At 46.7% G+C, this 72089-nt stretch overlaps 3 protein-coding genes and 2 pseudogenes across 4 annotated transcripts; 3 read left to right on the top strand and 2 right to left on the bottom strand.

Annotated features, from left to right (window-relative positions):
* The first annotated feature begins 7032 nt into the window (after nucleotides 1–7032).
* On the top strand, nucleotides 7033–10677 carry LOC117861132 (uncharacterized). Its single transcript, XM_034744632.2, has 2 exons — nucleotides 7033–8477; nucleotides 10416–10677. Exons 1-2 carry the CDS (start codon nucleotides 7156–7158, stop codon nucleotides 10435–10437), a joined length of 1344 nt encoding a protein of 447 aa, XP_034600523.1. The 5' UTR covers nucleotides 7033–7155; the 3' UTR covers nucleotides 10438–10677.
* A 4692-nt stretch (nucleotides 10678–15369) lies between these two features.
* LOC140223064 (uncharacterized) lies at nucleotides 15370–17468 on the bottom strand (annotated as a pseudogene).
* A 3227-nt stretch (nucleotides 17469–20695) lies between these two features.
* On the top strand, nucleotides 20696–23666 carry LOC117861133 (uncharacterized). Its single transcript, XM_034744633.2, has 2 exons — nucleotides 20696–22294; nucleotides 23274–23666. Exons 1-2 carry the CDS (start codon nucleotides 20991–20993, stop codon nucleotides 23293–23295), a joined length of 1326 nt encoding a protein of 441 aa, XP_034600524.1. The 5' UTR covers nucleotides 20696–20990; the 3' UTR covers nucleotides 23296–23666.
* A 17934-nt stretch (nucleotides 23667–41600) lies between these two features.
* Nucleotides 41601–44817, top strand: LOC140223109 (DNA-directed RNA polymerases II, IV and V subunit 12-like; annotated as a pseudogene).
* Nucleotides 44818–49194: 4377 nt separating this feature from the next.
* On the bottom strand, nucleotides 49195–52005 carry LOC117860070 (uncharacterized). 2 transcript variants are annotated; one of them, XM_034743284.2, is made up of 4 exons: nucleotides 51617–52005; nucleotides 50643–50752; nucleotides 49633–50567; nucleotides 49195–49482 (listed from the first exon to the last, which is right to left on the bottom strand). In XM_034743284.2, exons 2-3 carry the CDS (start codon nucleotides 50722–50724, stop codon nucleotides 49639–49641), a joined length of 1011 nt encoding a protein of 336 aa, XP_034599175.1. In that variant the 5' UTR covers nucleotides 50725–50752; nucleotides 51617–52005; the 3' UTR covers nucleotides 49195–49482; nucleotides 49633–49638. The 2 variants fall into 2 exon arrangements, with proteins under 2 accessions (XP_034599175.1, XP_034599174.1); XM_034743283.2 differs by having other exon boundaries at nucleotides 51607–52005.
* Between the last annotated feature and the right edge of the window lie 20084 nt (nucleotides 52006–72089).

The raw sequence follows: 72089 nt of genomic DNA on the forward strand, positions 1-72089 counted from the left end.
GTTCATGTTGGCGTTGGTACTTTTGGAGCAGGAACTGGGAAGTAATGCGTGGTCCTTCTGACTCACCATCATCGTCCTCCATTCGTCGCTTTCCCTTGATGTCTTCAGACGTAACTTGATTTCTGGGATCGACAGCGCCACTCTTTTTGGCCGACTCGGACGTCAGCACTTTTGTTTGGAGAGAATTCTTTCCCGTGTCAGCCATGTTGGTAGGAAAAGGGTGCTGGTCGATTTTCATTGGTTTGGCCGGTTTTGCCGGCACTTCAAATTTGAGTCTGCCCTGCTCAATGGCCGACTGTATTTGTTGCCTGAAGATTTTGCACTCGTTGGTATCATGTGATGTGGCATTGTGCCACTTGCAATACTTCATCTTCTTCAATTGTTCGGCAGAGGGTATTGTATGGTAAGGCGAGAGTTTAATCTGCCCTTCCTGGAGTAGAAGATCGAAGATTTTGTCAGCTTTAGTTGTATCGAAACCAAATGCTTCCGGCTCCTTCTTGCCGAATGGGCATGATATCGGCTTCTTTCCCTTAATCCACTCTGCAAGTCCGATTTCGGCATCTTCCTCGTCCTCTAATTCTTCCAGGAATGCCACTTTCTTCTGGAAATTCCTTCTAGGATCGAACGGACGCACTTCCTGCCCGGACAATCGGTGGACAATCTGGCTCAGGCTCTCGAACTCTTGTGAAGCATATTTTTCTTTAATGTGTGGCAGCAGGCCTTGGAAAGCTATATCGGCCAACTGTGCGTCGGTTAGAGCCAGGGAGTAGCATTTGTTCCTGATTTCCCGAAACCTCTGTATATACGAGGGTATCGGCTCATCACTTCTTTGCCGGAGGCTAGTCAAATCGGACAGCTTCATTTCATGGACCCCAGCATAGAAGTACTTGTGGAACTGCCTTTCTAGATCGGCCCATGTGATAATTGAGTTTGGTGGCAAAGTTGTGAACCACTGGAAGGCCGATCCAGACAAGGATGACGAGAACAACCGCACCCGCAGGGCGTCTTGCGTAGCTGCCTCCCCACATTGAATGATGAATCTATTCACATGTTCCACGGTAGAGGTGTCATCCATCCCCGAAAATTTGGTAAAATCAGGAACTTTGTACCGATGAGGGAACGGCAACATGTCATATGTAGATGGGTATGGTGTTCTATAGGTATAAGTTTGTACTTTCGGCTTCAAGCCGAATTGTTCTTGCATTACCTCTGCAATCTGTGCCGACCAATCTGGTTGTTGCTGGGGAACAGTTGGCTGCGGTATCGGCACGTGCTGATAAATCGGAGGCTGAATAAAAGGAGATTGATGAAAAGGTGGTATCTGAGTGTAAGCTGGTGGTGTAGTAAAGGACGGCTGCTTGTATGAACCACTTGTTTCATCATATAGCATGAGCTCCGACGTCTTGTTGACCTCCGGAGCGATAGGCTGGTATGGTGGTATGATCGGCCGAGTGGCCGTTTGGGAGGGTGTCTGGAACGGAGGATTTCCTTGACTGACCGATTGATTCAAACCGGTCGTGTTTAAAGGTGCCCCCCAGGGTAAAGGGATGACTGGAGGGAGTGGTGCAGAGGACGGTTGGATAGAGCCATATCCCAAAGGAGTTGATGACGCAGAAGCACCGGATCCTCCGACAGAGGATTGTAGCGGCTGTGAAGCCTGATAAGCCTGATTTGGTGGAATCGGCTGAAAATACGTTGGTCCCCTGTACCCTTGAGGTATACCTCCGGCGAAGGAGTTGACAACAGCATTGTGCACCATGTTTGAGAGTACCGGGGATTGGTTGATGAAGGCGTGATGAAGAGATTGTTCAATCATATCGGACATTTTATCCGAATCTTCAGAAATTGTGATCTGACGGGGAGTAGGGAAAGGAGACTTTTTAACAGTTTCCCCGCTCCTGGAACGACTGAAGGATTTCAAGCAAGTTTTCCGGACTTGCTCCAAATACTTATTCAGATCTTCTTTTTGGTCGTCCTTTAGATCTGCTTCCGTCACTTCGATGACGTTATCTTCGGAGACTTCAGCAGCTTTCGACATGACAGCGGTTGTATTGGTCCCACCGGGCGTGCTAAAAGTGTGTTGGCGCTAGAAATCGGTCAACCGAATCCCAGCGACTGACACACGACCCGGGAGAATCTGCTTAGCTCCTGTTCGGGTAAATGCCCTGGTGCGGTTCGCGCGGCGTGCCAGCCAATCTGACCTGTTGATTGGCAAGGAAGAACACGTGTCAAATTCAGAAACTACGATCGGCTAAGTTTCCGATCGAGAGAAGCTTAATCGGCAAATCGGCCGATTTACTGTGATAATGAAATCGGCTATAAGACAGCACGATCCCTGTAGCCTTGTAGACAGAAAAATACTAAAGTAATCGGTACAAAGCTTGTGATAACAGCACTAGGAAAAGATCTAATCGGCAATGAATGGATCTAACGACAGAAGGTGATGAAAGCCGATACTACCGATTCCTAGCGGGATAACTGGTGATAAAAACTAGGAAAACAGGTAAAAACCTATGAATCTAGTTGATATCGATAACTGATGAATAAATCTAAACGAAACAACAGCGATGCACCGGAAGTTAAAGCTTAGATATTACTCGATAAGCGGAACTTACAGAATCAGCCGGAGATCAAGATGATGCAGCCCTGCCAACCCGCACGAACTCGTGAGAAGAAAAAGTAATGGCGAAGTCGCCTGCTCGAAAGTAAGTACGAAGAAGAAAGTAACTTGTTGTATTGATTGATTGTTGTGTTTACAGATTTACAAAGGTAGCTATTTATAGCCCTGTACAAATAACCTTCTTAACTGACTAGAACTCTATCTCTAATTCAAACAGAAAACAAATATCTACAAGCACAACCCGTGCTAAACTAGTTACCCCACGCTTCGTGGGCTGACCTCCACCTTATCCTTCCATCTTTCCAAGCCCATACAGGCCCAACTAGTCCATCTTCCTGATCGGCCGATTTCTTATCGGCAAAGGATTGCCGATTGGGAGTCTGGCGCATTCACCCTGAAGCGAAGCAAAAGCTACCGGCCGATTCCGCATTATAGCACCATTTGACCGATTCCCAACCGTACTTCTTCGACTTCTTTTCTCCTTGGCGCCGATTCTACTGATGACGAAATCCGGCGTCAACAGAGGGCATACTAACTTAAACTTTGTGAGGGATCGTTCTACTTTTAACATCACAGCATGCAGAAAGTAAAACATAAACAGAATAGCATTCACACAGTTGTGACACAGTATGACCCGTTTTCTTATGGTGATCTCCATCTCCATAGAACCTGTTCACCATGGTGATCTCCATCTCCATGTTCCATGTGCGCCATCCTCCTGGTGATGAGTCCTCCAAGAACTAGAGCATGCTATTACGCCTGATAGCTAGTAAAAAATCTAGTAATGAAGATTACATAGTTGCTTGGATCATCACAGATTGGTACGCAGATCATTAAATACAATAAAGTGACAACACATATGGCTCCTGCCGTGTTGCCGTATGCGCGACACGCAGGTCACGAATGAGTTACACACATGCATCACATACACAAGGGGGCCATACTGATCACAAGATAAATACATACATCCTGCAAAAGAGAGTTAGGCGTCCTAACGTTCCAAACTTGGGAGGCCCGAAACTCCATCTTCCAAGCCGAATTTGGGAAATCTAATTTCGCCAAAAACAGCAAAGCCGTTGAATTTCATGTGTAACTTTTTCTGTAGATCAATTTTCGTATAAAAATCGCCTCGATCCGAGATCGTACCGAAAAGTTACAGCTGATTTACCGAAGCATACGCATACGGCAAAATCCCGACCCCGACAGTAGATCACATCTACTATTGCACATCTAATGCGCCTGGCGTATGACCCTGGATCTCGATTCGACCAATCATATTGATCTTCGCTCACTGCAACTGGATTTACGTGTATCACTTAACTCCGATGGCGGAAACCGACCGGTAGGAGTATGTCGTTACACTACCATTGCAGCAAGGGCACGAAATCAGGACATAGATCAAACAGAGAACTCGCATATCTCCATATGCACACATCCCGAATCCAAAACTAAGCAGCTACGGCTCTGATACTACTGTTGCGATACGAGGTAGGCTACACTAGCGTAAATCAAAATTTCTACCGCGTATAACCAGGAAGAACTGCCGTATAAGGATCACGGGATTACCACTCGACGCACTACTGGTGTGGAAGATGTAGATATGCGTCGATGCAGTGAAGACGATCACGTAGTTGTACGTAGTCGATCAACGTAGTCGTACGTAGTCGATCACGTCCAGCAGCTCCTCAGCAGCTCGTCCACGTGCACAGCAAGATCGCCTCCGGTACCGCGGCTCGTCGTCGGCTCGTCGTGGCTCGTCGGCGGCTCGTCCAAGTGCTGCAGGCGCAACACCTCCAAGGTATCCACACGTGCAGGGAGGAAGCGTCGCAAGCCGGATTGCTAGATCCGCGAGTTGCAGCAGGCGAGGGCGTGGGAGGCGCGGCAGGTGTGTTTCGCCAAAAGGTGTAAACCCTAGGGCACCCCCACCCCTCTATTTATAGAGGTTCCTGATGGGCCTCTGGATCCGAGGCCCATTAGTACTCCTAAACCTAATCCAACTCGGATCAGATCCGAATTGGGCTTCCAGCCCCTTAAGTGTGTGACCCTATGGGTTCGAATTCGTATAGACATGGCCCGAGTACTCCTACTCGGCCCAATAGTCGGTAGCAGCCTCTAGCAAGACGTGACAACTCCTATACGCATACGAAGATCATATCAGACGAACCATCACAACATAATATACATGCTATTCCCTTTGCCTCACGATATTTGGTCTAGCTTCAAGCCGACCGCTCTTTCTCGATCCTGTGATTCGGAATCCCTTTGTAGGTTAACTCTTAACCGTACGTAGCATGGCCATGCATTTTTCGGATCCGGTCACTCGAGGGGCCCAGAGATATCACTCTCAATCAGAGAGGGGCAAATCCCTTCTTGATTTGACCATGTCTCATAGCATGCTTCTTGACAAACCCGAAAGCTACCTTTATAACTACCCTGTTACGGCGTAGCGTTTGATAGCCCCTAAGTAGGTCGATCCACATCTAGAATACATGCGACAATCTCAGGTCTAAGGACAAAGCGTATATGTTGTTTAAAGAGAGAACTACTTCTCGTGTTGGGTCAGTCCTAACACATGTCTCCACATGTGTCCACATTATTAGTTCAACATCTCCATGTCCATGACTTGTGAAACATAGTCATCAACTAATACATGTGCTAGTCTAATATTCATGTGTGTCATCACATGAACTCCGACTAGGGACAACTTTAGAATAACCATACAAGTAAAGAGTTTCACATACAATTCACATAATTGCAAATCAATTCAAGTAGCCTTTAATGGATATTCAATGAACACAATATACAAATCATGGATACAAATGGAATATCATCATCTCTATAATTGCCTCTAGGGCATACCTCCAACAGTCTCCCACTTGCACTAGAGTCAATCTAGAAGGTACCTAATACCCATAGCTCTTACATGCGCATCATGCTTAGCCTGCGGGAGTGGTTTTGTCAACGGATCAGAAATGTTCAGATCCGTGTGTATTTTGCATATCTTGATCTCACCCCGGTTAACGAAGTCTCGAATGAGATGAAATCGCCGCATTACGTGTTTGTTCTTCTGGTGGTTCCTTGGCTCCTTTGCTTGCACAATAGCCCCATTGTTATCACAGTAGAGATTCAATGGGTTGGACGCATTCGGGAACACACCAAGCTCAATGAGGAAATTCCTTATCCAAACACCTTCCTTCGCGGCTTCCGAAGCTGCGATGTACTCGGCTTCTGTCGTAGAATCGGCCACCGTCTCCTGCTTGGAACTCTTCCAACTAACAGCACCACCATTTAGCGTGAACACAAATCCTGATTGTGACTTTGAATCATCTCTGTCGGTTTGGAAACTAGCATCGGTGTAACCTGTTACAACGAGCTCTTCCTGACCTCCATAGACGAGGAACATATCTTTAGTCCTTCTCAAGTACTTAAGAATGTTTTTCACCGCTGTCCAGTGACTCTCACCTGGATCAGATTGGTGTCTGCTTGTCATACTTAGCGCATATGAAACATCTAGGCGAGTACTTATCATTGCATACATGATAGATCCAATAGCCGAGGCATATGGCACTCTACTCATGCGATCCCGCTCATCAGCAGTCGAAGGACACTGAGTCTTGCTGAGATGTATGCCATGTGACATAGGCAAGAACCCTTTCTTTGCCTCTTCCATGCTGAACCGCTTCAACACTTTGTCAATATAAGTATCTTGGCTCAGACCTATAAGCCTTCTCGATCTATCTCTATAGATCTTAATGCCCAGAATATATGCCGCTTCCCCTAAGTCCTTCATCGAAAAACTATTTTTCAGTGAAGTCTTTACGGACTCAAGCATAGGAATGTTATTTCCAATCAGTAATATGTCATCCACATATAAGATTAGAAATACTACAGAGCTCCCACTAACCTTCTTGTAAACACAAGACTCTTCTTCGTTCTTGGTGAAGTCAAACCCTTTGACCACTTCATCAAAACGAATGTTCCAACTCCTAGATGCTTGCTTCAATCCATAAATGGATCTCTGAAGCTTGCATACCTTTCCAGCATTTTTCGGATCGACAAACTAGAACTATATATAGTAAATAGGCACGGGCTAAAAGTATTATATGATTTTGAGCTAAATAAATATAGGGTTGGGTTGTGAAGGAGATATGGATCTCGTAGCCATGAGTGAACAAAACAGAGAGCGCCACACATCGATTAAAAGGTGGGCCGAAACAGATAAAAGATAAAAAAGAATCATATCGGCCCACAATGAAATGTTAAACAGAAGAACGCAAATCTTGAAAACATATGGGTCGTTCAAAACCGACGGGCTAATCTTTCTACGTGCTGGGCTGATCCCATGTGGGCCGATACAGACACGTCAGGACAAGAAGACCCACCCGGCCAGGCCCAGACGCAGGAGACAAGAGATTGAAGAGGATAGATCGAATCAATAGCCAACTCCTCTCGTCGTCCTCGTCTCCAAATCGAGGCATACCCCAAACCCTAGCCATCCCCAATCCGGCCGCCGCGTCTACCGATCCGTTAGATCCATGGCCGCCGCCGCCGCCGCCGCTGCCGGCGACTCCGCTGTACCCAACTGGGTGATGCTGGAGCGCTTGGCCTTCCGGAGGGACGACCCCGCCTCCTTCCGCGAGGACAGGAGGACCTTCGCTTCCGGCACCACCTCCGCCGGCACTCAATTCGACGTCTCCTTCATCCTCGCCGAGCCTCCCACCCCCTCGCGCCTCTACCTCTCGTGGCCGGAAGGGCCCAAGAAGGGGGGCCAGGGCCTGGTCATGGCGGCCAACCGCAACCTCGTCCTCTTCAGGCTCGACTCCCTCGTCGACGAATCCGAGCCTTTCGGGCAGGTAGTGCATGATTACTTCATCTACATAGCTAATCCCTCCTCACAGCAGACACCCCTGCTCAGACGGCTGCCCCCCTGCACCGAGTACAACGTTTATATTGAGATGCAAGTTACTCGCTTGTTTCCGGTGCTGGCTGTTGGTCTGTTGTGCCATGGCGAAGACGAGTTTGCCGTGGCGCATCTGGCCATCAGGCCTCGCAAAAAAAAATCAGGGTCTCGCAAAAAAAAATCAGCTATGCAAGCTGAGCTATGCGTGCTACGCTCGTCATTGTCCAGCAGTGATGATGCCAAATGGGAGACCAAGGTCTTTCCGCTACAGTACCAATACGATGATTTACACTATGATTTTCTGAACTGGGAAGTGGATGGTGTAGTTCCCTTCAAGAATGCCTTGTGCTGGGTTAACTACTGTAGAGGCATCCTTTTCTTCGACGGCGTCTTTGAAGACAGACCCAAGGTCTCCTACATCCGCTTGCCTCTGGATACTTCTTTCCGAGGGACTGGGACTGATGCCGATGCACGCAAGGGGATGTACCGTGGCTTGTGTGTCACTGAAGGTGGCCATCGGTTGGTATTTGTTGATGTTGCCCGTCATGATGGAAAATGTTATGGCCCGAGGATGCCCAACACTGGTTTCACCCTCACCTCCCGGACATTGAAGATGACAGGGAATTGCACCACGCCGTGGGAGTGGAATCAGGATGCTGTTGTCACTTCAGATGAACTATGGCATGCAAACACCATGGAGAGTCTCCCTCGTGACATTGTGATGCTCCCATTGCTGAGTATAGATAAGGCCAATGTTGCGCACCTTTCAATGCTTGACTGGGATGGTGGCAGATTCTCATTAGTTTCCATCGACTTGAGTAACATGCAAGTGATGGGCCCAGTCATTACATACCTCGAAGGGGAGGATGATACTGCTGATGCTGACATCGTCAAGACAAAGCAAGTATTATGTGCACACTTTATTCCATCCGAATTCCCCAAGTTCCTGGATCTCAGGTAACTTCAGCGTTGCCTCCCACTTTTACTTGAGCACAATTTTTTTTCATGCAGCCTTTTGCTCTCCTTTTTTCAGCAGTTAAGGTTTCTGCCATGTTATTCTTGAAACCTTTGAGGAATCAACAGAATGTGCTGGTTGCTGGGACTAATATGGATCAATGTTTTCAAATCCTTATGTTGAGTCTAGTCGCTGGGTACCAACTAGATGGCTAATCGTGACTAGGCAACGATTAAATTGCAATTAGCTCTGAGACCAGTCGATCCACCCTTGCCTATAGTAGTGAATGATAGAGTATAACACAAAGGTGACGAACTGATCTCTTGGTTTGAGCCCAACACATAATTGTTCTTTGTGGGTTCTTCAATCTGAAAGTGCATAATAGCGTGCCAGCGTTATGCTTTGTTTCCTTCACTATTTTGATTCTACATGTCAAATTATTGAAAGGTTTTGTTCAGTTACCAACAACATGGATCCTTAGAAGTAAGTGGCACCCAGCGAATCAGCATCATATCGAAGAACCCCTAGGTCTTCTAAACAAACGGGCTGGAATTGTGGAAATCAATTAAACTTAATTATATCCATAGTGCCTTCCTTGTATATCATGTTTCATTCAGCTAGTAGTAACCTCAGCAACTTGACAGTCTTGGGAAATTAGGCAATGGTAGTCTGCCTGTGGTTAATATAGGCCCTTTTTGTATCCACTTATTTCCTGCTTATCAATGGAAATAAGCGATAAGCCCACCCAAACGCCTAGCTTTTTTCCCGCTTTCCACCCAAGCCGCTTAGCCCACAATCTGGAAAACAACTAGCGTCCCACTTATTCTCTACGCGGTCTTGGGGCCGCTTCTCGGGCAAGCGAAGCGCTTTTTCCCGATACCCTCACCCGTCCGCTGCCTGCCGCCCTCCGACCGGCGCCGGCGCCGGCTCCATCCGCCGCCCGCCTGCCTCCACCGCTTCCCTGCACAAATCCTATCCAGATCCCGTTGCCATCGGTCACTAGCACTCCTGCCCAGATCCCGTCGCCGCCGGTTCCGTTCACTGCCGCCACCGGTCGACCCTACGCTTGGCCCCCTGCGCTTGGCCTCCGGTCGGCCCTGCTGTTCTTTTTTGTGAAGGAGGTGGCGGAGTCCTTGCCGTGAGTGCTGGCCGTCTATTGCTGAGTGCTGGCCGTGAGCAGCATTTGAGCTCCCCCTGCGTGCTGCCGTTGTTGTTGAGAAGGAGCTAGTGCTGCCGTTGTTGTTGAGAAGGAGCTAGATATGGGTGCATTGCGTCATGTTATTGCTGTCGCTATGGTTCGTGATTCGTTGTTGTACTCATGATGGATGTTTCCATACTAGACCGATCTATCATATGAATTTCATATTATTGTAATGAAATTTCTATTTCACAAAATCCAAAAATATTGGAATTATTATCTTCTCCTCAAATTCACAACAAAAATGAGCTATTATGAGCCTCAGGGGCATTTAGGTCAATTTACCAGCCAGGACAGACAATCGACACAAAATAATCAGGATTGCCAAACACCCAGCTTATTCAGACAGCGGATTCTCCAGACAGCAGGCAAGCTTTTAAGATAAGCCTGCTTGCCAGATAAGCGAGTTCCAGAAAAGCGTATATAAACAGGGCCATAAATGTTTCACGGCTTATTCTGTTGCTAACTGTTGCTTGTCACGTTGATCAAAATCGACCATAAGCTAAGTTATTTTTTCTTAATGACGTCCGAGGCACCTGAGAATCTTTTATAATTCTTGGTAACCATGGATACTATCAAAATAACTTCAGCAATGGGTGAATCTAAGACTATGGGAAGCCTAAATTTCGATTTGTACAGATTATCTCTGCTGAAAAAAATTATTGAAATCATCAGCATGTGTTGTAGCTGACAATTATTGTTTCCTATTTGTATTGATGAAGTTCTTGCTACTGTATTGCAGGAAGAGAGAGAATCATCCATAAGTCCTGTCACCATATCGGCTGGCCACCGTCGTCATGTGTGTTGCTTCTTCATTTTCCAGTTCTGTTGTGCTGGATTCTACTGCCGACTTTGTTGATTGGCTACTACAATTCTGAGTTTAGTCCTCAGCTTTTGTGTGTTCCCTGCACTTGTGTACTATAAATAGCCAGGAAAAACACCTTTACCAGGCTCATCCGTTGAACTATATGATAATGCTAGATGATGTGTCCATGCCTTGCTAACGTCTTCTACATGCCATGCGAGTTAAAAATCCTGCAATCATGTTTCGTGGTAGCAGTTTACCTTTGCACAATGAAACTCCTCACTAAACCACAGTTCAATTTGAGGGACTACTGCGTTGTTTTTACAGGGATCTAATGCCATCAATCAAATTGTAAAATACAGACAGGTACGCGTGGAATGGACACTTGTGTTCATTCAGATTTTTGTGATATTTCATACCTAATGATTACCAGGTTGTCACGCCCCTACATGCAAAATTGGTCTACGAGATGGGATATAAGCTCAAAAGGATGCGAGAGCTGTATTATCATGTAGCTCATGACCTGGCAGAAGTGAATAGTTGCACGAAATACAACATTGCAAACAAGGCTTTTATTCATTTTCTCTGCTGATGCCACACGGTAGCAGAAGCAGTGCCACCAATTGGTGAAAGATTTTCAGTAAACTGAGTGTTTGACAGAACAATATGATGCCACCAAAGCAATCTGCATGAGTTCTCTACCTCCGGAAGTCTAGATGGTTGCTCTATTTCATTCCTCACCATGGTCATGGCAGGGCGTGACCGACTTTTTTGTATTTTGGCCCTTTTCGCGAAAAAATCTCACAAATAGGCCCCTGGCGAAACCAATTCCGAAAATGGACAACGTCTTGGCGCCAGCCTACGCCGTGCCTCCGACGTGGCGCCGGCCCGCTGACGTGGCCCCGAGGCTTGGCGCCAAGATCCATGGCGCCAAGCCTCGGCGCCAAGATCTGTGGCGCCAAGGCTCGGCGCCACCGTCGCTGGCGCCAAGCCTTGGCGCCACAGATCTTGGCGCCGAGGCTCGGCGCCAGCCTCCCTGACGCCAAGCCCTCTACCATATATATCGCCCCTTCTTCCTGCCCGAGAGTTCCTCCTCATTATTCTCCACTCTCTCGGGTTTTTACTCTCCCTACTTTACCCTAGACTACGAATCGACATTGTAGCTTAGGAAACTTTCAGTTGATCCGTGGATCCTGAAGAGCAAGGTATCCTCTCTCCGTCGTACCTTTTTTTCACATCGATTCGCTATATATTTCTTGCATTTTTGAACTTAGGGTTTCATGCAAATGTAGGATGCCGAGGCGTGGAAAAGCTAAGAAACTAAGGTAATCTCAACGCCCGTAGTTATGTTATATACTCATTGTTGTGGATCAAATGAAAAAACCTTAATTGTAGGTTTATTCTTAAGTGCGTTTGATTCATAGAACCAAATAAACAAAATTTAGTTATGGCGCAAAGAAGACCGGAAATGCGTTCGATCCATTGCCTCTGCCTAGTGGTGTTCCAGTGCCGATGTGCTTTTGCGGCGATCCTTGCAAGGTAGCCAAGTCCGAAGAACATGCCACGTATAGGCAGAGGTATTGGATGTGTTCCAACTTTGCGTTTGAACCTACACTTCATCAGCGCCGCATTAACATGTTGGTAAGGAAATGTTGTTGTCTTATAATTATTGTCCATAATTTTTTTGTTTTATAACAATTGCATTTGTTGTAGACCCCTCCACCGCTATGTGATTTTGAGCAGTGGATCGACACTGAGATCAATCCTGAAGACAAGGAGTTTTTGGAGTATATGATGCATTGGGATGCAGAGAGGAAGGAGGTGTACGAGAAGAGGCTCATAGAGGAGGCTGCGGAAAAGGAGCACAAGGAAGAGGAGGAAAGGAGGCGGGTTGCTGCGAATAGGGAGGAGAGAGAGAAGAAGCTTGAGCGGGCATGCCGAGCGAAAGCAGCGGTTGAGGAGAATCCTGATGCCTTAAGGAAGGGAAAGTGGCCTCGTTGCACTCAGTAGCCATATTTAGGTTCTAGTTCTATGGTTTATTTATGAACAATATTTTCTACTATGAGACTTTTATTATGTTGTCATGTAATAATGCACTTTAAGTAAGGACACGCAATTTGTAGACGACATATGTTCATTTTGCGATGTAATGCATTTCGAAGTCGTAGTCTACTGAAATATCCGTAGAAAATAAAAATGGTACTTGTTAGCGAAATTTCGGCAGAATTTCCCCTACTTGTTGATGCAATCCATACAAAATTACGAGATGAATAGTGAATATAAATACAAGCATAGAAGCATAGAAGCATATGACACAAGCATATGACACATTCAGAATAGAATCCACAATAGTTCAGAATGAAAGTCCTTATATATACAAATAGTCCATATGATACAAAGTTCGCAATCAGAATCGTCACTGCCTCCTAGTCTTACCCTTACCCTTGTGACCAAGGGCATCGGTGCCTGGAGTGTAAGGAGAACGTGGACGACGTAGTCTAGTGCCCCCTACAACCTGTGTAGGCTGAGTCAAGGGAGCCTCCTGGAGCTGAGACGGGCCAATCTCCTCGGCCCTCTGCTCATCGTCGTCGTCATCGTCGTCGTCGTCGACTTCCTCGGATGCAATTGATTTCGAACCTGAGGGGCCTTGGCTGGACGTACCGATGCCTCCTTCGCGTAGGGATGGAACGTGCACGTCTCGCGTCGTGCCAGTCCTGCAACCACAACGAGCAGCGGCACGGTGAAGCCGATTTGACAATCGCTGCAGTAGTAAAAACAAGTTACACAAATGAAGAATGTAACGTATTAATAAAATATTAGAAAGAATAATCTGAGACTTACCTCTAGGACGCTCTGTATCTCGGGGTCCCTAACTCGTGGACGGATATGCTCTATATCTCTAACCGAGCTTTGTAGGGTACGCCCCTGCAACAAATGACTAAGTCACTAAAGCAACAAATGTCTAAGTCACTAAACGACTAAATGATTAAGTCAGATGATCACTAAGTCCTTCTCTAACTATCTAAATCTCTAAGTAACTTAACATAGAACATAGAAAAGTGAAGCAATTGTCTTACCATCCTATCCAGGATTGGTCCTGCCTCCACCTGCCTTCCAGCACGAGTACTCTGATCGTACACCGTGTCTTCATCGTTGGATGAGTGGATATCGGCGTAGTCATCTTCCGTCCACGCTTCCCTCAGCCTGTGCCGCGTCGCACCTTGGTACCAGCTCTGGTATTGCCTGTACGCACTGTTTGTGTGCGGCTCGTTGTTCTCGTCCAAGTTCTGCTCGAACTGCTCCTATTCCTGAATGTACGCGTGGTGGAACGCGGGCCACTCGAAGACCTTCCGTTTCTTCTTTCGATCCACGCTGCACGTCACGTTACAGTTAGCCAAAATTTAGTTAATAGTATTGAAATATATGAAATAGGAAAACACTTACTTGTGTAACTCTATACTAGTCGAGGTCGCCTGTGGTGGCCAAATCTGCCTCATCCCAAATTGACGTGCTACTCGATGTGGCAGGTGGTACTCGACAGCATAGAAGCAAATAAGAGGGCACACCATCCTATAAATATCATCGTCCGTCGCACACATGAAGCTAAGGGGAAAAGGAAGTGGATCGTCTCCGTCGTAAGGCTGCCAATTTACCTGCAAAATTTGAATCAAAAACGTTAGTTGTTATACTAAAAGATTACAAAGCATGTTTAAAAAAAATTCACTTACACTATGAGCAGTGAGCGCGTCTATCTCGTTGATGTAATCCAGGTACGCGCGGTCCAACCTCGTATGGCTAACCTTAACCTGATCCCAAATATATGCCCATGTCGGCTGTCGTCTCGGCGGCTCACCTGGGAACCACGGTCGACGCGGCATAATCTCGGGCCGACCAACAGGAAGACGGGACCACATCCATAATTGCAATAGGTAGACACACCCACCAACTGACGGGGAGCCCGAAGTCCGACGGCACGCCTCGCACAGCTGCCGGTATAGAAAGCACAACACAGCTGATCCCCAGCTGTAAAAACCAGCCTGGTGCCAGTTAGTGAGGCAGTGGATCCACATCCAAGACGCAGTGTCACCTGTAGCATCTGGGAAAAGAACGTAGGCAAAGAGGTGTAGTATCCACGCCCTGCAGTAGTGTCCAACTGTCTCAGCATCCGCGTCCTGGGGGCACTGGCCGAAGTGTTCCCGCAGCCATGAGATTAGCACTCCAGATGTGCGAGTCCCCTGCTCCTCAACCTCTCGCCCCAGGAAGGCTGCGACTCGTGCTCTCCAACCCTCTGAGACGCACGACCCAGTGACTGGCTGGCCCCGAATCGACAGACCCAGCATCTTCTGACAGTCCTGTAGGGTCACTGTCATCTCTCCGAACGAGAGGTGAAAGCTGTGAGTCTCGGGCCGCCACCTACATTTCATCGGATTATTATTTGATAACATGTAAAGACATAACAAAATGAATATGATTAGTGGTAATAGTACCTGTCAACCAACGCCGTTATAGCCGCTGAATTGAACTTGGGCATCCCACGACGAACCTGATACGAGATGACATCTAGGCCAGCCATCTGTAGCAAAGGAGTGTAGCGGTCGTCGTACTGCAGCGCCAAAAACCCATCATGGGCTCTAGAACGAAGGAGCGGAAGGACCTGCATGCAAATAAACCGAGTTAGAGATTTCTTAGGACACAAGACGTGGACGCTTGCAAAGCTTTAATCATGAATTGTAGATTATTACCTGCCCTGCCGCTATGAGACGACCTCGGTGGGTCTGGTCGTACGCCTGGTCTAGAAGGTGGAAGTGCGCCATCCTACAAAAAAGGCAAAAAGAAATAAGATTAGTAAACAATAAATCATGAAGTTAGAGATGTAGAAACACAACCTTTATGAATAAAACACATATCAAGTAACGAAAAGAGCTACTAGTCGCACCTCACTAATCTGCCAACGGCAAGTGCGTGAATTATGACCCAATCTGCCGCACTTGCCGCACTCGTTCTGTTCTGGATCAGCAAGAAATGGTGTTGCTCTACCACGCCTTGTTCTTCCGGATACCTGATCCATAGTCATGTTATGCCTCGTCCGCTTCCTTGTTCCATGTTTGTTCCAACGGTATGCAGGATCCGCAACATATTTTGGCCCATCATACGGAGGCCACTCTCTAGGATCCCGGAAAGGCATGAAGCGGGGGCTCCATGTCCGCACAAGGGTGCCTACGCTGAACTCATGTGGTATCATGCTCTCGATATCAAAATTGCGATGCCTAGCTGCTGCCACCAAATGAGAACATACAAAGTGGTACTGCCTTGGCCTACCACAAGTGCACTTGAAATCTCGGAGAACTACCACATGTATCCTCGACTCTCGGATCTCACCATCGGACGTTGTACCGCCCCTATGCTCGACCTGATAAGTCCCTGAGCCGAGATCAAAACATTGCACCTCATGTGTGGAAGCCCTTTCATTTGCAATGATGAGATGTCTCTTTGGTTTTTCAGCCCATCTCTCCCCAGCAATCTGCAACGCTTCTGCTTTTGCGTGTCTTTCATTGAACCACGCAACAAGCCTGTAGAAGGTGAATTCAATGATTGCGTTCACAGGCATACCACGTATCCCCAATAACAACTTATTGAATGACTCGGCCATGTTACTGCACTGAAACTCGTACCTCCAACCACCGGCGTCGTGAGATCTAGTTCACTTATCTAAATCTCTCATCAAACCAGCGAGCCATTGTCTACCTTCTGCATTTGTTGCGGTCCTTACCTGCTCCAATTTGCGCTGAAAGTAATAGTCCTCAAGCTGACGTGCTGCAACTTGAAACAGATCAAAATTATCCTTAACACCATCCTTCCGAAGTAGGTTCTCCGCAAGGTGCCGAGTGCACCAACGATGATGCAAAGGTGCATAACCCTCTATCTGTTCTTGCACAGCATGAAGTATGCCCTGATGCCTATCGGATATGACACCAACCTCCCTACCAGGACCAACCACATGTATCCGGACTAGTCTTAAGAACCACCCCCAACTGTCATTGTTCTCCCTCTCAACCAATGCAAATGCCAAAGGAACCAACATATTGTTCGCGTCACAAGATATGGCTATAAGAAGTGTGCCTCTATATTTACCAATCAAAAACGTACCATCAATAGAGAAAACAGGATGACAGTGCCTAAAGGCTTCCACAGACTGAGGGAAGCACCAGAACGCACGCCCAAATATCTACCTCTCGTCCTTCCAAGCATTTGGCTTTGGGATGTACTCATAATGCATGCCTGGATTCACCGCTTTAATTGCATTAAAAAGCACTGGCAGCTGCTCGTACCCAGACTCCCAATCCCCATATATCATCCTCCACGCTCGCTGCTTAGCCCTCCAAGCTTTACCATAAGTTATTACATATCCTCCATAAATCTCCTCAACAGTTCTTATAATTGTTCTCACTTTCATGTTGGGTTGTTCCTTCAATATTCCCATCAACCGCTTCGCAATGAGGGTAGATGTTAGCTGCGGATGTCTCACTGTAAGCTCATGGTCAGCACAATTGTGTGGACCGACAACTTTTGTGATCTTCCACTTCCCGGTGATATTTTGCTTTCTTGCACAAACCCTCCATGGACACCGTTCCTTGTCACACACAACTGTGTAACGGCGCTCCGCATATGAATGCAACACTTTGTACGGTCTCTTCCGTATCACCGCAAAAGCTTGCAACCATCTCTTCAATGCGGGAAGGTCCTTAAATACCCTACCCTCCTCAATAACCATACTAGGACCAGCTTCAGGAGCTTCTAGGAGCTCATCATCACGTCCTTCTGCAAACGCCTGATCGGAAAGAGTCAGATCGCTAAACTCGTGAACTATCGGATCACGACGTCCAGGGAATATACACCTGAACATCTCAATATCACTCTCTGTCATCTCTCCAACAGGACGATCATCATCAGAATCAAGATCCACTCCCATCTCGTATGCATCTTCATCATTCAAAATTTCAACACTATTAGAGTCACGCAATCCATCTCCACATTGCACTTGCGCATCAACTAGAGGCACATCCACATTTTCTGGAACATCTCCTGCGCCATCAAGTACAAATATGAGTAAAGAATAAGTGGATGGAACGAATGGATTATCTCTCATCAATAGAAACCGGTGAGACACTTACTCGGATCATTCTGAGTGAAAAGGAACTCATTAGGAGAGTCCGCCACATCATCAACAATCCGACAACCATGTCCAACTACTTCATTAGGGGCAGATTCAGCATCGGGAATAGTAGGTGCAACATCCACGTCCATAACAGGTTTTGGGACGGGAGGATCGAAATGTGCCCGTTGACCCATTGGTCGGGAAAACCGACGAGGATTTCGATCAACTCCCACCGGACGAACAACCACTTCAACACTTGGGGAATGACCATTCATTACCGTCCTCACATATTTCTCCCACTGACCTGCACACCGAATTGGGACCATCTTCCTTTGAATGTTGAGAGGGGAACCTAGGTGAAGTATGCCCTCGACTGTGATTTCATCATTTTCATGACAATGTAACTCCTCCCGAGCCCTTGCAACCAACTCACTAAACGATGGTTTCTCATCGAATATGACAACCTCGCACTGCATGCCAACAAACTTAACACATCCATATTTATCCTTTTCCACAGTGCCTCCGTAATATATGCTCACTACATTCTCCATCTAGTATATCAATATAACGACGCACAATTCATTTAGTCCATAATAAATGAAACATTCTAACTACAACATCTCCAGTACGAAATGAGATATTATCAATTGCCTACTAACTACCAAATTCATCTAACTAACTATGTCAGACAAGCAACTTACTATGCAACCTAATAGTTAGTTAGGTACGTACCTATACAACTGCTTAACTAAATAACTAGTTTACTATGTAACTAACTATACATCTAACTACGTAAAGAAAATTGGACATGCATCTAGTTATATCGTTACAATTCATAAAGATTAATTTTCATATCTAACAAATCTATCTACCTATTCTAATTTACGTATCTAACTATTTCATCTACCAATTCTACCTACCTATCTAAATTCTACCTAACAATATAATTCTAATTCATCTATCTAACTATTTTATCTAGTTAACTATAACTCTTCTTAGAGTTTTACCTCTCACTGGTGAACACTGGCGGCAAGGCGTGGAGGCGGGCACCGAGCGGGGGTCAGACGACCTCCGGTCGTGGATGACGCGGGCGACGGGCCGTGGGCAACCGGCAGGGGCAGCCGCGGGCAATGACGGGAGCGGCACAACCTTGAGAGCTCGGGCGGAGGGCGCCGGGCCGGCTGGCTCCGGGCGCCGGCGGCCGCGGGCAAGGTCCCACCGGACCGGGGGGGGCACGGCCGCGGGGGTCCGCGCGGGGGTGCCGGCCGGGGCGGCTCCGGCCGTCGGGCGGCCTTCGGCCGGCAACGGGGAGCTTCAGGTCGGCCGGGCGCGGACGCGGGGAGCTTCGGGCGGATGGGCGCCAGCCGACGGGGCACGCGCCTTCGGGCGGCCGGGCGTTGGGCAAGGGCGGGTCGGCGGGCGCCGGGCGGGGGCGGCCGGCCTCCGGGTGGCGGCGGCGGCGGACTCCAAGCGGCGGCGGCGGGGAGCTTCGGGCGGACGGGCGCCGGCCGACGGGGCACGCGCCTTCGGGTGGCCGGGCCGGGGCGGCCGGCCTCCGAGCGGCGGCGGCGGCGGACTCCGAGCGGCGGCGGCGGGGAGCTTCGGGCGGACGGGCGCCGGCAGACGGGGCACGCGCCTTCGGGCGACCGGGCGGGCGCCGCGCGGGGGCGGCCGGCCTCCGAGCGGCGGCGGCGGACTCCGAGTGGCGGCGGCGGCGGACTCTGAGGCGGCGGCGGCGGTTTTCCTCGGGCGGCGGCGGCGCGATTCGAAACAATGCAAACAGACGCGCAAAAGGAAAGGGATCCCGGTATAGTGTTAAGAGGCTTGGCGCCAGGGAGGCTGGCGCCGAGCCTCGGCGCCAAGATCTACGGCGCCAAGGCTTGGCGCCAGCGACGGTGGCGCCGAGCCTTGGCACCACAGATCTTGGCACCGAGCCTTGGCGCCACAGATCTTGGCGCCAAGCCTCAGCGCCACGTCAGCGGGCCGGCGCCACGTCGGTGGCGCGGTAGGGGGACTTTGGCGCCAGGATGGCTGGCGCCAAGACGTTATACCTTGGCGCCAGCCATCATGGCGCCAAGCTAAGGGTCCATTTTCGGAATTGGTTTCGCCAGGGGCCTATTTGTGAGATTTTTTCGCGAAAAGGGCTAAAATACAAAAAAGTCGAGGGGTGCCATCAAGCGACTTTTTCGTTTTTTAACCCTTTTTGCGAAAGATTCTCACAAATAGGCCCCTGGCGGAACCAATTCCAAAAATGGACCCTTAGCTTGGCGCCATCCACGCTGGCGCTAAGCTACAACGTCTCGGCGCCAGCCATCCTGGCGCCAAGGTCTTTGCGCAGCTGCTTACGCGGATGCCGACGTGGCGGGGGCTTGGCGCCAGCCATGATGGCGCCAAGCCTTGGCGCCATGGATCTTGGCGCCAAGCTTGGCGCCGTAGATCTTGGCGCCGAGCTATCTACGCCGTACCTCTTCTCGTTTCGAACTAAAGAAGTATAATTATTCCGAGGAGTATGCAACAAACTAACCTATGGTTCAACTGGTTAGGAGGTGGGTTCCTTATCCTGGAGACCCTGTACAACACTAGGGTTTGAACTCGGGTCTCCAGGATAAGGAACCCACCTCCTAACCAGTTGAACCACAGCTTAGTTTGTTACACACTCCTCGGAATAATTATACTTATTTAGTTCGAAACGCGAAGAGGTACGGCGTAGATAGCTCGGCGCCAAGATCTACGGCGCCAAGCTTGGCACCAAGATCCATGGCGCCAAGGCTTGGCGCCAAGCCCCCTCCATGTCGGCATCCGCGTCAGCAGCTGCGCAAAGACCTTGGCGCCAGGATGGCTGGCGCCGAGACGTTGTAGCTTGGCGCCAGCGTGGATGGCGCCAAGCTAAGGATCCATTTTTGGAATTGGTTCCGTCAGGGGTCTATTTGTGAGAATCTTTCAAAAAAGGGCTAAAAAATAAAAAAGTCGGAGACCTGCCACAGGGTGCTTGCTTTGCAGAAAAAAATCAGAAAAAAAAAGGCAGGCAGTCGCGTGCATGCTCCCAGCAAGGAAAATGAGGCAGAAAAAAAACAAAAAAATGGCAGCTGCATGCGCTGCATGCAAAAAAATAGCAGCTGCATGCGCCCGCGCGATCTGCATGCGCCGGCCAGTCTGCACGCGTCAGGAGAAGAAGACCCACCTGCACACACCCTCCTTCCCACCCGGCCAGGCCCAGACGCAGGAGACAAGAGATTAAAGAGGATAGATCGAATCAATAGCCAACTCCTCTCGTCGTCCTCCCCTCCAAATCGAGGCATACCCCAAACCCTAGCCATCCCCAATCCGGCCGCCGCGTCTACCGATCCGTTAGATTCATGGCCGCCGCCGCTGCCGGCGACTCCGCTGTACCCAACTGGGTGATGCTGGAGCGCTTGGTCTTCCGGAGGGACGACCCCGCCTCCTTCCGCGAGGACAGGAGGACCTTCGCTTCCGGCACCACCTCCGCCGGCACTCAATTCGACGTCTCCTTCATCCTCGCCGAGCCTCCCACCCCCTCGCGCCTCTACCTCTCGTGGCCGGAAGGGCCCAAGCAGGGGAGCCGGGGCCTGGTCATGGCGGCCAACCGCAACCTCGTCCTCCTCAGGCTCGTCTCCCTCGTCGACGAATCCGAGCCTTTCGGGGAGGTAGTGCATGATTACTTCATCTACATAGCTGATCCCTCCTCACAGCGGACACCCCTGCTCAGACGGCTGCCCCCCTGCACCAAGTACAACAATTATTTTGAGAGGCAAGTTACTCGCGTTTTGCCGGCGCTGGCTGTTGGTCTGTTGTGCCATGGCGAAGACGAGTTTGCCGTGGCGCATCTGGACATCAGGTCTCGCAAAAAAAAATCAGGGTCTCGCAAAAAAAAATCAGGTATCCAAGCTGAGCTATGCGTGCTACGCTCGTCATTGTCCTGCATTGATGATGCCAAATGGGAGACCAAGATCCTTCCGATACAGTACCAATACGATGATTTATCCTATGATTTTCTGTACTGGGCAGTGGATGGTGTAGTTCCCTTCAAGAATGCCTTGTGCTTTGTTAACTACTGTAGAGGCATCCTTTTCTGCGACGGCGTCTTTGAAGACAGCCCCAAGGTCTCCTACATCCGCTTGCCTCTGGATACTTATATCCGAGGGGCTGATGGCGAAGCACGCAAGGGGATGTACCATGGCTTGTGTGTCACTGAAGGTGGCCATCGGTTGGTATTTGTTGATGTTGCCCGTCATGATGGAAAATGGTATGGCCGGAGCATGCCCAACACTGGTTTCACCCTCACCTACCGGACATTGAAGATGTCAGGGAATTGCACCACGCTGTGGGAGTGGAATGAGGATGCTGTTGTCACTTCAGATGAACTATGGCATGCAAACACCATGGAGAGTCTCCCTCATGACATTGTGATGCTCCCATTGCTGAGTATGGATAAGGCCAATGTTGCGCACCTTTCATTGCTTGACTGGGATGGTGGATTCTCATTAGTTTCCATCGACTTGAGTAACATGCAAGTGATGGGCCCAGTCATTACATACCTCAAAGGGAAGGATGATACTGCTGATGCTGACATCGTCAAGGAAAAGAAAGGATTATGTGGACACTTTATTCCATCCGAATTCCCCAAGTTCCTGGATCTCAGGTAACTTCAGCGTTGCCTCCCACTTTTACTTGAGCACAATTTTTTTTCATGCAGCCTTTTGCTCTCTTTTTTTCAGCAGTTAAGGTTTCTTCCATGCATGTTATTTTTGAAACCTTTGAGGAATCAACAGAATGTGCTGGTTGCTGGGAGTAATATGGATCAATGTTTTCAAATATTTATGTTGAGTCTAGTCGCTGGGGTACCAACTAGATGGCTAATCGTGACTAGGCAACGATTAAATGGCGATTAGCTCTAAGACCAGTCGATCCACCCTTGCCTATAGTAGAGAATGATAGAGTATAACACAAAGGTGACGAACTGATCTCTTGGTTTGAGCCCAACACATAATTTTTCTTTGTGGGTTCTTCAATCTGAAAGTGCATAATAGCGTGCCAGCGTTGTGCTTTGTTTCCTTCACTATTTTGATTCTACATGTCAAATTATTGAAAGGTTTTGTTCAGTTACCAACAACATGGATCCTTAGAAGTAGGTGGCACCCAGCGAATCAGCATCATATCGAAGAACCCCTAGGTCTTCTAAACAAACTGGCTGGAATTGTGGAAATCAATTAAACTTAATTATATCATGTTTCATTCAGCCAGTAGTAACCTCAACCTCAGCAACTTGACGGTCTTGGGAAATTAGGCAATGGTAGTCTGCCTGAGGTTAATATAAATGTTTCACAGCTTAATCTGTTGCCTAACTGTTGCTTGTCACGTTGATTCCAAAATCGACCATATGCTAAGTTATTTTTTCTGTATGATGTCCGAGACATGTGAGAATCTTTTATAATTCTTGGTAACCATGGATACTGTCAAAATAACTTCAGCAATGGGTGAATCTAAGACTATGGGAAGCCTAAATTTGAATCTGTACAGATTATCTCTGCTGAAAAATTGTTGCAATCATCAGCATGTGTTGTAGCTGACAATTATTGTTTCCTATTTGTATTGATGAAGTTCTTGCTACTGTATTGCAGGAATAGAGAGAACCATCCATAAGTCCTGTCACCATATCGGCTGGCCACCGTCGTCATGTGTGTTGCTTCTTGATTTTCCGGTTCTTAGATGACGTTGTGCTGGATTCTACTGCCGACTTTGTTGATTGGCTACTTCAATTCTGAGTTTAGTGCTCAGCTTTTGTGTGTTCCCTGCACTTGTGTACTATAAATAGCCAGGAAAAACACCTTTACCAGGCTCATCCGTTGAACTATATGATAATGCTAGATGATGTGTCCATGCCTTGCTAACGTCTTCTAAATGCCATGCGAGTTAAAAATCCTGCAATCATGTTTCATGGTAGCTTACCTTTGCACAATGAAACTCCTCACTAAAAACACAGGTCAATTTGAGGGACTATTGTGTTATTTTTACAGGGATCTAATGCCATCAATCAAATTGTAAAATACAGCAACCATACTGACACTCAAAACATCACTTATTTGTAACATAACGTTGCGGTATTACAATTGTTGTTCCGATTCTCACGGGTTTGTTCAAAGGTTATTTCATTTTATTTTAATTTCTTTTCAAATCCTAATAATTAAGACCTGCAAGATTGGTCTACAAAACGTCCTTGTTTAACCACTAGTGAAAACTCTCTCTTTTTCTGCCCTTTCCAGAACGTGCCAACGCGTACATGCTGCTGCGGTATCTTTGTCGAGTCCGATGGAAGAGTTTAAAACCGGTATCAATTTTTGAATATTTAAAACCATACGATCCCTTGAGGATGTGTTAGGCCTAATTTTGCTACTAGAATATTTATTATTTATGTGTTCAGATATTAACAACCTGCAATTTGTCACCTTTTTTTGCAGGAACTGTAATCTGTCACTTCTCATGGTTGGATTGAAATGTGATGATTGTTGATAGGTTTGCTAAACAGATGGAAGTTGGAGGTGTGACTACTTGAATCAATGGGTAATAGCAAAAAAAAACATTGATCTACTTAAGCAGGAAAGAAAATAATAATACTGACGCTAGTCACAAGCAAGTGATGTTTTGAGTCATGTGCAATTAACCATTACATTTTTTTTTGCAAATTACTACCTAATGTTCTTTCAGATACAAACACATATCAAGATTATTTAGCCTTCTTAATTTATGATTAACAATTTATTCTAAAGATTTGTGGAGCACTACTCAATTTATATTACAGAATACTTTTACATCATGCCAATATTATTATCATGAGTAATACAACTCATGATATATTGACGGTCAAATTATGAGTTTAGAGATCGACCGCACTATGTTTGTATCAGAAAATGGTTTTACAAAGCTGTAGTATTGTAGTGTTTTACAAAACAAAGAAATGTCAAATTATCTGTTAACGATGAATCATGACCGGAGTCCTGCGCAAGCACTAAAACTAGAATGGTCGTTCTGATTCTCATAGTTTTCTTAAAGGTTCATTTGGTGTTTTGTTAAGTAAAATATACCGGCGGTCTCTAAACTTGTCTTACGGTGTCATCTAGATCAATAAACTCTCAAAATATATTTTCAGGTCGCCAAATTATCTCAAGGTGTCATATGGGTCCTAAACTCTCAAAGTACATATTTAGATCCCAAACTTGTCCTCAGTTTTCATCCAGGACCCTAAATTCTCAAAATACAGTTTTAAATATTAAAACTTGTCACCTATGGCTGATGGTAATGATTACTCCTCGCTTATTGCCTTCGTAACCACCTTATGCTAGTGATCATACTTGTGTTGCTTGGCGCTCGATTGGGAGATCTTAAAATGTACTTTGAGAGTTTAAGAACTCGGATGACACCCCGAGATAATTTTGGGTACCTGTGTTTTGAGAGTTTAGCTTGCCTGAACATGTATTTTGAGAGTTTAGGGACCTAGATGACACCCAGTTCAGGAACCATGCAAATATTTTACTTTTTTTTAACTCAAATACGAATAATTAATCCCCCCAAGATTATTGGACTATAACACGTCCTTGTTTCAGTAGCGAAAATAATTAAGCTCCGCAAGATTATTGGACCATAACACGTCCTTGTTTCAGTAGCAAAATCTCTTTTTAATTTGTTACCTTTCCGGAACGTGGCAGCGCGAGAAGTTGTACGAGTCATGAGTGTGGCTTTCGTAGTTGTCGGTCGAGGTCTCCCTGGACGAACAGGTGGCGAGTACATCCCTGGAATAATCCACACCAGACCGCCGGCCGGTGAGTCACGGAGGCCATAACTGCGACGGCAGGCAATGCAATCCCACCGTGGTGACGCGCCCTCTCCGTCGGCGCGCCGGGCACGGAGGACGAGCCAGGCAACCGTCCCCGGTGGCCGGCGATGATGGCGGACGGCCGGGGTTATCCTCCCGGCGATGATTCGTTGCGGATTATTGGCTTCGCGCGCCGCCTCTCGCTCTCAGCCGGAGATCAATCAGGCAAACACTAACGAACTGTGCTAATCCTGATCTCCTTCTTCCTAGTACGTGGACCTGCCTGTGATCACGGGTGGTGCGCGCGGCGGAGGTACGGCGGTGGTTCACGCGTGGCCGTTGCACGCCCGGCGCGGCGCGGCTCTGACCGGCTTGACGGCCGCCGCTGGTGGGTCGAAATGGCGCGGCCAGGTAGAGCTGGCATCGGCGCATGGCGGCGGCGGGGCTCGGACGCGGCGAGAGGGAACGTGCGGCGCCGCCAGCGCGCGCGTGGTGTTTCTCGCGGCTTGCTACGAGTACCGAGTGGCCGGGGAGTCAGCCTCTCTGTGCAAACGGAACATGCTGTGTTTGGTTGGTGAACGCGGCTGGACGACGACGACGACGACGCGTGCAAGCACAGACGAATTGGACGACGACGACCACTGGCTTTTGAGGTCACGTAACAGGCCGAAGAGGTCATCTTCCACATTTGGTGGCGAGGCTTATCTCTTGCGGTAGTATATATTTTTCGAATGGCTTGTCAAAAAGAAAAAAAAAAGAATAATTAAAAAGAGAGAAGGGTGCCTACGCTGTGCAATGGGCCCAGAAAGATGTGATAAGGGGCCCACCGCTTGAAATGAGTAATGATGCCTTGCGCGCTCGAAATGGAATAGAATCTTTTAGTCAACAAAAATTATAGGATGGTTGAAATTTTGAAAGAGTTTATACTCTATAATTTGTAAATTTTGATTGAAGTATCTCTTGATGCCTACAGTCGAGGCTGCTGCAGAGAGATTGCGTCCTGGTGCTTTTTCTAGGATTAGAAGCTTTTAGTTTAAATGCATTTTCCTATTCATTTTGCATGGTACATGTTTTTGGCACCAGATCATCACCCAAGATCACCATTATTTAACTCAAGGTCGAGCATCTATCCTTCTTTTTTTTTGGATTTAACTTGGTTTGAATCATATCGATACTTCTTTTTTTGGATTTTGCAGATTCCAGCTCCAACCTGAGGTGCTGTTCTTCCTGGCCTGGTGTATTACTTCAGGTGATGTCCTAAAAGAACAATGGAATTGTCCCTCTGATAACTATTTTGGTAAGATTTTCCATTCCCTACCTTGGCCCTCTTATTTCTCCGGCAGTCTAGCACGATAGATGACTTGATTGAAGCATTAAGTAAAGTGGTAATTGAATGGTTATGTTACGGTTCATACCATGGACTTTATCGTCTTGCTGCAGTTTTCCAGTGGTTGCAACTTATTGATATGCCACTTTTTCATAAACATGATTGTCAAGTGGTCACATTGTGAAAGATGATTTTCTGAAGGGGACCCAAAAGCCTGAATAACTTTCTAGGATACTAACCTCCGGCCTAAACCGTGTTAGGCGCTCTTCTTTGAGCAGAGATATGCTGTGAATCAATTTTTTCTTGACTTTTATGAAGGCTTGGTTCATCTCGCAGATGTAGGATAAGAGCAAGAGGATGACTCAACCTATGGCCCCAATTGATCTGCTGCACAGATATACTTTGCTCTCTTATGCGGTTATTTATTGGATTTTTAGCTGGCCAATATTAGAAAATCATATGCTTCTTAATCTTAAAAGCTGATCTCTTGCTCACTCTGAATGACAGCATTTGTACTCAAGTGTCGTTTGTGTTCCTGTGGCAGAGACCTTTTGATCTCAGGTATTCCTATAATTATGTCTACATAAGTAGCATGTGGCATCAGAGCCAAGAAACTTGACCGATTCAGCAAAATTATAAGTAAATTTTGTATGCAGACTTTTGGTGCTGCTGCTTCCTTGGGCATGTGTGGTTTCTGAAACAACTTAGAGACTTCAAGTATGCCCTCTCAGTATAGGTTTCACACAGCTTTCTTCTTCGGATCATATTAAAAACTTTTCATGTCTCTATGAATCCCTATTTTTATCTGCCACGCCACTTATTCTTTTTTTCTATCCTGCATACAATTGTGCACTTTTATTGTGTATACACACATGATAGTCATTTTCAGTGCCATTTTTATTATGTATTTCCAGCAGAGCAGCATAGTTGATCACCTAATTAAAATACTCATCACAGTAAGAAAGCAGATTGCTCATGGTATGTTGCTAATTTCTCATGAGCTTATAGGTGAATGATCATATGTTTCAATATTCTTCCTCTTAGACTACGCCACATTTTTTTTTAGCTTGGTACATCAAGCTGTGCACAGTAAACATATGAGATACATTCATACCGATTCCATGTCATTATTGGCTTGTTATGTAATTCTTTTCCGTTGGTATGATTGTGAGCACACTTTTGTACATAGTTCATATATATTCGCTGGCAGGATTGAAACTGACATTACTATTCAACTTTATAAATTATTTGAAGGTAAACAAAACCCAGAAAAATCAATTTCATGAATCATTTGCAGGTAAACAAAAACCCAAAAAAAAAGTGTATTCATGATGATTTGTGCATTACACTCCATACAGCTTCCCTCTCCTGCTTCGTACTATTCCACCCTATTCTTCTTGCTGATATGAATTTTCATTGTTTATATTTTTTCAGAACCAAAATGAATGCCCTCTTTCAATTGCTTGCGACCTTGCAGGGAACCAATATAAAGGGCAAGAGTTCCAATTTTAACAGTAACCTTCGAGACTGCATGGTAAAGATAGCATCAGCTATCAGCCTATCGCAGGTTATCAGCTTCCTGGGTGGTACAAATACTGAGATAGTCAGACGGATGCTAAACAGGGACCCCAAAGCATGAATTTTAATTGCGGCGTGACGATGCATAACTTCTTTATGCAACGTCTTGCATATGATTATTTCCTCGTATGGTCCAACTGACAATTCTAATCACACAACTGAAGAATGACTTGCAGTTTTATAAGCAAGGGACAGTTAAGCATAATCAAGACATGACCCACATTTTATAGATGAGAACGTATTTTTCCTTGACATGAACTGCACCAACAAGAGCATGGTCGATATGCACACTTCCCTAATTTCATTACGTTTACTAACAAATCATCTTACCAGCATCTTTCCACCTCTCTACAGTGAAGCAATCAACATCACATAGACAAGTAGTGTAATGCCAACGTTGGTTTCCTCTATGCTATCAACTCAATCATTCCAATGATAAACCTGAACACCGACTTGATAGTCAACAATTATGTTTGATGGTAGTTAATTATGTTGTGAACTACATCTCTATATTGTAAATTGTTTGTGCCTGTTTCGGACGCAACTAGCGTCGAATTAGTAATTTTAAAAATTATTTGAACTTGTTTGTACACTACTGTCGAACTTGGTAGCCCCAAGTTACCTGAAATAATGTTATATGTATTGTGGGTGCCATGCTTGTTTTCATTATCAATTTCTATCGGTTTATGCTATCTTCTACTACATGACATACATGAACATGTAACCGTACAACAATGTGCGCGCATGTAACCTGTACAGAGAGAGCTGAATGCTGTCGACTGCTAGGCCTGGCACGGACTGAAATGTCACTGGTTCAAAAAGAAGCGCGCACAGCTCTCTGCATGACTTTACACCCCTAGCATCATCAGCAACAAATTGGTTACCAGCCATGTCAACATATCAGGACTGCTGCTGCTTTTTCCTGCTGACAATGAAACAGCAGAGCGACAGGTACAGTTAACGGCAGTGAACAGTGATTAAGACCGACCAGGGACTGCGACCCATCTATCTGGTCTCACCAACTGAATTGCAGAATAAATGGATAAAATTCCAGGTAAATGGATTGTCAAAAAAGGCTCATCTCTTCTTGCAGCACTTTTCCCTTTTCAGGTCCCATCACAGAATGGCTTGTCAATCAAAAAGAAAAAGAAAGAAAGAAAGAAAGATGGATGCTGTGCAATGGGTCGAAGAAAGCTGTGATGGGGGCCCATCACTCAACGAGTGAATGATGCCTCGTGGGCTCGAAATGGAATAAAGCTTGCCTGCCCTTAAGCTTAAACCTAATAGTTGAGAAAGATGCTAATCAGGAATCACACTCAAATTAAGGGCCCCTCGCCTGAATGAAAATAGAATAAAGCACAATTATTAAAAAAATAGAATAAAGCAACAAAGTTCCTTCATTCTCAAATGATGAGCGCCAAAAAGAGTTCCCTCCCGCTTCACGCAAGGGAATAACCATGGCCTCAGATGAAGCACTGCCTTTTTAATCCACAGTGTCAACGGTAGACAAGAGATCCATAAAGGAAGCAATGGATTTTTAATCCTGGATATGCAGAGAGACAGATTTGGGCGATCGAGTGAAGAATGCATGACAGTGCGGTTTATCCGTTGTTGTCCTTTCTGGGTCCCAAAAATGGATTGTCAACAGAAAGTGGCTATATGCAATGCAAGGGGGCCAAGCTAGAAAGCTCCTCGCTGAATGAACGATTGAATGAAATGCCTTGTGGGCTAAAGAGGCCGTAAAGAGAGAGTACACAATACTTAGTGGTATATTACTTAGTGGTATATATGATCCAACCGTCGCAATTTAGTCATAATTATCCAGATCCAATTTTTTCGGATCAAATTAGTCCCCCGTACCACTACGGCGCGTTACGGAGTTCTTCCCGGTGTTGCCACCGTCGCAGGGGCCGACCCTTCCGCCGCCGAGATGACTCCTCGGCGGAGTCGCCAATGTTGCGGGCTTGCTACGAACGGAGCTTTCCCGCCGGCGCCGCCACAGCCTCGTATCCCCCGCGGCGCTGACTTGCCGCCACGCTGACGCCGCCAAAGCCTGGAGTCTCCGCCGTTCGGTGTCGTGAGCCAGTGACATCTCCCCGTCGGTGTGCCACAATCCCGGCCGGAGCGCAGCCCTGCAAGGGCCGATTGACTTTTTGGCGTGCGTGGTTGTCAGCGGCGCCACCGGCACGGCTAGTCCTCGTAAGCACCGTGAGGCTTTCCCGACGAATCGAGAACCGGCCAGTCGTGCAGCACCTCCTTGTCCTCAACGCAACCGCCCTGCTGTGCAGCGCCTACCCCTCGATGCCGGCACTGGTCTGCATCCTTTGGCATCATCATCGGTACCCTGCGGGCAGTTTGTTCACAGTTCCGGGGCTGACGCAGGCGGCCTAGCAACTTGGAACAGCGACAACGGCAGTGTCGACTTGCCTTGCCTCTTTCATGAAGGGATTGTTCGGTTTCTCGAGCTAAAGTTTAGTCCGTGTCACATCGAATATTCGGAGGCTAATTAGGAGAATTAAATATAAGTTAATTACAAAACTAATTGCACATATAGAGGCTAAACGGCGAGACAAATCTAGACTAATTAATCCATCATTAGTAAATGTTTACTGTAGCAACACATTGTCAAATCATGGACTAATTAGGCTTAATAGATTCGTCTCGCCGTTTAGCCTCCACTTATGTAATGGGTTTTGTAAATAGTCTACGTTTAATACTTCTAATTAGCATCTAAACATTCGATGTGACGGGTGCTAAAGTTTAGTTTAGGGGGAGGAACCAAACACCCCCTAATTTTGAGAAACTATAAAATGGAATAATGGATGTAGTGCAAAATTACAAATAAGTCATGTGGGTGTGTAGTTTCAGTTCTTGTGGATTTAACAGCAGCATACCACAAAAGATGATGCAGTCATTGCATCTCTTGATTGTCCGAAGGCAAATAAATGTTCAAAAAGGCACGGATAATAACAAGAGATATATCACATGCTTTACTTGTGTATGCAGGCCATGGTGGAGGTGAAGTTTAAGATCTATGTGAATGCAAATAATTCCCTGTGCAGTATACTCAAGGTCGCTTAGTTTCCCTTCTCTTAACACAGAGACGGTGGTTGCGGCCTGCAATCACTAGAATATGTTAACTTGTATTGGTTTCAATTTTGAAAGTCCAAGGAGTGGAATGCTCGGAAGTGAGCCACATGAACCCATGGATACAGTGCCTGTTGTTTTATTTCAGCTTTCATTTTGAGATGAAATTTAAGGCAAGAGCCGAACTCCAGCATGGAGGATAGGAGCCGGTGTTGTAACAATTCACTATACTAGTGTCAAATGTAACATTTGATTCCTTCATTTGTTTAATGAATTTAGAGATGGGGGAATAAAAGAAATATGTTAGACGAACTGCAAATGGGATTGCTAGTTGTCTGTCCTGTGCTTTTCCTTGTAAGACTAATGGTTGCTCTGTTTGGTATTCTAATATTCAGTTATAGCGCAAGCTCAAGTCACAACGCGCAAGTGTAGTGTGGTGCAGTTTGCAACCATTAATTAGCCAAGAGTTACTTCGCATCATGACATGATTATCACCAACACCTTATTTAGAATGGCAACAAATCAAATCAACATGAATGTAAGAAATAGTAGATGTAGGCCTGAAGCTTGGGCGCATTGACTAGTACTGCTTGCTGCTTTCGATTGCGAATGCAACACGGTGAAGTGAACATGATTAAATCCCACACGGATAATACTACAAGTAATTGACAACATCTTGGGTTCTTGACATCCCATTCATAGAGATCCGAGCTCACGGCAGCTAAATGAAATAAAATGGAAACAGAGTCTAGAAGCAGATGTTGCAGCGATGAAGAACGCCAAGGTGGCGATGAGGAACTGAGAGAGGCAAAGCGGATGGCCCCGCTTGGTGAGGTAGCCCACGAGCGGTTCCTGGTAGGGCACCTCGACGCCGGCTGTGGGCACAATGTCCCTGCTTGACTTGTGCATCTGCAGCCTAGCGGCAGTGCAAGTTTGGACTTACGGCCGCTGTGCTGGTAGCGCAAACCGATAAGGCAGCGGAGGTGCGGCGCGACGGCCTGCGTGAGGGAAAGCAGCCTTGCGGAGGGTAGGGAGCCAGGGCGACGGCGGAGAGGACATCAACAACATCGCCGGCGGCGGTGGTCACCACCGAAAGAAGGTAGAGGAGAAATCAAATGAGATTCCAACCGATTTGTTATAATAAATGAAATGATGTCTAATTCTAACTTTCTGTAACTTCTATTGTTGTGTCAAAATAAAATTACAATGATCCTATTTATGTTTGTTTACTATAATACACCTAAACTATCTATACCAATCACTTGTACCACACTTATCATTAATAAACTTTTTTAAATAGTATACAATTAATCTTTGTATACCAGTTCGATTCAAATATTAGTATAGTCCTTTTCAAACACTAGCCTATGGTAGACGGTGTATCATAAAAAAAAAGCTCTATAAAGATTGCCTGCCACTAGGAGTATATGCACTGCAACGCCATAGATGCTTAAACTTAAGTGTTATGAAAACAATCAGACCCTAATCATAGCATGATATATTGATATACTCGACAACATGTCTTTATTTGTGACAAATATTTTGTTCACATCTATTTCATATATCGATTGGGTGATGAACATCTGGGAACCATTTTATGGTTCGCTACTATAGAGGGTTTCCCAGCAAAGATGCATTGATTCGGCGCCATCACAAGGTGTTTCCATGGAAATTTATTTCTGTCATTAGCCTATAGGCCTGTGCTTGCTTGCACAAGAACCATTCATCGTTCAAGTACATTTACCTTGCATTGGAAGTATGAGTGGTGTCCTATAACTCTTATTAAACGGATGGTCCGTGTTCCATGTATGTCACTTAGCTAGAAAATTTTATTCATATAAGCAAAAAGAACTCAAAAGGTACTTATTCGTTATTATTAAGAAGTATATGTGTATATTAGAATGTATTTATCCTTTCCTTGTACACGATGTATTCCTTGTACTCCAAACCACATTGGCATATATATATATATATATACACACACACATATATATGTATATGTATATACATATACATATATTCCCTGCGCCTCTCCCCTAATCCATGCAAACACTAGGCGACGTCTCCCCTAGGCGGCACCCCCTCCTGCTGCGCTGCTACCACCCACCCTCCGCTGCACCTCCCTGTTGTGCGCCATGTCCTCCACCGACTCCTCTGTGTCTGGCGACACCACCGCTCTTGCTGCTGGTATTGTGCCGCCTCCTGGACCGCCCCCTAATACCGATGGCGGCCCATCTGTGCCGCCACCTGGCACCTGTAACGCCCGTAAAAAGCTACCAAATTAAATCACTCATTAAAAATGTATTCCAAAATTTTCCGACCGTTGAGCCCCGGCAAATCCCTTCCTTCCCATCGAACCCGTCGTTCCGGCCCCGACTCGTCAACCATCTTTTTCTGCTCCCCGTAAATTTCGCCGCGTGCCCGTCCAATCCATCACGCGTGCCATCAAATCTCGCAACTTTCGCCGAGCTGCCCCTCCCTTTTTCCTCCTCCTCCCTTTTTCCTCCTCCTTTTTCCTCTCCTCCTCCCCTTTTTCTTTTTCCTATTTTTCCCTTCTTCTTCCTCCCTCCTCCTTTCTCTCTCTCCTTCCTTTTCTCCTGCCGCCCTCTTCTTTTCCCCTGGCACCCGCCCGTGCGCCCCAGGCCACGCCGGCCGTGCCCGGCCCCACCGGTGCAAGGGCCGCACTCCCAGCCGCCCGCTCCAGGCTGCCCGCTCGCGCCTGCCGCGCGTTGGCCGCCACCATCCGCACGCCCCTACGCCTCGGGCCGCGCCGCGCCAAGCGCCCGGCCGCGCACGACCGCGCGCGCCTGGCCACCTCGCTCCACGCGCCGCGCGCCCAGCCGCGCCTAGCCGCTCTGCTCCGCTCGCCCGCACCCGCCCGTGCGCCCCAGCCGCACGTGTCGCGCCGGCGCCGCCGGCCGCGCCGGACCGTTCGCCGGCCGGTCTCCGCCCGTCCCCTCCCGGCGCGCTTCCCCACGAAGTCGCCGCCCCTGTGCCTCCTCGTCGACCACGCCGCCACGCCATCCACGAGCAAGCCCGCCCCGGCACGCCACCGACCGAAAAAGTCCCGACCACCATCATCACCACCGGCCGCCCCCTCACCGGCCTATAAAAGGGGCAACGCCCCGGCTCTCCGCACCTCCACCGCCACTAGCCGCACCGCCGCCCCTCCCCTGTTTCCCCCGTGCGCCCAACCGCCGCCTCCACCGTGTGCCGCCGCCCCTACCCATTGCCGGCCACCCCTCCTCCCATCTCCAACTCCCCAAGGTAAGGGGCAAAATGCGACCCCCTTCACCTTCTCCACCTCCTCCGCCCCACGGCTCGCCGCCGGCGAGGTCCGGCCGGCCGGCCCCCTCATCGGCCCCTTCCCTTCCTCCACTCCCAGGCACGGTTCAAGGAAGAAGCGGAAAATCCCCTTCAATTTCGATCTGCCCCTCCCCTTCCTCCTATTTGCAAACCGGCCCTTCCACCTCTCTCAGAAAAGTTTTGCGGATATGCCCTTCCACCCTTCAGAAATAATTACAAATAGGTCCCTAGTTCTCGCGGTTTAGTCCTAAACCTTGTTTTAAAGCACCTAACCTCCCTTTAACCTGTCATTTCATGCGCCAAACTTCCTCTAATCGATCCCAAATTCGACCACGACCTCCCCTCATATATTTCCGCCAAGGCATATCCAAATTTTATGAAAATACCCTTCCTACCTATTTTCCGTTCACATTTCCTGTTCGGAGCTCAACGGGTAAAATCTTTTTCCTTTTTATTTATTGTGTGCTCGTTTGTGTGTGCCGTAGATCGCGGAGTACCCGAGGAGGAGCGAGAGGAGGAGTTCGACCGCGAGCCCGAGCCCGAGGACCAGTACCGCGAGCAGGAGCTCCCGGAAGGCTTTGAGAACGGTAAGTCCAATCTCACCCTTTGATGCATATTTAATACCCAGTTTTTCAGACACAACCTATTGGCCTGTTTTATAAAATGCATATTGTTTTATTGCAAGACATGGTTGGATAGCCACCCCTTGGTTGTTATGATTATTCCGTGTTGTCCTATATTTATCCCTAAATATGAGTTGCTCTGTTTAGATGATAAATACTGCTAGAATGTTTAGGAACTCGTTACTCAAATTCAATCATGACTACATCTGCCATTTCGGAAAATAAATGTGTGAGTGTGTTCAACTCAGGAGTTGGGTTTTCGGGTGTAAAGAGAGGTGGTGCGTGGATGAGATGGATGGGCGTTTCTTGTGTGGAATGCCGGATTGTTGAGCTCGTACCTTAGTGGTTGAGCAGAGTTGGGAGATATCCATCTTGTCGTAGCTAAGGACCGAGTTGATGTGTCATCTTGCCTAATTCCACTATCGTGCAACCACTGGACCGTTGTATGGGCAACGGCTTAGCATAAACCCCACTAGCTAAACTGCTAGGCTTCAGGTGTGCTGGTGAGCGACGGAGCCCATGGAAAAGGGACTAAGCTCTTGGTGACTTAGGTCCTGGTTTCAGCCTCGTGGATGGGTTGCTAACCCCTTGGGTGCTTCCGTGTTGACTAGTCAGTGTTGGCTAAGGTGGGTAATGGCTTTGTTAGGATCCGCACCATCAATAAGGTGATCGTGATGCGGTACCCTACTTGTGGGGAAAGTGTCCAACCTCTGCAGAGTTAAAACCTATCCGGGTAGGCGTGTCCACGGCATTGGACGAGTTACGGCTTGGTCACACAACTAGCATTTGGAGATGGTTGGTTTTTATGGTGTGTGTTGAATTTTGGAAATGTCCGGCAGTTGTGCCGTGCGCTACGGCGGACGGGGAGTCCGGTAGCGATAAAACTTGGATCCTTTGTGTAGGATCAACCCCACTTAATGTTTCGGTTACTAAAGAACATGCTTTGTGAAAATTCTTTGAAGTAAAACCTTGCATGTGTCAAAAATCTAGCTTTATTGCAAATAAACCTTAACCATATCCTTGTTGAATCCTATGCATATTCTTGCTATATCCCCCTCCGTGGATGGGGTTGGACTTGTTGAGTACCTTTGTACTCACCCCTGTTTTGCTACTTCAGAGGAGGATCCGGACTTCGTCGCCGAGGACTTCGAGTAGGAGGTTGCGTCTGCCCCCAATGCTGCCTGCGGTGTTGGCCTTTTTGCAGGATGCTTCCGCGGACGCATAGTTTCGATTGCAGCCCGGAGTCCAACTGGACTGCAACTTGGATTTGTATTGTTATCGCTTTAGTTTTGCTTTGGGTGTGGCTTGCCCGCCCACTCCTTCGGGAGTTGTACGGTTTCTGAACTATCTGCTGAATAAATGTGTTATCAGCCTCCTGGGACTGATAATTGGATCACATTTAGTCTCTACTTATATGGGGACGCTTCATACATGTTCTTTTGAATTAGTTCGATGGACAGACTTAAATGAAACTTAGAAAAAAGATTGAAATTAAATTAAATTCAGAAAGTTAACAAATGAATGCACATGCTACAATGTACATACACCGTAGCAGGTAGAGCGCGGGGGGGGGGAGGGGGGAGGGTGTTGGCGTGATGGCAGGGTCCCGGGGCCGGCAAGGGGCCTGGCGCAGGGGGCGAGGGGAAGGGAGAGCTGGGGGGCGACGGCAGGGTCCTAGGGGCCGGCGAGGGGCCCGACATAGGGAGAGCCGGGGGGAGACATCGGGGTCCCGGGGCGGCGGTGGCTGGGGGCACGGGGCGGCGACGGGGAAATGAATGCCAACGGCGGCCGGGTGCGCTGGGCGGCGGTTTCTGTTCGTCAATTTACTAAGGACAATAACTGCACCATAGAGTTTGACGCCTTTGGTTTTTCCGGATTTTTTAACCAGACGCGTGATTCTTCGCTGCAGTAGCGCCGGCGATCTTTACACCATGTCTCCAGCAGCCAGCTTTGCAACGCCTCACGCCAACCTCGCCATCTCCTCCAGGTTATGGCATATTCGTCTTGATCATCATGGTCCTGCCACCATCATTACACTTAGACAGAATTCATCCATTGCTTGTAATAAAGACAGTTGCACTCTATGTCATTCATGTTAGTTAGGAAAAAATGTGCGGTTACTTTTCTCTCATTCTAGCTCTCGCAGTTCTGCTTAGCTCACTGTGATGTTTGGATTTCTCCAGTAGCTAGCATTTGTGGTTATCGCTATTACTTAATTATTTTGGACAACTTCTCTCATCAACAGAATGCGTACCGAGCCAAGTATCTCCAGCGCCCTCTTCCCACTGTCCACGGCCGTGACTGCATCAACAGAACCGCAGATCTTTTTTTAGTTCAATGGAATTTGTAAAACGAAACACAAAAAGAAAGAAAAAACTGAAAACGTGGCACATGGTAGTACGCCGCCTGCGGACCTCCGTACTTGGAGCGGAGGAGCAGCGCGGTGACGATGGCGCGGTCGACGGAGCTGTCGTCCACGGCGATGACGCACAGCTCCACAACAACCTCCTCCGCGTCGTCGTCGACGGGCACAACCCTGCCGCCGCCCTTGGCCGCACCGCTCCTCTCCTTCCTCTCCTCCCACCGCCCATCGTCACTTCCGGCTTCGACGAGGCCTGTTCCATCGGGTATGACTTGTATTATGGCTGTGCGAGATGACGATGACTACCGGCAAACCCCGGACCAGGGCGGCGTTATTTATACGGGGCAGAGAAGGATGGCGGATCGGAGGCGACTATGGCAACCGGAGAGATCGCGATGCGGGCGCGGATCCGATCCGATTCCGCGCCGCGCCGTATCCTCTCCTCCTCAGTGACTACGGCGCCGGGATCGCGCGTTCCCCTCGTATACGGCACGGACGGATCATGGCAGGATCACGGCAGGATGGCGATCTCACGCGGCCGGGGCGGTCAGGGGTGGATCGGTGAGTGTCGGTGCCAGCAGCGGCGTCCTCCTGTGCCTGTGCCCCCGGCCCCCGCGCACGGCCTGCGCCGTGATCCGGGTGCGGGATCGCGGCCGGCACTGGGGTTGCGCGGTGATAGTGGGGGATGGCATCATGTCCTGCCACGATGGGATCGATCGCTATCCCCGGCCAGGCGGGCGCGCGGCAGTACGCGGACCGTACTACCTCACGCTGCCACGTCATGCCAGGTTCTGTTTCTTGCGATGCGGGTGGGGCCGGCAGGATCTTCATGCCGGGCCCGGGCCCACGGCACCTGTTCCTGCTCGGCTCGGCGCTGAATCCATTGGTCTGAGGTTTTTGCAGGTTGAAATAACGCCGAGGGCCCTGGCGCCTGGCATTTTTGGGGTTGAGCTGTCGCGGTAGTATGCATGGTTAAAAGTTGTCGAGATCGCGATATGGACCGTGGCGTCCGATCATTTGGCAAATCCTATGGAGTTGATATGAAAATTCCAGAGTAGTATCACACAGTCCTAAAGGTAGGATGCCATGAGATTCTAAAAAAATATGCACGATCCCGCTAAGGGTCAAGTGGACCATTATCCTAACCAAAAATTATGCCAGCGTATAGAATTTGGATCGCATTCTATAAATTTGTTGGCTTTTACTGGTGTAGTTTACTTGCGATTAGATCTTTATTTTTTTTAATAAACCATTCAAGATAATGTAAGTTTTTATTAATATAGCAGAAAAAGATATAAAACTATGGAAGTAATAAGTAGAAAAAAAGAAAATAAAATAGCTAGACTCGCCCAATTTGACTCGTTGCAAATAATATGTCCAATTCAAATGAAGGGTACTTTATCCAAAAATAAATATGTCCAATTCGATTTATTCACCCATGCATAAGGGCTCCGCTGCTACAGGGTTCATATTGTAAGCGTGTGCACCAGTCACCATTAAAAGAAGGAAAAAAGCAACCTTCATATAACAGCATGCCCAGAAGCATTAGCGTTACACTCACCGGGGTAACTTGTGCAGGCCTAGTGTTGGAAACTTTGAACTCAGGTAGATCCCCAACAAGGACTTCTATGCATATATATATATAAAAATAGCACGAATGTTAGAAAAACTATGCAAATTTATCAAAAGATCATATCAAAATCTAGCTTTCATGATTTTTTTCACTATTTCCAACATTTATGCAAATTTCACCAGAGTGCACAATGTAGCCCCCATAGCGAGATGTATGGTTGATATACTGTATATATATTGTCACATTTGTGTTGGGACTGATTTGCACTTAGGCCTTGTTTAGTTCCCAAAGTTTGGAGGTGCCAAATTACTCTTACAGCACTGTAGCACATTGTAGCGTTTCGTTTGTATTTGTGAATTATTATCCAAACATTGACTAATTAGGCTCAAAAGATTCGTCTCGCAAAGTACAACAAAACTGTGCAATTAGTTTTTAATTTCGTCTACATTTAGTACTCCATGCATGTACCGCAAGTTTGATGTGATGGGGAATCTTCTTTTTGCATAGTGCCAAAGTTGGGAGTTGGAGGTGAACTAAACAAGGGCTTATATGCGTTGATTTTAATCTTGATCTGATAGCGTTTTAGATCATTATGCAGGTATGGATTTTCACTTACGTCAACTTTTATGAGCTTTGAACTCTTAAAAGACGAACGGTAACAGTAGAAATTCAAATTGTATTTACTTGCTACTGTCACCATTATACTTGATCATTGATAGACAAATTGGACATAATTCGAACATAGGCATGCCATGATAAAAAAGATTCCTTTTTTTTTCTCTATCATCATCACTTTGCTCTATTTCTATCCATGTGCACACTATTGAGATTGTGGCCTTTGACATATTACCATGAACCATTTTTGTCTAAACCCATCATGGAATAAAAAAATCCATTTGCAGAGCGTATAAACCATTGCATGATCGTGAATAGATCCTTTAGAAAATTATTTACAAAGATTGCATAATCATGAATTGTTTCTCTGAAAACTATTTGCACCGCATATAAAAATAGAAAAAAAACTATTTGCGGAGCATATGAAAACAGAAAAACAAAAACTATATAAAAACCGAAAATAAACAAAAATCTCCCCAAGCAGGATCGCGAACTACAGACCTTCAGTTTACAAGGCTGACGCTTTACCACTGAGCTATATGGGCAAATTTCGACTTTCTTTTCATCAAAATTATACGGACTGTTACCGCGGAATGATCAATAATTATACCAGCTGGTTAACTATTACTGCATCAGCCAGAGAACGATCTCAGAATGCGAAATCGTTGGGATACTTTGATTGCTCACTTATTGTTGTGTCTAATTGCCGTGGCTCAACTTTCATGTGCGGCGGTGCACACGCGAGTGGTCACGCGCTGCCGACCCAAAGCCATGCACGCGCAGGGACGACATGGCGGACGGCACCTCCGTTCCCGGCCTCGCCCCGGTCGAGTGGCGGTGCCGCCGTCCACTCCCTGGCTTACTCTCGCAGCGTGCTCCACCTTAGAGTTGACCCTCTTCAGGCGCAGGGACTGCCGAATCCTTCTCCTTCCTCTTCTCCCGCACCGACGATGACTTCCCCCTCGACCTGCCGGCCGTCGTGACGCGCGCCCTCGCGGCGGTCATCACCGTCGTAGTCGTCGTCGGAGGAGGATGAGCCCCCGTGTCGTAGCTGCTCCTGCTCGTGCTGAGGTCCCCCAGCTCGACGTCCCGCCGCCGGCCGCGTCGTCGGCCACGGTAGACGCGCTTGGTGTCGCGCACCTTCCGCCAGAGGTGGCAGCACGCGCCGCCGAGCGCGCGGCAGCATGCCGAGGGCTTCCACACCATCTTGAAGGCGTTCTTGGCGACGCACTTGACGAGCCTGGCCAAGCTTGAGAAGCAAAGGTGCTCGATGAAGCAGGGCAGGTCAAATGTCCCCGAGCAAACGCACCTTTTGACAGACAAGAAAAGGGCCTTGTTTACTTGCCAAGTTGGGAGTTGCAAAATTGTCATTTTGTTGTTCGGATGATAAAATCTCTAGTTTATAATCTTGGATTAGTTTCAGCCATCTCATGCCATAAATGCGACACTGTAGCGTTTCGTTTGTATTTATGAATTATTGTCCAAATATTGACTAATTAGGCTCAAAAGATTCGTCTTGCAAAGTACAACAAAACTGTGTAATTAGTTTTTAATTTCGTCTACATTTAGTACTCCATGCATGTACCGCAAGTTTGATGTGATGGGGAATCTTCTTTTTATATAGTGTCAAAGTTGGGAGTTTGGAGGGAATTAAACAAGGGCCAAGTGAAAACCGGCCATCAACAATCTATTAACGAACAATAGAGCGGCGTGCATTTCACCGCTCCTCGCTGCTGTACTGCTATACTCGCAGGACGCGCCGAAGAGAGCCCTGAACGGCGCCAAACCCCAAACCCTCCTCCGGTCCTCCCTTCTCCACGCACCATCCCCGCCGCCGGAAACCCTAGATCGCCCAACCCATGGACCAGCAGCAACCGGAGCCCGTCAGCTACCTCTGCGGAGGTAATCCTCTCACCCCCTATCACCATCCGCACCTTCGATTCGACCTTTCTCTAGCGCAGCAGCAAGCAGGGGCCTCTCTAGGCTAGGATTATTCGATCCCTCTCTGGAGCCGCGGCTTCGGTTTTTTGTGTCCCCCAATCTTGTCATCCGCTGCTGAATTGAGGGTTTTGTTCTGTTTTCCTGTGACTTGTAGTGTTTAGTTTTGAATTTCTCGTCGCTATTTTCCTCAGTGATTTTCTTTGGCGGAATAAGGATGAAGAGGATTTCTCTTTCGTTTGTTTGATTTGAAAATTTAATGTTCTGCTTCAGATTGCGGAGTTGAGAACACCCTGAAGCCAGGAGATGTCATCCAGTGCCGTGAATGTGCTCTACAAGAAGCGAACCCGCCGCAGTAAGGCTACATCATTCGTTCTCTTTTCAGCTCCAATATATGATTGCTTGTGTTCTCATTGCATAGATTGAGGTAGAGCAAACAATGCTATCAGTAAATCTAAAGACCAAATTCTGTTTTGGGGGCTGATGATAAGCAACCTACATACTTTAAAACATCCTATACTTTAGTGGTTTGTCTTGGCATTTGTTGTCTGTCACAGTGTGAACCGGTTACTTGGGGCAGATGAGTATCAAGTGCTGAATACATGCTGACAGCAATGTCACAGAAATGGTTTTAAAAGTACTGTCGTATAATGGAATAGATGTTAGCTGATTAACGAGCTTGGTTTACTCAAGTGTACAAGTTAATTGTCGAAGACCCAATTTCACTTCTAACAAATTAGGCCACTATTGACTGGCTATTTACTCAGCTAGGCTTCTTTTTAGAACATTACTTTCAAGTCTCTGTTAGCTGTATCATCGCACTTCTTACATGGTGGTTGTAGAGCATTGATTCCATTTATGATCTAGTTTTCTGAGTATTAATCTTTCTAGCTTTCCCGTGTCCATTACAATTTCAGAGGGTATCTCAGTTTTGTCATGTTATGACTTCTCATTTCATTCTTTTAGAAACCAAGTAACTTAAATGTCTTCAAGTCTATATGAATTAAAAAAGAGAGGGCATTAGCTGCTAGTTTGGATGAGCATATATGTACATAGAAAAGAAAATGTGGGGCACCAATTATTGTATTCTTTCTACAAGGCAAGTTAACGTGAGTATCGTGTGTCGAATGCTGAACATCCATATTCAAGGGCCAATTGTTTCTCCCTTCTGTTGATACATCAGTTAGTTACCTTTCTTATCCATTTTTCATATTGGAATAAGTGAAACAAGCTGAGGCAATCAACCGCAGTGAGACCTTTGCATAACTTGATGTTAATGGATATGATATGTGTTTGCTTCTGTTTAAAAGACACTGGCTAGTTTTCTAAAAGGGTCTTAGATTTTCATTAGTTAATATTGTGGTACTAGAGTATACAAGTTCTGTATGGTCTGATCTTCTTGTGGACTGTGTGCTGCTTTAATCCCCTCCCTTGACCCTCGTATATTCTGTAAGATGTGATGCATTTGTTTTTTCTATGCCTACCTTCTTATGTATCCTGAAGAAAGGGAAATATGGATCTAACTTTATTTGCCGCATTCTTCACTGTTTTAGTTTCTGTTCTTCAAGATTCAGATTACATTGCTAGCATACTGTATCTTTTTCTTGACCTTAGTAAGGCTTCTGATATACAAACTTAGTGAGTTAAACATTTTACAGTCTGCAGTGCTACACTTTGACTCAAGTAGTAGAATGAGGTTTCGTAGGACATTGTGTGCTAAGGTTCTAAACATTTCTGGTACCTTTGCACTAACAGAAAACTGTGGCTCTTTCTTCGTGTAAACCAATTTATCTTGTTACAATCATTACAGAATGGGAATGAAGTTGCCATGCAGCTAGTAGCCTAGTATGATCTGATGTTCATTATAGCTATGTCTTACCCTTATGTGTTTTTTTAAAAAAAATAAGAAATAAACTCACAATGTGTGCATTCAAAGTAATGATTGATTTAGTTATTGTCACAGTTGATAATGTTTGCTTAATTGTGACCCAAGAGTCTAGTCATCAACAAAATGAAATATGACCAACTGTAAGCCCTTATAAACATATATATGCATTATTTGACACAGTAGCTATTGATATATCTTATATGGTTCTCACCCAATAAAAAAATTCCTCCCCAATCTTACATAATTGAAAGTTAGCCCATAGCTGCAGCCTGCAAGTCCTTTGAAACATATATTTGGGGCTATGCCATAGTTGCACCGTGATACCTGAACCTAATGGTTTAGAAGGGATTACCCTTGTGATAGGAAGAAGATCGTAGCCTGTCTTCTTGTCAAAGCCATAGATCAAGTGGATTGTATGCAACTATCTTTTTTAGTGGGGACATAGGGTTAACATAAAGATGTGGTTGTGGTGTCATGTGGCAAAATGTTGGGACGAGCAGGACATAGGGTTAACGTACTGATGTTACTGCTGAAATGCAGTGAAATGTCGTTCACTATCCATGTTTAGCACATGCATCTGATCTTTTAGACACTTTGTAATGGTTAGGCTGCCTTGTTGAATTTGGTGCTGCTATAAATACTGAAATATGGAAACGACAATTCCTGTACTTCGTCCTTTATGGTTTGACAAACTTAGAGCAATATTAGGAAAGGAATAACTTACTCTGGAAATTGTAGCTGAATTGCGTGCAAAGTTTGATCTGATTGTTGATAAGCTGAATTTGATTTGCATTTCACTTTGTCTTTTTTCGCTTGTACAGTTTCTTACTAAATGTTTTGTTTCTTGTGTATAGTTGTCCAATATGAAGCGCGCTGAAGACAATAATGCAATGCTTTTAGTGGCCCCTCTACCTATATGTAATGAGCTTCCTGAGGAGGGAAATGAAAATGTAATACACAAACACAATGTTTGAGTGTCGTGTGCGTCCATTGGACTGGAGATGTTGCATTAATAATACGATTGATGGGTGTTGGACCTCGAGTGGTGCCGACGATCCAAAAAATCATTGGCGTGCAGCAGTTATCTTCGTTTACATGGCCGTATCGTTGCCAGTGACCAACGTTGTGCAATAATTGTTCATCCAATCATTCAGCTAAACCTGATGAAAGCTGGCTGCGGCTCATCTGTATGCATGTACTGTCACTTGGTATTTTTGCCTACACAAGCGTTTGCCGTTGACAGGCATTCGTGGCGAAACTGTCGGTTCCAAAACTGTCGTGCCTTATCTGTTGTCTGGAGGAAATGTGACGGCACATACGGCAAGGATTTCCAAAGCTGGCGAGCGTTGTCGGCGCCATGTTTGTTGTGGAATCTTGGATCGGCTTGTAGAACAAGTAGTTATAGATTGTTGATTGAAGCCTTGCGCATTGGTAGGAGCAGGAGGATGGTGATTGGAAATCACTTTTGTTTCTCGAGTACCATAGCCCATAGCACACTAGCAATGCGTGGACCGGCACAGTACAACCAAAACAGAAGCAGTCCACTGCACGCCTATCGCCCCGTGCGTCACGGCTTTTTATCTCATGTCTCCTCTCTCTAGCTGCAAATAAAGCCCGAACGTCCTGACATGATGCGCGCGCACGCTCAGCTCCTCGGTCGCACGTCTGCCGGGCAGCGAGAGGAGAGCAGCTGCGCGGCGTGCCACTGGCCGGCGGCCATGGTTGGCTGGAGATGGCGTGCGGAGCTGCGGGCGATCAGACCATTGGCCGGGCGAGATAGGGGGCGTGGAAGATCATTTTGCCTCGCGCGCGCGTTGGCCAAGCTGCGGGCTCGACTTGTCGCGTCAGTACAGCGGTTGGCGGGGGTGCTCCGGCGTGTTGCTCGCGGCGACGTGGAGCGCAAGACGTTCGCGGGCGGCAAGGGGCGGAGCGGGCACTGGCCAGCTGGGATGTGGTGTCAGGGGGAAGGATGTGCTCGAGCAGCGACTGGGCGAAGCGCCGTGCTGTCCTGTCCCGTCCTTGGCCATCATTGGGAGGCGGGGCTGCGCCGGTGCGGCGGAGCCGCGTGGCGCACCGCCACGCGCCGGGCGTGATCCGGGATCAGCGCGCACATGGCAGCGCGAGGGGGCTGAATTCAGGCGAGATTTACTCAAAAATTTTCAAATGAAGTTGAAAATATCCCAAACTAGAAAGTGTAGTCCTAATGTCAAACTTCAAATCCTAGAAATCCAACTCTCTATGTGCCCGGGTGCTAAAAGGAAAAAACTACCTTCATACTGATTTTTTTGTCGCCAACTAGGAAGAAACATGCCAGCTATACTTGGTGTTCCATCTTAGCTGGCAGAGATGTTCTAAAAAAGGGCCTGATTCGCCGAATTGGCAGTGGTACTAATGCAACAAATATATGGCAGGATATATGTACACCTTATCAGTACAGAGGTTTGCCCATCACTCCACCTGAAGGACAGCCAGTTCATTTAGTTGCCGACTTAATTACACGAAGTGGGAGGTGGAACACTGACCTAATTAAACAAGTGTTCTGCATGCTGGATGTAGATGCCATCCTACACACTCCAGTTAACAAGTGTTCTGCATGGTCGTCGAAGGAACGTAATGGTCAATATTCAGTAAGATCGGCTTATCGCCTACTAGCCCAAGACCAACAACAAGAGGAGTTGAATAATATGAGTTGCTCATCGCAGAAAAATTGGGAACTAATTTGGAAGCTCCATGTGCCACCCAAAGTAAAGGTGTTCTGGTGGCGGGTAATTCAGGAATTCCTTCCTACGCATCAGATTCTGAAGTGTAGGCTTGGACTGACGATCCGTGCCGACTTCCGCGGAGGCTGCACGGCGAGGCGGTGGCCGGACCGAGTCACAGGAACGCCACGAGCTTGCCGCCGTCGCAGCATGCGGCGCCGCGGGCGAGCGCGGCTGTTCGTCTCGCTGCTCCGTCTGGCAACCCCCCTCAGCAGCCTGCCGATGTTCGATCCGGCGGCCACCGGCGACAGGCTCCGGCAACGACGTCAGCGGCGAGCAAGAACCCGGCGCGAACACCCGTGCAGCTGACCCAGTCAACACGCCCGAGCGCCAGAGAAAATTTTTGTGAGAAGGCGTTCCGAAATGGGATTCTGACACCACCACGCCGCGATGGGACTGAGGCGTGCGTCGCGGCTCCCGAGCACTGTTCACGCCGCGCGGCGCAGCACTGTGCACCTGTCAACGCTACAGTGTACGCCGGCAAAGCTGCAATGCGGGTCACGGGCACGCCGCGCCTGGGTGCCCGGAACAAGGAGAGGACCCAATGAAGCTCGAAGCTTCCTGTACGCTGCCATCCACCCAGGATTCCAGGGAGTGTGATGATGCGCGTGATACTTGTGCTTATCCACCCATCCTACTGCCTCTGCGAACCTACCAGCGAAGGCCCAGAATTAGCGCAGAGCGACAGTCGCCTGCGTTCACGCCTACTGAGCCGTTGCGCCCCGCCGAAACACAGGGCGAGCCGTTGCCACCTTCGCCAGCGAATGGCTCCGTGTTGGACGGACTACAGCTTCAAACTTGCCTCAGCGACAGCACCTCTCCGCCTTCTGAAACACCAGCAGCAGCTTGCGAACCTGGGTGCCCAGAATCACCGCCAGCAAAAACTAGCCTCCCGGCCGAAGGTTTGCCGGACGCGCTACAGTCGCTAAGCGTTCGCGAATCTGAAACTACCCCGCTAACTGATGCACAAGAAACCGCTGCTGAATCTGATCCCGATAACACAGCTGCGCCTGGTGCAGGTGCGCCGGTCACACCGACCACCAACCGGCGAGCCGGGGAACGAGGAGTATCCCAACAGCCAACATCACCGTCATCACAACAGCAGAGTTGACAGTGGCAAAAGAAAAGGCAGCTGTGTTCCTGGACTCTGTCCGGCTGGCATTTCAAATGCCACTCGCCTCCAGATCGACCTTGTGCTGCAGCAACACCTGCCCCGTCGACAGCAACTAGAAGGAGTGGCCAGCTGGCAAAACAGGCTCTCAACATTGCAATTAGACCCTCCAAAAAGGGTGAGGTTCTAGCTATGAGAGCTGGGGATAATTCCCTCTGACGGCGACATTGAACATGCGAGAAACTTTGATAAATTCATTGCAACAACCATGCAGCCGGCTCATTTTGCAGCTTTGCGCAATGTTTTTCTGGCGGCCAGAGAATTGACTGACAACGATCTCTTGCTGGTCGCTGGACAAGCTGCCGGCGCCTGGCGGCCAACGCCGGGAGCATCATCACCATGGGTTGCTGTCCAGCTTCATGCAAGCTACAAATCAGAATGCACGATGCCGAAGAGATGTTCTGCGTGATGTCACGCGTGATGCTAGAGCCACTATACCATTGAAAGTGAAATTCTTCATCTAGCTGGCAATTAAGGAACGGTTGTGGACGGTTGATAGAAGGCACTGACATGGCCTAAAAGGAAATGCGGAGTGTTCATTCTGTGATCAGGAGTAGCAGCACATTTGCTAACTGCTTGTCCTTATGCAAAGGAGGTTTTGCACATCACCACCAGGCTGCCTGAAACCTCCCTAACGGATTGCTGGTTACTTAATTGGCGACCCACCAGCAGATCACTGAGAAAAGGGATGGACTCCGTGTTTATGTTGATCTCCTGGACAATTTGGAAGCCACGGAATGATAGAGTTTTTGCAAGAGCTCCAAACAGAACTCCAGTGCAACAGGCTGAAATAGTCCGAGAAGAAGCTGCTGTCCGGTGCGCGGCAGGTGCCAAACTTTTAGCGCTGTTCCAATGGTCGCAACAGCAGCAGGACACCACTGATGCAACGGTTGTCTAGTGGGTTTTTGTTTGTCTCCCCCGTGTGTAATTGGAGGTCATTACTTTGCCATGTAAGCTAAAATTACCTCTCAAATTGTGTGTGTGAGCCCGGTAGGCCCATGTTGCAAAATTTGTTTTTCCCTCTTTTTAATACAAAGATACGTAGCTCTCTTGCGTATACTTGAAAAAAGAGTAATGAAGCTCGTGTACTGATTCTGCCATTCCGGTTCGAGAACTTCTGAAATGTCCCCCACCAGCACTACAAAAATATTAGACTCTGCCAGCGCTGCAACAATATTACAGACTTTCATCATGTCTAGGCGTTTTCCTGGATATTTCAGCCCATTCGGTACCTGAACGCTCCATGGCTACTCAGAACGCTCATTGCATTTGCCATTTGACAACATCAAAGTCCGTTTACACTACTGGCCAAGATGCAAGTCCCATTATACACCAACACTTACGTTTTTCTGCACGAGCACACCACAGCAGCACTATGAAAAAAAAGACCCCAAGGCATCAGTTCTCTTCTTTTCATGGGTGAAAGGGGAAAAGCGTACTGTATAGCCAGTGGACAACATATTGGACAATAGTTCGCCAACACATTTCTCACGTCACTGTTCACGAATAAATAGACAGATAATAAAAAAGGGCTAGTCAGGCAGGCAAATTTGCATGTCACGTAGACAGTATCAGGTCTATCCAGACTTTAGAGGTCACCAAATATTAAAAAACACCATGTCCAAACATTAACTGAGGCCTCTAAACGAGTACCAGGTCCAAACATTAAAGAAACATAGTCCAAAATGACACAAAAGCAGGTACATGACTCCAGCTGCTGCATTGAATCACGCCTCCTGCTGTGGTGATGATACCATAGGAATTGTTCCCAGCTCAATGACCACTTCTAGTTTCTGAAATTTCAGAACGTACACATGTAAGAGAGAGTGATAGCATATTCCATTTGTTATATAATGGGAAGAATTTCCAGCATCCGCATAACATAGGTACAAAGAACATAGCTCGGTACAAAGAACAATGATATAGCAAGTGCAAAACATTACCTGACTTCAATAGAGTTCCCCATCATTCAAATCTCCTGAAGTTTTGCATTTGTGAAGCTCATATTGCAGCGTTACAAGTGCCATAGGCCATCTCACAAGAGCTGCAAGCTCAGACCCCTGTGCTGTATATGATACTCCTAATTTGTAAGCATCCATTCTATGAGCTACTCTGTTTCGTAAATAATCTGTGAATAACTTCCCCTCACTGTATTCCATGGCCTTCTGACCTTGGATATTTTTCTTGGCATATTGTGGCTTCTTGGAGTTGTATATTCTCGCCAGCAAATCATTCGTCCGGACAAGTGTTCGCCAATCAATTTTATACTTCATGCGCCCCATCACACACATGATCTGATACACTTGAGGTACTGATAGGACCTTCAGATGCTCATGCATCCTCATGTACATGCCTCCCCTATCGGACAAAGACCAAAGAGAAGCATGGACACGGAAAAGAGATCGTTTATCAAACTCATTCTCCATCAAGTCAAGCAGGTGCTCGATATCATCCGGAATGGGTCCAGCCTTAGAAAATGCATCATGGATGATTTTCTTCGCACACTTGTAATTTGCCTTAAGCTGTAAAAGGTCCAGTTTCCGGCGCTCCACGTTGTATAACACAGACATTTTATCTCTGAACCGGATGTTTTGTTCACTGAAAGTGCCCAAGCATTCATTGTTTTGCTCAAGCACCCAGAGGTTCTGAAGAAGTGACTGGGCAAATATTCTACCGTCTTCGGTAGCCACCTGTCCTGAAAATCTCCCTCTCTCACCAGGTATATGACTACATGTTCCACTAGAACGTAGCCTTCCATTACCGGCAGCTATACTCATCTGAATATTAGAATTCAGGTATTCAAAGAAGGGGATTGATCCATCATCTGTGTATTCACCTTGCTGATCCTTGTAGTAATCATACCTTATGAAAGGCAGTGCTGCAAAGAGTGAAGGAATTAGTGCTGAGCTAAATGTCATTTAAGTTTGTGCAAGAAAATTCGAAAACAAATTACCTTTGAGCATAACTTTTCTTTCCACGATCTGCAGAGAACTGGTGGCTGCCTCATAAGTGCCGAACTGAATTGTGTGATCCATGATCAGAGGATTGGCTCTTTCGAATAAGCTGCATGCACGCCATGATAACTCAGAAATGTGTGCCAATTCACAGTTACAAGGTACAACAGTTTCAGTTATCTCATAATGAAAATGGAGAATCCAGGCAAATGTGATAGACAAATCTTAAAGCAATTTACAATTTTAGAGGTATCTATGCTGAGCAAGAGTGCTCAGAACTCAGAAGCTATGAAAGTGCAAGCTACATAACTTTCGCCTGCTTTTGTCCCCACTCCCCAATAATCCCAGCCTGGAACTGCTGTAAAACTCTTTTGTTTGCTTTCAATATAAAACAAGACTATTTTTTCCTACATAAGAAACATTAGTGTGATACTCCCTCCGTCCCAAATTACTATTCATTTTGGCTTTTCTAGGTACATGATTTTTGCTACGTATCTAGACATCGTATATCTAGGTGCATAGCAAAAGCTATGGAAGTAGAAAAGCCAAATCGAATAGTAATTTGGGACGTATGGAGTAACTGATAACTAGTGGAACACAAGATCTAGATATCACAGCAAACAACTGCAATTCAATTTACACTCAAATAATCCATGGATGCATAAAACTTGGGATACATCAAGTGTGAACATCTTCAACTCCTTACACTGTAGTATCACATCCTCAATTCGTCAAAATCATTAGCACTTAGAACATAAACTCAATTCTATCCTCACATTAGAATTAGCACACACTATCAAAATAATAGGTCAACAAGTGATTTAGCACACGTGCAGTTCAACGTCCACATAAGCAGCAAAAGTAGAAGTATAAGATATTAATTGAAACGGGATAGTTCAAGAACATTCCAATAATACGACGCCGAGGTGATTGCGGCAAGGAGTATAGAAGAAGCGAAGATACCTCCGCGTACCGTTAGCGTGGTTGCGTGGCACCGAACGTAGAGAGAGGTGCGCGGAGGACGGCGGCGCGGTCCCGGTCGCCGGATTCGCGATGCCGAGCGGCGGCGGCGGCGGCGGCGGCGGCGGCGGCGGCGGCGGCGGCTCGAGCAAGAAGAAGCGGACGGCGCGGTCGTCGGAACGCCAGGCGGCGACAGTGGAGACGCCCAGGAGGACGGTGGCTAGCCCCCTCAACCACCGGGCTCCCTCCGCCGCCCTCCTCGCAGAATCGCCCGATCGCCGTCGAACCCTAGGACACTAGGGTTTTTCTTCGGCGTGCGAGTGGGGAGAAGTGGGTTTTTCTTCTGGCGGCGTGCGAGTGGGGGAGAAGTGGGTTTTTCTTCTGGCGGCGTGCGAGTGGGGGAGAAGTGAAGGTTTGGGCCCTTTACGGTTGGCTTATGTGGTTGGTGACCGGAAATTTTATCCATCGCCCGACTAGCACCGGTCATGTGGGATGTTGACGCGAATTAGAACATAATTTTTATTACAAAACTAATTATAAAGACGGAGTCTAATTACTGAGATGAATCTTTAAGCCTAATTAATCCATCATTAGCAAATGGTTAGAGATTCATCTCGCTCGGGTTCTGCAATTAGTTTTATAATTAGCTCATATTTAGTCCTAATTAGTATCCGAACATCCGATATGACACTGCTAAAATTTAACGCGTAGTATCCAAACCCCCATCTACTAGGAATTTAGCCCTGTTAATTGGGTTGGGTTTATTAGTTTTAATGGTTTGGTTTATATAATAAGTTCATTTGAATTGGTTTATAATGAGTTGGCCTGCTAGATGGTTTGGTTTGGTTTGGGTTTTACAAATAAATAGTTTGGAAGGTGTTTGGGGTGTGTGGTATTATTTTTGGATCTAAAAGACTCTCAACCCGTGGGTTGAGACCCATTAAGAACCCAAAAGCCTGGAGCCTCATCTATCAAGAGTCGGATCCTAAAAATAAAACCTCGCGTTCACACCTTAAAATTTTGGATAAATTGATCGAAACTTGTTACAGATGAATTAGTTTAACAGTCCGCTACTGTATGCAAAGCAGTACGGCTGGACTTACATGTGGGGCCCGCGTCAAGAGTCGGACCCTAAAACTAAAACCTCGTGTTCACACCTTAAAATTTTGGATGAATTGACCGAAACTTGTTGCAGATGAATTAGCTTGACAGTCCGCTACTTTGTGCAAAGTAGTATGGCTAGACTTACATGTGGGCCCCACGTTGAGAGTCACATACAAACTCAAAAAAAAAGTTAACTAATGGGTTTTTATTGGGTACCTAATGGGTTCTTATTGGATTGTAACCATATTTGGCAAGTAATTTGTATAACTTATGCAATGGTAAGTTTGGGGTGGTGTGGTGTGTGATAGTGGAGGTTTGGTTTAGGGTGGATTATATTTATTTTCTTATGAGAATAGATTGGTGTGGTTACAACATGGGTTACAACCCAATTAACAGGGCTTAGGATCGTGACCGCATGTTGCTAAGGGCAACAAAATATTTATATGGTAGTGCAATGATGAATCAGTAAAACAATAATAATACGAAGATAATAATAAATATTTAATCTAAAAACATTCAAAAAAATAATAAGGTGAAAATAATTGAAATATTAAATAAATATTTAATTCACAAATGTAGTTCCTAAATTAAACAGAGTTAGGTACGTCACTATATTTTACATTGGTAGCCGGAATATGTCTTCGATACCCATTCGTTTCGAGCGCCAAACGATGACGAAGAAGTTCCGTGGCATTATCTTCCCAACATGTACATAAGTTGAGTTTTTATGTAAATATCATGCCAAGTCTGATTAGCTTTACATAGGACATCCCGCCCATCATGTAAAATTGATGGTGTTCGACTTGAACAATTCCACGACACTTTTTTTTAGTAATGTTTCCTTCCGTTGGATAGTCATTTGAGCATATTAGTCCCTATCCTGGTGCCCCCTCCATTCTCTGAGATCTACTGATAGTAGATGTGCATTGGATGTGGGTGGTCCTCTAAAATTGCTATTCGTGGCATCACCTAAAATGAAAACAATACATTAAAATTCTAAAAATTTCAAAATTTATTGTTAAATCAGCCTTAAACTCATTAAAATTATGAGAAATAATCCTATTCACAATGTGAAAATATCATTTTTTCTAAATGAGCAACAAACTTAATTGCAATTAGGGCTGGATGTAGAGACAGAACACTAGTAGAAAACTGACTTTCGATCCTCCCCTTTTGTCCCGGTTTAAAGTAGGCTTGGGAGAAAAGGGGTGCGCCACTCTTTACTTCCGGTTGTTAATTGCAAGTGTCTAAAGGTGACCTTTAGTCCCGTGTGGCGGAACTGTCCAACTTAAACTGGTTTAAATGCACCTAATCGCTGCCGATGCAGCAATTATCCGAAACGCACTTAAAACAGTATAAGTCCGGTCGTCCGTCGAGTGTCCCTAGGACTCCTCGAAGATCCACGTCATGTCTCATAGCGATACATCAGGATTGTATCCGCGATGGGATAGCATCAACAAATATTACATTTTTACATACATACACGAGGTACGAGTTAATACAAGACATAGTTTGAAGCAAACTTAACAGTGCAGTGTTAGACAGAGTTCTAGGATTTAAAACGTAAACGGTTCGGGTGGAGATGAGCATTTAAGATTGCTTCCAAGGGTATTGTGAGACTCATAACAATACCCTAGGGTTTCAGGGCTTCCTCCTCGGTGGATTCCTGCGGTGTTTCTGAAAATAGCGACAAGGGATAACCCTGAGTACGAGGTACTCAGCAAGGCTTACCCGACTAACCAATATAATTGTTTTTCTTGGAAGTACATGATAGCTTTTTCGGTGTACTTGGCTGACATACTTGCCAAAAAGCTTACTAAAAGTGAGACCTTAGCTTTATCTTTTATTTTGATTAAGTCATTACCTAACCATTCTAGGTGGTGATAAAGACTATTTGTAATCAACAAGGTATTAAGTCATACACCAAACATTAGTAGAAAGATATAGCATTCATGAATATATGCTACGATGCTCAACAGTGATCAAGTGCATTCATAACCGAGAATTGCGGCGATCCGGATCAATTTACATCCTGCAGGAGAGCACCCTGATCACCAGCTATATACGACTGTCCAGGTCGTACGTAATGACTTTTCGATTAGCAAATCCAATGATTGGGAATAAGACTACCCGGACCCACGGACGCACCCCCACATGGGACCCCACGTCCGGCCCGATCACCATGTGAGTTTCAGGCTACGCCCCTGCCAATCTCCAGCACGTCAAGTGCGGGTACGAAGTATTCCCGATCAGAGGGTTTACTAACCTACTGGGCTTTACTGGTCCCATACCCAGTAAGTGATCAGATGTCTTTCACTTGATCAAAGGTTAAGACAATGAATCGGGCCTTAACCAGATTAATCTAGCAGACAGAACTACATCCTTAGCTTCTGTACGCTTCTTAATTTCCAAGTGATCTTTTCACAATTAACATGCATGACTCAGAATTTACCTTAAGGTTTGGTAAAGCAAGTAATTAAGCAACTAAGCAATTCTAGACTTGGGTTATCTACTAAAGGTTTGAACAAGTGGCAAAGATGTCCTTAAAACAAGGTATGATAATGCACAAGCATGGGTTTCAAGCAACTCCTAGACTTAGTGCATACATATAGCAAATAACCAATAATTGGACACATGAAATATCGACTCCAAAATAATAGGTATAATGCACCGGGGCTTGCCTTGTTCGCTAAAAAAGTTAGCATTGTCCGAGGGGTTGGCTTCGTAGGGGACCAATTCAAAGACTTCCTCAAATTCCGGAGATCCTTCTGAATATTCCGAGAAATCTCCTTCTAGTGCTTCGGTGTCTATAACACAACATATGCAGGGGTTAGGAATGCAAATTTTTGAATAAAAGACTATACAACTTTCCTTCATGATAGAGTTGCAAGCCAACAAGGACTATACAATTTATCATGATAAGTTGCAAGCCAACACACGGAAACCCGAAAAGATTAACCCAACAATTTTATTTCCTTGACTAACCTTACCTAGGGCTTTTTCTTTTATTTTAGAAAATGTTACAATTATTTTCTAGCTTTTAAACCTAATTTCTTATGAGTTAACAATAATTTGGGATTATGAAAATGTTATTCCATATTTTATGCATTTAATAAAGATTAAGTATTTATTTAAATACCTTAAAAGAAAGGCATTAAATAAATACCCAAATTTTTATTATTTTTCTAGGGTATAAAAATTTTAATGCATAAAGGAAAATAAAATAAGCCTAACAAAATTGGTTTCACTAATTTTGGACACTCCTAGAAATTTCTGTGATTTAAATGGTGAGATTTGGATTTAAACTAATTACTCTATAAAGGAAATCTAATTTTTCCCGAAAAACACCCCGGGCAACTTTTCTCACGTGACCCTACTCTACCCCCTCTCTCTTACGCTGGGCCCGTGGCTCGGACCCACCCCTCTCCTATTCATCCTACCCGCCGACCACTTCTCCTCGGCCGGGCCCTACTGGGCCGGTTCCTTTCCTCCATATCAAACCGTAACCCAGCATCGGCCCAACGGCCCGTTCTTTCCTTTCATTTCTTCCCGCGAAACCTGGCCTGCTGATTGCCTGGGCCTCTGGCCTTTCTTCTAACGGCCGACCGCACCGGCTCCTTGGGCCTCCGGAGCGCTGGCCCAACTGACGCCCGCGCCCGACCGGCCTGCCTCCTTTTCTCCCCTTCTCCCCACTGACGCGCGGGCCCGGCTCCAGCGCATTCTTCTTCCTCCCGCCAAAATCCCGAGCAGAACAGGGGGCGGCGCAGCTCGCCGGCCGGCGCCCCACCGGCGACGGGGCTAGGCCGGGGAAGAATCCCCATGCCCTAACGCACCCGTGCGCGGTGATAGCTCCCCGGGAGACGGCCGGAACTACTTCCTCCACGGCGGCGGGCGGCGGCGCTTACGGCCGGTGGTGGCTAGACACAACGACGGCGCAACCTACTCTGACAACTACGGCTACAGCTTCCTTGTACCCTGAGGACTCACCTACGACTACTCACACGGACAGAGAGGAGCGGCAAGAGGGTGCTCACCGTGAGCAGGAGGTGCGGCAATGGCGGACGAAGACGACGGCGATGTAGGGTATTCCGGCAAGGATGTTGGACAACAAGTTGCTAGGGTTGTCGGTGGGGCGTGTATGGAGGTGTGGATGGAGGGAATCGACAGGAGCTGCGGTGTGGTGGGGGAATTTTACCTGGCGGCGGCGGCTTGGACAGAAAGAGCGGCGGCGGTGAAAAGGAACGGCGGTAAAAGGGCGGCGCGGGAGCAGTAGTTATTCGAAGCTTTCACCGCGCGCATGGTTGACACCGTGGCCTACTAGTAGGCTTGCGTGGTGAAGAGGTGGCCTAGCTATCTTGAGCTGGATAGCGGCAGACGCACCGGTGGCGACACGTCCTGCTTTCTCTGTCGCCCCCCCTTTCTTATTTTTTGACGCCCAAAGTTCAGAGCTCCACCACGGCTGATTTCGAATCCGACGGTCCCCAAGTCACTTAAGCAAAGGTGTAGATAAACTCGAGCTCCACAATTCATATTTAAACTCTTGCCCGAGATTTTCATTCATTTGTTGGCAATTTCAAAATGTTTGGCCTCAGGTGACTGAATTCCATTGAATTTCGATTCAGTTCATCAGTTACATGACAGGGTCATTTACCCCACTTTGTAAATGATTTCAGTGATCCAACTCCTTTCCTTGTAGTCCAACTTCTTCCCATTTGTGTTCTACAACCTTCAAGGATTCCATTTTGCCCATAAACACTTACACCTTTTGATCTACATTTCTCTGAAATCAGCTCCAAACTCGGCCACATATTGTTGTTTTCAGACTTAGTCGAATTCAGTAGTGCAGTCTACCGTGGCAAGGTGCTGACTTTGAGCTTAAATTTGAATTTGTCCCCCTTACTGTTCCTGATCAACAACACCCAAACCTTTTTGTCCAAAGCCCATACTTCATCACTGTGTAGTTGTCTTGGTCCACTTAATTGGAAAATTGGTCGGAAATTAATTTCCAAAATGGACTCTGCTGCTGTTTTTCTGAACTTCTATTGTCGGATGGTGAACAGTAATTTCGGTTTTAATTTTCTTTCTTTGATTTTCTTGAAGCATTTAGGACCAGATCTTGTCCCAAATCTTGATCTTCAGGTTCTAATCACTCTTCTACTTCCATTCCACATTTTTGAAATTTTTTTCTGAATCTCGAATTCAAAATTCAAATTTCGGTCAAGTTTGACCCGAATTTGATTTTTAGCCAATTTCTTTTCCTTTTCTTCATGAATTGCTTCTATTTCTTCAGAGATACTTTGATGTCCAAAAATGGCAGGTATTACAGCCTCTCCCCCTTAACAGAATCTCGTCCCGAGATTCCCGGGGTTAAATCCTCGGCTTTGGGAATGGAAAGGAAACTGCCTCAGACATACTATCTTTTTCTTTTCTGTATAAGGTAGGTGGGGTGGTGGCTTTTATTCATTTGACGCTGATAGTTTCAAATAGTTCAGAATATTTAGACTCTAGGTCTTCAGCCTGTTCCCAAGTAGCTTCATCCGGAGTATGATTTTTCCATTGTACCTTGTAAAACGTAATACTCCGAGTTTGGGTATCTCTTGTCTTTTGATCCAGAATTTTAATAGGCCTTTCTTCGTAGGTTAGGTTTGGTTCGAGCTCAACTTCTGGATCTTCTAGAATCTCTTCTGGAACTCTTAAGCACTTCTTAAGTTGGGATACATGAAACACATCATGTATAGAAGTAAGTTGGTTTGGTAATGACAGCTTATATGCTACCGGACCCTTTCGTGCCAGAATTTCATAAGGACCAATATACCTCGGGGCTAATTTACCCTTTATTCCAAATCGTTGTACTCCTTTCATCGGGGATACCTTTAAGTATAAAAAATCTCTGATATGAAATTCCAAGGACCGTCTTCTTTTATCTGAATAACTCTTTTGTCGAGACTGGGCTATTTCCAAATGTTTACGAATTTTCCGGACCTTTTACTCGGTCTCCATAACCAAATCTGATCCCAAGTGTGTCCTTTCTCCTATTCTCGACCAATTCAAGGGGGTTCGGCATCTTCGACCATATAAGGCTTCGAAAGGTGCCATCTTGATACTAGCTTGATAACTATTATTATAGGAGAACTCAGCTAGGGGCAAACACTCGTCCCATAGCTTAGAGAAGGTAAGGACACATGCTCTTAACATGTCTTCCAAGATTTGGTTGACCCTTTCCGTTTGTCCTCCAATCTGGGGATGATAGGCAAAGCTTCTGATCAGAGTAGTGCCCATGTCTTTTTGTAGTTGTTCCCAAAATCTGGAAACAAACTGGGAGCCTCGATCGAAGATAATTGTCTTTGGTACTCCGTGCAAGGATACAATCCGGGTTATATAGAGTTTTGCATATGTCAACACTGGGTAGGTAGTCTTGACGGGGATGAAATGGGCTGACTTAGTGAGTCGGTCGACAATAACCCATATGGAATCATATCCTTTTGAAGTGGTAGGCAATCCAACTATAAAGTCCATGGAAATATCCTCCCATTGCCAGACAGGGATTTCTGAAGGTTGAAGCAAACCCGCCGACTTTTGTAGTATGGGTTTAACTCTCCGGCAGGTATCGCATTCGGCTATATATCTTGCAATTTCAGGTTTCATCTTGGCCCACCAGAATCTTTGCCTTAAATCTTGGTACATTTTATTGCTTCCGGGATGAATGGCGAGCTTAGATAGATGTGCCTCATCTAAGATTAATGACTACTATCCTTTTTCTGAAATATAGTCCTCCATCTTCTTCTTGAGTGAGTTCAGGAATCTTTCCTTCTGTTCTTCGTTGATAGAGCACCTTAATCCAAGGATCTTCTTTTTGGGTTGTTATGATTCTCACTTTCAAGGTGTCTTGTACAATAATGTTCTGGAGGGCACCTTGTTTTACTATTTCCAAGTTTAAATTCTCTAATTCTTCACATAAGGTCTTAAGATTAGGCTGAACAGTGGTACAATGGCACTGGGCCTTTCTGCTCAAAGCAACAGCCACCACATTAGCCTTACCAGGATGGTAGTGGATCTCTAGCTTATAATCTTTTATTAGCTCCAACCACCGTCTTTGCCTCATGTTCAAGTCCATTTGAGTGAAGATGTACTTTAAGCTTTTGTGGTCAGTAAAGATACGACATTCACTACCTAGAAGATAGTGTCGCCATATTTTTAATGCATGGACTACAGCAGCAAGTTCTAAATCATGAGTAGGGTAATGCTCTTCATGACGCTTCAGTTGACGAGAAGCATAAGCAATAACTCTGCCTTCTTGCATAAGAACACACCCTATCCCTGTTCCTGAGGCATCACAGTACACGTCAAAGGGCTTCTCAATGTCAGGTTGAGCTAGTACTGGGGCTGTAGTCAATAGCTTCTTTAAGGTCTGAAACGATTCTTCACATTCGGAGTTCCACCCAAATTTCACTTCTTTCTTTAATAACTCTGTCATTGGTTGGAAATTTTTGAGAAATTGGGGATGAACCTACGGTAATACCCGGCCATTCCCAAGAAACTTCTTACTTCGTGTACCGAAGTTGGTGATTTCCAATCCAATATGTCCTTGACTTTTCCGGGATCTACTTCAATTCCTTTTTCGGACAGTATATGCCCAAGGAATGGAACTTTCTTTAACCAGAATTCACATTTGCTGAACTTGGCATATAACTGGTGTTCCCGGAGTCTACTTAGAACAATACGCAGGTGTTGCGCATGTTCCTCTTCATTTTTAGAAAAGACAAGGATATCATCTATAAAGACGACCACAAATTTATCTAATTTTGGCATGAACACCGAATTCATGAGGTACATAAAATGCGCTGGGGCATTTGTCAGTCCGAAAGACATAACCAAGTATTCATATAATCCATATCAGGTTGAGAAGGCTGTTTTTGGTATGTCTTCGGGTTTTATCTTAATCTGATGATATCCTGACCGAAGGTCGATTTTTGAAAAGACCTTGGCTCCAGCTAGTTGATCAAATAACAAGTCAATCCGTGGCAACGGATACTTGTTTTTAATGGTTACCGCATTCAAAGGGCGGTAATCCACACAAAACCTTAATGTGCCATCTTTCTTTTTAACAAATAGAGCAGGGCAGCCCCATGGTGAAGTGCTAGGTCGGACAAAACCTTTCTCTAGCAATTCTTGGAGTTGTACTTTTAATTCTGCTAACTCCTTAGGTGGCAGCCGATACGGCCTTCTCGAGATAGGAGCAGTACCCGGTTCTAACTTAATGGTAAACTCTACCGCTCTATCAGGCGGTAGTCCAGGTAGATCTTCTGGGAACACATCTATAAACTCATTAACCACAGGAATAGATTCTAGAGTCACTGCTCTAGTCTTTTTGACCATCTGGTCCAGACAGGGATGAGCGGGTAATTGGAGCTCAAAAGGATGGCCTTGGTCATCTCTCATACTAACGACCCGGTTTTTCATATCGATTTGAACTTTATGTTCCTTCATCCAATTTACCCCCAAAATAATATCTATTCCTTGATCTTCCAAAATTAAAGGATAAGCACCCACCTTATTTCCTTCTAAGATCAAAATCACATTGCGAGCTACCTGATTTGTATTTTGAGTAGCTCCAGTAGCTTGAATAGCATATTTGACATTTAAGGTGTGCACTTCTAGTTGGTGTTGCGTAACAAACTTTTGACTTATAAAAGTATGTGATGCACCCGAATCAAATAAAATCATGGCAGGATAATCATTGACAAGGTACATACCTGCCAAAATAGGCTTTCCTTTCGGAATCTCCTCCACATTCATATAATGAGCCTGCCCCGTCTTGGTGTTCAGAAATTTACGACGAACAAACTTCTGTCCGGTGCCCTGACCAGAGGTTTGAGCCCTTAAATTCGCGTTTCCCCTGACCTTGGGAAAACGGCAGTCCCGGGCAAAGTGTCCCGGCTTCCCACAGTTAAAACAAACATGTGGATTCCCTGGAGGAGTAGGGTTACGAAACCCAAGAGATGGTGCATTTCCAGGACGAGGAGCATTAATAGGAGCTCTGACATTCCAGGGCTGAAAGGGCCTCTGCTGAAAAGAAGGCCGATATGCGGGTCGAGGAGGACCTCGGTATACCACCTTCATTCTCTGTGGGGCACTCTCGAAGGTTCCAAAAGGAATATTCTTCCTCTTCAAGGATTCCACTTTCTTTAAAGTTTCATCTAAGATTCTCATCTTTTCTTCTGCAGTAATGGCTGTGCTTACCGCAGAGCTATAGTCAGCAAAGGTGCAGGTAGACAGCTTCTCCTGCATCCGTGCATTAAGCCCACGAGGATAACAGTCTCTTTTTCTGGACTCTGTATTGACATGTTCCGGTGCATACTGGGCCAAGTGATCAAATTCATTGGTGTATTCCAGAATGCTACGGGTCCCTTGCTGCAGCCCTAAGAATTGCTCCAGCTTCATACGCATGATACCTTCTGGCACAAACTGTGTCCGGAAGGCTTCCTTGAAGTTCTCCCATGTAACTTCCCTTCCAACTGGTTACCTTGCCAGATAACTGGTCCACCGACCTTGGAACTGGAGTCCAACAAACTCCGCCTTCTGGGTGGTGGTGCACTTGGGAATCACCCGAAATTTCTGCTCCATCGTCTGAAGCCATTCATTAGCTTCCAGTGGGTGCTCAGCTTTCAAGAATATTGGAGGACGAGTTTCCAAAAACTGGGTGTAGGATACACCCCGTTCTGGGTCCCGTCGGTTTCCACCATTGCCGGTGTTTTGTACAATCATTCCTACTCCAGCTGATGGCTTCTTTCCTGAAAGCATCCAAGTATGGTGTGATAAGCTTCAAGCCTCACGACTACTCGGGTCATACAACAAAATCAACAAGGAAATCTACTTGGAAGCTTCGGAAAACATCGATGGCTCTCTGGAACTCCAAATCAGAAGGCGGGCTAAGTACTGATCTGTGGGTACTCTCCACAAGATGAGGAACCGTACCCAGAGTAGCACCTACAACATTCATCGCATCAGCTACCAACCATGACTACAATAAACAGACTACAGCAAAATACCTGGAGCAGTCGTTTGTTTGGTTTTCTCAACATCTACTATGGCCAGCAATCCTCCAGTAGATGACGATAAAGCAGCGCTCCCCGAGCCTGATGCAGCAGCAGGAACCTCCACCGAGCGAATCACGTCTTGAAGCATTGACATAGTAGCTCCAAGACAGCCGGCGTCAACCTCGGGTACCTCTTCAACAGTTAAGTCCTCCAAAGGAACAGATGTTGTAGTCGGGGGATCTGGCACTACCCCTGCCTCTACAGGGATAGTCTCCTCTGCATCTCTGCACCACAGAAGTGTCACTACATGATTTCTAGACAATTCAAAGTCATTCAAGAGAACAAGGAAGTTCACCGGGTTGAACGTGGTGGTAGTTGCACACGCTTCTTCTCGGCGATAGGCGGCCGAGTACTAGGCGTCGCGGGCGCTGTCTTCTCGCCAAGGCCTACAAACCTGAAGTTAAGACTACAATACTACTCAAACGTATACAATCGGAGGGAACAACGCTCACCATTGGCGATCACATTAGACAGCAAGGTACCAGTAGCAAGTACCAGTGACACCTCCTTTGCTGTACCCGCTACTCCAGCAGGCAGCCCCAGGACCGCCTGATCAGCAATGGGCGACATGGCAGCCGATGGAGTTGGCGCGGTTAACTCGGGGGCTACCCCAGTTTCTGTTGATGGCACCCTCTCTGGCATTGCGTCAACAGCCACATCACCGGCTTCTGGGTTGGACACGGCCATTTCTTCAGAAATAGCCTCGTCTTCACCAAGCGCCGTATCCACAGCCTTCACGAACCAAGACAAAATTCGGCACATCAATAATGAGTTCAAATTCATCAGTAACAGATATGTTACCGACTACATACCTTGGTACCCCGAGACTTCTCAGGGGTTGAAGCAGACTTAGCCGCAGACATCTTGCGGACTACTCTGCGTCTTTTAACGGGAGGAGAAGGCTCGTCCTCCGACTCCTCGACGACAGCTTCCGACCTTTCTTTCGACTGCGCCAAGTAGCCGGCAAGAACTCGGGACTTCAAAACAACAAATTGGTATCAGCACCAAGAATCACGAGTCAAAGAAGAACAACTCGGGAGGAAAACACTTACCACTTCTGGCTCGTACCAGGCGTCATACTGACGAAGGGCTGCAGGGATTACTGGTACTCCCTGATAGTTCCTAAAAAACTTAGCCAGCAGCGCCTCTACGTCATCATCAGATATGTCCTCATCGGACATACGCGATGAATCCTTCAAACCTACGTACTCACTTCCCGAGTGAGCATGTTGTTGGAGCGGCTGGACCCTTCTCTTCAGGAAGCAGGCCGCCACGTTGATACCAGTCAGACCGAGTGCCTTCAACTCGGTGATCTGCTGCAGTAGGTGATCGAGCTCAGGGGTGTCCACGGGCTCGCTCACCCAGTTCTCTGCATGCTTGGGCACGTGACCAGTCACCACAGGCAAGCGGGGTTCATGGTTCCCGATGTAGAACCACCTCTTCTTCCACTCCCCATGAGAGTCGGTCAGATTATACTCAATATACGCGCCCGAGTTCCTAAGCTGGAACCCGGCGCCTCCAAAGACTTCCGTCCGCTGAGCACTTGGCTGAGGCTTACAACGGAACAGCTTCCTAAACAACTCGAGACTTGGAGATACTCCCAGGTAAACTTCGCACAGATGTACAAATATAGACATGTGCAGTACACCATTGGGATTCAAGTGGATGAGCTGAAGATTGTAATACTCGAGAATACCTTTAAAGAAGTCAGAGGTGGGCACAGCCAATCCCCTTTCCACAAAATGCGCAAGCATCACCGTCTCGGAAGGATGCTCCTCAAACTGCCATGCATTGGGAAACGTGGGGCACCACTCAAGAATCTCCTTCGGCTGAACGAGCTTTGCATCAACCAGCGCTTGGACAGCTTCCTCCTTCATCACCGAGTGTTGCCAAGTCACCCCAAGCGGCGGCGGTGCAGTTTGGTTCGTTGGCCCCACCTTCAGCGCTGGCAGCACCAACTCTTTCCCCTTCTTGGATTTGACCTTGCCTGTCACCGGAGCCTTACCCTGGATCTTCTCGAGTTTCTTGCCCATCTTCTTGGTGCGCATTCGACGGACTAAAACCTCAAGAGCGGAGGCGCGGAGGAGGAAGGAAAAGGGATCTGATTACCGTACAGCGTAAAAGGGGCCTTCCAGTTTTATCTCCGCCGGATCCGGTTTTCCATGCTTCAGTTGCGCAACGGATAGATTAATCACGTATCAATCGCCTTAAACATCCAACGGCTACTCTATTCAACGGACTGTTGACCACTTCAGCGACAGAAATCGCCTAAGTGCTCGGGGGCTACGGGTACCGTACCCGTTGGTCAGTTTTTTCTTTTCAAGATCTCCAAGGGTAAAATGGACAAAAGCTGGTTTGACCCTCAGCCTGACTCTTCGACTCAACCTAAGGCTCGGGGCCTACTCCATATGGAGTGCGATTGACATCGCACTGCCATATAAAACTACTCAGGAACGGAGACAACCCGAAGAAAGAGTACCTTCCAGCCACGCGACAGTACTCGAGCACTTCAATCTGAAATGTCTACGACCAAGCTACTCGGATGGCGCCTGCAGTGCCCAAGACTGTGGCGCACGACTACAAAGTACTCGGGGGCTTGTCGGGCATACACCCCAGGTCCACGAGTAGGCCTTGGACGGCCCACCAAGGGACGTACTCGGACAAGATCAGAACAAGGATGGGTGTATCCTTCTCGGACTAGTCTTAACTGTTTATGGAAAACTACTCGGGCCATTACCGAGTAGAACTCTGTGATACTACCCAACTAGGACTCAGACTTGTAACCCTGCCCTCCCGTGTATATAAGGCCGAGCAGGGACCCCCCTCAAAGAATCATCCCTCAAGATCAATACAAACCAACACACAGGACGTAGGGTATTACGCGATCTAACGGCCTGAACCTGTCTAAATCGTGTTCCTTGCGTCACCATTGATTCCTTGATTCTCGATGACTCTTACCGCACAAAAGACCACCTAGGGTACCCCCTAGGCGGGTTGCCGGTCTAAAACACCGACACCTATCAAGCTAGGTAAAATTCTTTTTAAGGAAAACATCATCATTCTTGACCTAGAAGGGATAGACATCATCTTGGTTATAGACTGGATGACCCGACACCAGGTGATGCTAGATATCTCTGCTCGAGCTATCCACATAAACTCACCTCTACACGGCAGCTCTACCTTACACTTGCCCTACCCAGAGTGTGTAAATTCTTGTGCCTATCCAGTGATGGAAACCCAGGTAGAAGATATTCCTGTTGTCTGTGAGTATCCTGATGTATTTTCGGATGACCTGCTAGGCATGCCACCAGACACGGATATTGAGTTTGCTATTGAGTTATAGCCAGGCATAGCACCGATATCAAAAAGGCCCTATCGGATGCCACCCGCAGAGCTGGCAGTACTGAAAACCCAACTGCATGAAATCTTTGAAAAGGGTTTTATTCGCTCAGTACCTCACCATGGGGTTGTCTAGCGTTGTTCGTGAAGAAAAAGGATGAGAGTCTACGTATGTGTGTGGACTACCGACCCCTCAATGCGGTCACTATCAAAAATAAGTACCCTCTTCCCCGCATTGGTGTACTGTTTGATCAATTGGTTGGAGCCAGAGTATTCTCAAAGATAGATCTTCGCTCTGGTTATCATCAGATCAAGATCCGACCGTGTGATATTCCCAAAATACTACCTTCTCTACACGGTATGGACTCTATGAGTACCTAGTTATGTCTTTTGGGCTCACTAATGCACTTGCTTATTTAATGTACCTCATGAATTCGGTGTTCATGCCCGAGTTGGACAAATTCATCATGGTATTCATTGATGATATCCTGGTATATTTGAAGAGTGAAGAACATGCCGAGCATCTTCATGTGGTTCTTCAGCACTTAAGGGATCATCAGCTATATGCCAAATTCTCCAAGTGTGAGTTCTGGTTGGAGAGTGTTAAATTCTTGGGACACACTATCTCTCGAGATGGCATTGCAATCGACCCCAGCAAAGTGCAAGAGGTCATGGACTGGAAGCCACCTACTTCGATTCATTACATCCGAAGCTTTCTTGGTCTAGCCAGCTACTATCGGCGCTTCATTCCGGATTTCTCAAAGATAGCTAAGCCTATGACTAAGTTATTGAAGAAAGGAGTCAAATTCACATGGAGTGAAAAATGTGAAGAAGCTTTCCACACCCTGAGAAGACTTTTAACCTCTGCCCCAGTCCTAGCTCAACCTGACACTACTAAGCCGTTCGATGTGTATTGTGACGCCTCCAGCACTAGACTTGGATGTGTTCTTATGCAAGACAACCGAGTCATGGCCTATGCCTCACGAGCATTACAGCCACACAAACTAAACTACCCTACACATGATCTTGAATTGGTAGCAGTGATCCAGGCTCTAAAGATATGGAGTCACTATCTTATGGGCACTCACTGCAATATCTATACTGATCACAAGAGCCTCAAATACATCTTTACTCAAGCAGACCTTAACATGCGTCAAAGGAGATGGTTGAAATTAATCAAAGATTATGATTTGGAAGTGCATTATCACCCAGGCAAAGCCAATGTAGTAGCGGATGCTCTTAGCTGCAAGACCCATTGTAATTGTTTATCGGCAACCAACTTCACAGAAACCATATGTCAAGAGATGGGAAAAATCAGTTTGGAAATTATTCCGCACGGTACCTTAGGTCACATTTCCATTGAATCTACCTTAAAAGACCAAATTGGAATGGCACAATTAGAAGATGAGGAAATAAAGCTCATTAAGGAGAAGATTGCACGGAGAGATGAGGGGTACAAGCATTTCCGACAAGATGAAAAGGGAACCATGTACTATGAGGATCGACTCGTTGTTCCATCTAACCCTGATATTAGAAAGCAAATTCTGGATGAAGCACATCTCTCCAAGTTCTCGATTCATCCCGGTAGCAATAAGATGTATCATGACCTCCGTCAAACTTTCTGGTGGAGTGGAATGAAACCGGAAATTGCGCGCTAGGTCTCGGAGTGCGACACATGTCAACGTGTCAAGGCAAGCCACTTGAAGGTAGCAGGCACCTTGCAACCGCTACCTATCCCATCCTGAAAATGGGAGGATATCAACATGGATTTAATTGTGGGATTACCCGTTACCTCTCAGCGCCATGATTCTATTTGGGCTATAGTGGATCGCCTAACCAAGACCACGCATTTTATTCCTATCCACACCACCTATACAGCCCGGAAATATGCAGAGTTATACCTTCACCGTATTGTTTCCTTACATGGTATTCCGAAGACGATCATCTCTGATCGAGGTGCTCAGTTTGTGGCATGCTTTTGGGAACAACTACAGTCATCGCTTGGCAACAAATTAGTTCGTAGCTCCACTTACCACCCTTAGACTGATGGCCAAACAGAAAGGGTAAATCAAATTCTAGAAGACATGCTACGCTCTTGCGTCATACATTTTGACAAAAATTGGGACAAATGCTTGCCGTTAGAAGAATTTTCTTACAACAATAGCTACCAGTCTAGCTTGAAAATAGCACCATTTGAAACCTTGTATGGCCGAAGGTGTTAAACACCATTGAGATGGTCACAAGCAGGAGAAAGAAGGACTTACGGACCCGATCTAGTGATTGAAGCTGAAGAACAAGTAAAAGTAATTCAGGCACATCTCAAGGCCGCTCAATCACGGCAGAAAAGTTACTCCGACAAACGGAGGAGACCCTTGAAGTTTGATATTGGTGATCATGTATACCTCCAAGTCTCCCCAACTAAGGGTGTACAGTGATTTGGGATAAAAGGGAAATTAGCTCCCCGTTACATTGGCCCCTATGAAATTGTGGAGATATGCGGACCCGTTGCATACCGGATCAAACTTCCTGAATGGCTTTCAGCCATTCATGACATTTTCCATGTCTCTCAACTGAAGAAATGTGTTCGAGTCCAGATCGAAATTTTGGAGTAGGAACAACTCGAAATCGAGCTCGATTTATCCTATGCAGAGTATCCTACCAAAGTCCTCGATCATAAGGAAAGATACACCCGAAGGCAAGTTGTGAAGATGTATAAAATTCAGTGGAGTAACCACACGGAAGATTAAGCAACATGGGAAACAGAGGAATACCTGAATAAGCACTTCCGCGGTTTTCTTTTCGATCAAGGAGGTAAGACGTGCAAACCACACTAGTTCATCCTTGCACTCGAATCTCGGGACGAGATTCCTTTTAAGGGGGTAGGCTGTAACAACCTAGCTTAATTAAGCCATGTTTAAATCTTAAACAAGTCATTAGTGCATAAATAAGAACTTTGGCAGTGGTGAAGGCAAGTGAAAGGACACTTTTGCCCCTCACAAGCTAAAACTTGTTTGAACAGCAACTTAAATTTTTTGCTTAATAACTTAACAATCAGTCCAAATTAGAATTGTAGAACTCAACTTTCCTAACAACTTTTATTTTTGGTGTTTTGCTTGAATATGAGCAGAAGCCCTTCAAAAACTCAAAGTACAAATCTGTGTTAATTTTAAGATCAGACAAAGTCCCAACTTTGGGGCTTTTTATTTCGAAATTTCTAATATAAACTCAAGCTGAGCTCTATACAAAATTTTTAGACCTTTAAGCCCTTACCAACTTTGGTTAAAGAAGCAAGGGTGAAATCTGCACACAAGGCTTTCGAAATCCAGGTCAAAATCACCTAGTTTGCTTAACCCAGTCTCTTTTTGGCAATCCAGGCTAAGTCTAGAAAACAGCCCAACCTGGCACATTAGTGTGGGTTTATCTCTTAAAAGTTGAGCAGAATATCAGAAAAACCTTTTACAAGAGTTTGAGAACTAAGTTTATACAACAACTTTGTCAATTGGACTCTAGTCCAATTTGCCTCTGAAGCTTTTCAAAATCGAAGCTCAAGTCAGCCAAACACCTTGAAAATAGCCAAACACCTTGAAAACAGCCAAACACCTTGAAAAGAGCCCGTCGGTTGCCCATGAAGAGCGCCACCGCCGCCGGAACACCGCCGGACTCCACTGCCACCCAAAGCTCCCCGCCCTTACACCGTTCCGCCCCGACCGAGCCTCCCCGTCGCCCCCAACCACTTCAAACCAGCCCAAGGTGAGCCCGTAAGCCCTCCCGGCCACCCACCGTCCCAAGGCCGCCGGCACACCGCCGGGATTTGGCCGCCCGCCTCCGTGCGCCGCCAAGGACCCAATTGCGATTGGGAAAGTTGAATCAGGGGCCTTAGTGCTAAAACCAAGAACCTTTGCGCGTTTAAACCCTAGACCAAGGGGCTAGACTATAAGTTTGCATGGTTTATCTTATTAAATCGACAGAATATATGTTTAACTTTGGAAATTCATCAAAATTTGTAAAAAATTCAGAAAAATATCAAACCAATTTTGCTAGGCTCAGAATAAATAGTAATTTTTAATAAAAATACTTTTGGCACATGTCACTGCTAGAATTAATGTTGTGTGTTTTAATTCTTGTTTAAGCTATTTAAATCATAACAAATCACAGAAAAATGATAAAACATTAAATCCAACTCTCAAGTGTTTGTTTCAGAGAGTATGAGGACCAATGGTGGTCACCCTGGGATGATGAGTGATTGACAACATTGGGTTGGTTTGATGTTGTTCTTAGCTTGTGATGTGCAGATGTAGGATGTAGTGTGACGGCCGACGGCGTGCGGTGAAGGTCAAGCGAAAGGTTCATGCCGATGGACCAAGGGCGGTGAAGGATGAACTCGAGTAGGCTTGGACCGATGGACCTGAGGAGTCCGGGCAGAGTCATGGTGGTCCACATGGTGCACGGAACTGCAAGACAACATGACGGTGATGGAGACGGCGTCGGTCGAGTCAAGTAGGACGGAGGCAAGTCAAGTAGGCGGCCCGGGAGCCGGGAGCGAACAACTTGGAGGCGTCAAATCCTTGGTGAAAACTGGACACGCGTCGACATCAAGGAGGTCGCATGCGGCCAAGCGAAGATGGACGGTTTGGGTGGTTTGGGCCTCAAAACCACTGCGCTGGCAGATTTCCTAGTTTGGGCCTTAAAACCGGGAGCGAGTCCGGTGTGGCCGGAGCTTCGAGAAGGAGGGAACGTGGCATCATCATGAAGCTTGCGTCGAGGCGAAGAAAAGTCGTGAAGGTGGCGTGTCCGTCTGATGAGCGCACAAAAACTTGGACCAAAATACCCCTACTTGGGTAGTTATCTTAGTAGTAGCTATAGGGGTAGTTTAGTCTTTTGTCCGTATTTATAGATAGAGATGGGGGGCTGAAGTTTTCAGGACCTCTTCTACCTCTCTACCACTACCTCTCTCTCTAGGGTTTCATTTGGTTTTTCCTCTCTCTCTCTACTCTCTCCCTAGAGGTCCTCGGATGTTTTGAGCATCGAATTCATGTATTGAACCGAGTTTTTGTTGCGGGAATGGAGGCCCTAACCTCCTCGTGTCCTCCGAGTGTTGGGGGATGACAGTTTTGTGAAACTCTCACTTGTGTTCTTCGCGTACCCTCCTCAGGCACCACAACGACCCCATCGTGGGCTTGTCGACGTCATCCTCGTCGAAACCCCCAGGGTAGGAGGACATGTCCACACGAGGTCACCCTATCAGGAACCACTCGTAGGCCTAAAGTTGAAGCATCAGTAGGCAGCCAAGGAAGATTGGCTCCGCAGAAGTCACCTTCACGCAGCCCATGCAAAGACCCCTGTACGTGGCCGCCAACACAGCTGAACCCCAGCTATACTGTGGAACCTCAGCGAGCGGGGCCTCCGCAATGGCCCTCGCATAAGGAAGAAGGTGCTTAGGCACCGAGTTCCCCTGCGACGTGCAGAAGAGGGTCCAGCCGAAGAGCCACAACAAGTACGCCTCCAAGTGACACGCTACTGTGGCCTCGTCTGCATCCTCTCCCATGTACTCGGCCTGCAAAACAATTTTAGACTTGTGTCACCAATAAGAAAAATTGACAAAAATTATTTGGGCTTGCTGCTAATTAAATACTCACACTGAACTACTGGAGCCATGCCTTCATCGGGCCGTGGGAGTTGCTAAAAGTGCGGTACTGCGAGGCACCGTCTACGCGGGGAACGTCCGCAAACCGACCCAGCAGCTCGTCGCGCCAAGCAGGTGGGACGTCCATCACGGCTACGGCGGCCCCTGCACAGGGAAGGCCCAGTAGCATCGAGACGTCCTCTAGTGTGGGGGTCAACTCACCGACCGGGAGGTGGAAGGTGTGCATCTCCCGCCGCCACCAGTCCAGCAGAGCTGCTAGCAGTGACATGTCGAACTGCAACCATGTGGGTCTCTCGCCGCCA

The sequence above is a fragment of the Setaria viridis genome, chromosome 6 (genome assembly GCF_005286985.2).
Source record: "Setaria viridis chromosome 6, Setaria_viridis_v4.0, whole genome shotgun sequence".
NCBI classification, from domain to species: Eukaryota; Viridiplantae; Streptophyta; class Magnoliopsida; order Poales; family Poaceae; genus Setaria; species Setaria viridis.

Coding starts and splice junctions, on each gene's coding strand:
- LOC117861133 (XM_034744633.2), top strand. CDS start 20,991: ATGGCCGCCGCCGCTGCCGGCGACTCCGCTGTACCCAACTGGGTGATG. Junction 22,295..23,273: donor CCCAAGTTCCTGGATCTCAG/GTAACTTCAGCG, acceptor ACTGTATTGCAG/GAATAGAGAGAACCATCCAT.
- LOC117861132 (XM_034744632.2), top strand. CDS start 7,156: ATGGCCGCCGCCGCCGCCGCCGCTGCCGGCGACTCCGCTGTACCCAAC. Junction 8,478..10,415: donor CCCAAGTTCCTGGATCTCAG/GTAACTTCAGCG, acceptor ACTGTATTGCAG/GAAGAGAGAGAATCATCCAT.
- LOC117860070 (XM_034743284.2), bottom strand. CDS start 50,724: ATGGATCACACAATTCAGTTCGGCACTTATGAGGCAGCCACCAGTTCT. Junction 50,568..50,642: donor AAGAAAAGTTATGCTCAAAG/GTAATTTGTTTT, acceptor CACTCTTTGCAG/CACTGCCTTTCATAAGGTAT.